Source organism: Microtus oregoni, unplaced genomic scaffold (assembly GCF_018167655.1).
Source record: "Microtus oregoni isolate MIOR12 unplaced genomic scaffold, Mior012 000006F_ref0000085, whole genome shotgun sequence".
Taxonomy (NCBI): domain Eukaryota; kingdom Metazoa; phylum Chordata; class Mammalia; order Rodentia; family Cricetidae; genus Microtus; species Microtus oregoni.
Window position 1 is genome coordinate 29658257 of NW_024543065.1, and position 72089 is coordinate 29730345.

Sequence of the window (72089 nt, forward strand, 5' to 3'; positions counted from 1 at the left end):
TTACTGTATTTGTGGTAGGCCCTGAGTTTGAACCCTGGGGGGCGTGATATGTATGAGTGTATGTGTGGTGTGTGTAAGTGTGTGTGAGTGTGTGTATGTGTGGTATGTAAGTGTAGTGTGTGTGTAAGTGTAGTGTGTGTGTGTGTGTGTGTGAGAGAGAGAGAGAGAGAGAGAGAGAGAATATCAACATTTTAGATCAAAAAAAATTTTTTTTTTGTTGTTGTTGCTTTGTTTTTCAAGACAGGGTTTCTCTGTGTATCTTTGAAGCCTGTACTGTAACTTGCTCTGTGGACCAGGCATGCCTCCAACTCACAGAGATCTGCTGGCCTCTTCCTCCCAAGTGCTGGGATTAAAGGTGTGTACCACAACCGCTGGGCTATATCAAAATTCTTTAAAATTCCCTTCCCTACTTGTTGAGACAGAGTCTTGCTAATGTTGCCTAGCTTGGCTGCTCTCAAATCCCTGGGCTCAAGTGATCTTCCTTTTCAGCCTTCTTAGTGTTGAGGACAATAGGCAGGTAGTTTGGGTTATTTATTAACTTATTTTAGTGCATGTGTGTTTTTCTACATGTATGTCTGTGTCTAAATAGTGTGTCAGAGCCCCTGGAACTGCAGTTATAGATGGTTGTGAGTCTCAGTGTGGGTACTGGGAATTGAACCCAGGTCCTCTGGAAGAGCAGCCAGTGCTCTTAAACACTGGGCCATCTCTCTAGCTCCAGTTTAGATTTTTAATGTGTCTCAAAGGCCTATTGTGCTTGAGTCCAAAGACCCCCAAGATTACCACCATGGAACCACACTTCCAGATGCAAAAGTAAGGGTTTGTTTATTAAGTATGCATGGGTCCTCTGCCTCACAGTCTGATACAGCAGATGGAGGGAGAAGGACCCCATCTATTTTTTGTAAGGGGTTTATAAAGACAAAAAACACAAAGCAGTTACAAGGTTACAGTCTCAAAATACAAAATTATTTATCCTATATCACCATTGGCTAAAGATGAGATAAAACTCAGCTGTTAGTTCCTGATAGGCTGTTAGTATCTAAGGGGGATAGCAACAGCCCCCCCCCACTTATTACGTCCTCAGGACATCTGCTGACCCTGCGCTAACTGCAGGGGCTGCTTGAAATATCACCCAGCTGATAGGGGAAGTTGGGTGGGGGAAATGGGCTGCAGGCAGTAACTTAATGTAATTTAGGTTTTTCCAGTAGCTAATACTTCCCCTAAAGAGGGGTCCTATGGCCTTCATCTTATCCTGGGGGCTGGGGTGGAGGTTGGCCTTCAGCTTATCCTGAGGGCTGGGGTGTAGTTCAAGGTCCCAAAAGGGCACAGCACAGAAATGGAATCTTTTCTGGCCTTTCATTCCTGCTAGGAATTCTTTTTCTGTTTGTTTGTTTGTTTTGTTTTGTTTTTCCGAGACAGGGTTTCTTGTAGCTTTGGAGACTGTCCTGGAACTAGCTCTTGTAGACCAGGCTGGCCTCGAACTCACAGTGATCCGCCTGCCTCTGCCTCCCGAGTGCTGGGATTAGAGGTGTGTGCCGTCACCATCACCATACACACTCTTTAAGTAGATGAAAATGAGGCTGTTGTGCCCAAGCCTTTGAAGGAGCTGTGAAGGGAATGTTGGGAACTCAGTCACTGTCTCACATTCTTGTTTCTGGCCATGGAATTAGACCTCTGTTCTGCCACACTCCGCTCCTGCCATATGCTGCTGCCTTTCCCTAGGCCCTAAAGCAGTCAAAGCTTTGAGACAAAAATAGCCCTTTTCTCTTTTTGAATTGCTTATTACAGACATTTTATTATAGCAACAGAAAAATGGCTAATACACAGATACATTGTAAGCTAATTAATATATTTATTTATTTGGATTTTGGAAATAGGGTCTTGCTATCTAACCAAGGCTTTGAACTCATGACTTTCCTGTCTCTTCCTCTAAAGTGCTGAGCGTTATAGGCATGCACTATCATTCCTGGATCACCCAGCTTTTAAAGTTAAATTTTAAAGCCAGGCATTGTGGTACAGGCCTTTAGTCCCAACAACTGAGAGGCACAGTATAATGGTAAACGTAAAATGCTCCAGATCCCAAGTGGCTGCCATGGGCAGCGGGCCATGAGACCGTGCTGCAAGTCCCTAAGTGGGAGCAGGCAGCAGGTCCTGAGAGCAGGCAGTCCCAGGCAGGGACAAGTGTAGTTCCCCATGTGCCTGCAGTGGGCTACGAGGGGTAGCGAGTCCCACAAGGAGAGACAGACAGATGGGCATGCCATGAGATCACGTAGCTGGTCCAAAGACCAAAGGCGGCTGGTCCCAGGCAGGGAGCCATGCAGTGGGCAAGAAACAGACAGATAGGCACACCATGCAGAGTGAGGTTGGATATTTATTTAGTGGGTTATGAAAGGGAAGGGGGAAAGGGAAAAGGGGGGGGAGAGAGAGAGAGAGAGAGAGAGAGAGAGAGAGAGGAAACAGAAGGGGGAAAGGGAGAAGTGGGGAAGACAAATGCTTTCTCTTCAAGAGGGAGAAGGGAAAAAAAAGGGACTCCAGCTGGAAGCTGAAGATCAGCTTGCCTCCAAGGATGGGAGAGGGAGTAGGCGTGGCTTGTTTCTTAGAGGGACAGAGCAGACCTTGACACACAGGAAGGAGCATCAGGAGTTTTTGTTTGTTTGTATTTTAAAGATTTATTTGTTTGTTTGTTTATTTATTCTAGTGTTCTGCCTGCATGTGTGGCTGAAGGCCAGAAAAGGGTACCAGATCTCATTACTGATAGCTGTGAGACACTATGTGGTTGTTGGGAATTGAACTCAGGACCTTTGGAAGGGCGAGCAGTGCTCTTAACAAGGGTCAGGAGTTTAAGGTCATGTTTTGGTACATATCAAGTTTGAGGCCATCTTGGTTTATATGAGACCATGTCTCAAGAAAGAAATAAGGGCTAGTAACATGTCTCAGTGAGTAAAGGTGTAAACCTGAAGACCTGAGTTCAATTCCCTGGACCCCACCTTTATACTGACCCCATAAAGTATTCCTCTAGTCATCACACATGTGCTATTGAATACCCCCTTAAAACAATAAATAAAATTTAAATTTAAAAAGAATCAGTTGCATTTTGAAAATTGAATTAACACCCACCCCCTTTTGTTGGGAGGTGCCCTGTTCCATGATTTTTCTCCTTATTTCCTTGAACAAAATCTCTGGACAGTGGAACCTTGTCAACTGAGCCACAGCCTTGGCCCCTAGTTAGATATTAGTGAGCAATTGCATGAAAGCAAAGTGACTTGATTCTGGCATTGGAAGTATACATTGTTGCCAGTAAGAAGAACTGGAATCAGATTTTATGAATTACACCATAGATTGCAAGACCTTCAGCAGCAAGGGGCAGGTGTGCAGACTGCATCTAGACAACGTCCAAGTCCTCGAACAGAAACAGAAAGGGAAGACAACAGTGAATGACTCAATGGGGAGGTGGAATCCCTAACAGGAGAAGTCAACTTCATTTTCCTTTTCTGTCTGTCATCTTTAGCCTTGCTACAATCTCAAGCAACGTCCATCTTTGATTGTGGCATTGGTACAACAACTGCACCAATCTTCCCAATATTTGTAGTCAGGGGCTATTATCCTAAGGTCATGGAGCAAGAGGTATGGAAAAAAGCTTCCCTGAGTAGTGTCAGTCACAAAATGGGGCCTCAGAATCCCCAAGACATGGTGTCAGGCTCAGGGCAGAGCCACACTTGCTGGAGACTGAGGGCAGCCTGGATTGACCAGACTGGAATTTGTCGTGTTACAAAGGTGTGACCTCAGATCAGGTGAAATTTGCCTCAAGAGTATTTGGCAAGCATGGTGGTGGTGGTGCACACTTTTAATCCTAGCACTCGGGGAGACAGAGGCAAGTGGATATCTGTGAGTTCAATGCCAACCCCGTCTACAGAGCTAGTTTCAGGATAGCCAAGAAGCCCTGTCTCCTAGGTGTGGAGTGGGTGGGGGATGGCCAAGAAGCAAAAATTAGCAATTAGAGTCCCCCCCCCCTCAAATTACTTACTTGTCACAGAACACCACGTGAGCACTGTCATTTTTACTTTCTGTTATTCTTTTGGTCCCTGCCCCTTTCCACGCCCATTCCCAGTGACCTCTGACCACTAGCCCCATCTGAAAACTCTCTCTTCCTGTTCCTTCTGGTGTGCACACGTGTCTTTGTCCCCCTTTTTCTCTCTTTTCTCTTCTCCTTTTCTCTCTCTCTCCTTTAATACATATTTTTAGCTTTATGCTATTTTCTGTGTTTATGTGTCTTTTACCCACTACTGCCGCTGCTGTCCAGGGATCTTGCAGGGGCCCACAACAATCTCTGCCGAGCCTGCTGCCTGCCTATGGTTGCTCGGGACTTGCCAGCATTTCCCGTTGGAACCGCCCGGGGATTTAGGAACACGGGGATTTTTTAGGAATTAAACTTCCTAGCCTTCTTCCTCCTTTTGTGAGTACATATATATACGTATGCATATTTGTGGATGTGGTACCTGTGTGTATGGATGTACACGTGTGTACAGATATATGCACCTAGACATGTATGCAGTGGCCAGAGGAGGTCACTTTCTTCCTTCTTCCACTGGCAAAGAGTCTCTCAATGAGTGGAGCTAAGTTGGAGACCAACAAGCCTCTCCTGTACTCCCTCACCCTCCCGGCCCCACAAGTACTGGGATTACAAGTACGCTTGGCCATGCATTGCTTTTGCTTTTTACGTGGTTTCTGGAGATTTGAGGTCTTCATACATGTACAACAAGTGCTCTCATCTGCTGAGCTAACTCCCTAGCCTTTTATTTTTCTTTCAGTTTTCCAAGACAGGGTCTCTCTGTATAACCGTTCTGACTGATCTGGAACTTGCTTTGTAGACTAGGCTGGCCTTGAAACTCAGGGAGATCTGCATGCTTCTGCCTCCTCAGTGCTGGGATTAAAGGCTTGCGCCACCACCTCCGGGCACTCAGCTACCTTTTAAAATTTTTATTTTTAATTATGTGTATATAGGTAGGTGGGTATGTGCACCTGAGAACAAATTTCTTCAGAGGTCAAAGGAGTCATATCCTCCAAAGCTGGTGTTATAGTGGGCCATCCAATGTGGATTCTGTGAAGTGAGTTCTGTGTGCAGGCCAAAGTTATGTTTTAGGTTTTAATTAATGTGCCTGTCCTGGCTGGTTTTGTGTGTCAACTTGATACAAACTTGAGTCATCACAGAGGAAAGAGACTCAGTTGAAATAAAATGCCTTCTTGAGATCCAGTTGTAAGGCATTTTCTCTTTTAGTGATCAGTGAGGGAGGGCCCAGCCCATGGTGGGAGGTGCCATCCTTGGACTGGTGGTCCTAGTTCTAGAATAAGGTGGGCTGAGCAAGCCATGAGAATATAGAACTGTAAAGTTGTAAGCCCAAACACATTTTTGCGAGGAAAAAAGAAAATAAAGCTGGCAAGCGTTGTTAACCTTTAACAAACACTTTTTGCCTTAAGAGCAGACATCCTGGCAGCCACTGTGTACAGAGGCAAACTTTTAACAATTGTCTCCCGCCCCAGCTTCCCAGCTAGGCAGGTACAGCGGACAAAGGTTAGCTCCTAACTAGTGCTCTCTGGGACCCTCTGTTTGTATTCCCTTAATTTTTAACTGTTCCCTTATGTGACTCTACTCTCTGCCTTGCATTCTTTCAGGGACAGTGAAAAGTGGCTGCATCAGCCCCAGGCTTTCGCAAACACTCTTAAAGTTAATATTCTAATGTCCTATAACCAAACGTTGTAAACCTTAAAATGTCATGTGACTTCAAGGCTGTAAAAGCTCTTTTACCGCACCTGGTGCTTGATTTTACTACAAGAGGAAGCCTCCAAACCAGCTCCACTGCCACAGCTACAGAAGCCTCATCTCTGGCTGTGCTTACAGTTATAGCTGATAAGTTTTGTGAGCCCACATGTTTTTTTTTTCTTTTTCTGGAATAAAGTTTGCTTCTGGTTTAATAGACTTCGGTGGTCTTTTCCCCATCATTGAATGATGCCCATGCCCAACAGGATATAGGATATATCCTATATCAATTATCAATCAAGAAATTCCCCCCCCCACCCCCAGATATGCCCACAGGCCAATCTGATGGAGATCCTTAATTGAGGTTCCCTCTTCCCATGTGATCAGTCATCACACATAATGGTTGGTGTCTTAGTTACTGGTTGATTGCTGTGAAGATCAAGATAACTGTCTTTCTTTTTAATTATGTATACAGTGTTCTGCCTGTATATATTCCTGCAGGCCAGGAGGGCACCAGATCTCATTTACAGATGGTTGTGAGCCACCATGTGGTTGCTGGGAATTGAACTCAGCAACTCCGGAAGAGCTGTCAGTGCTCTTAACCACTGAGCCATCTCTCCAGCCCCGACCAAGGCAACTTTAAGTGGGTACTTGCTTACAGTTTCAGAGGGTTACTCCATGATCATCATAGTGGGAAGCATGGCAGCAGGAGAAGTAGCTGAGAACTTACATCCTTTTCGTCGTTGTTGGTTAGTTGGTTGGTTTTGTTTTTGTTTTTCAAGACAGAGTTTCTCTGTGAGCCCTAGAGCTCAGAGATCTGTCTGCCTCTGCTTCTGGAGTTCTGGGATTGCTATGACTGCTGTGTAGGCCCTTACCTCTTATTTAAAAGTTGGAGGTAGAGAGACTGGGCTTCCTATCGGCATTTGACACCTCACAAGCCCACCCTCTCCTCCAACAAGGCCACACCTATGACAACAAGGTCACACCTCCTAATCCTTCTTAAAGAGTTCCACTAACTAGGCCCCAAGCATTCATATCTTTAAGCCCAAGAGGGCCATTTTTACCCAAATTACCACAGCGGGGGAAATTGAGACAGCTTGTCACATTATGCTCATAGTCAGTGTAATACCCGGCATCCACTACCCAGCATCCATCTTTGGAAGCCCCCTCCCCTGGGGAGTTGCCTTAGTCTGGACTCCACCTCCGGGAAAGCCTGCCAAGCACTGACTCCTCCCCAGGGAGGGTCAGGACCACTCCCACAGGCTATTTAGGCTGCTCCCCCCCAAAAAGGAACATGTGGTCTTGGTTTTTGTATGGTCTTCCCCCCTCTCTCTTTTTCTCGCCATGATCCCGGCCTCCCGGGAGCGCTACATTAAAAATGGGCACTTTTTATTCCGTCTAATTTGGTCTGATTGGAATTATCTGCATTGGCGGAGAGGCTCATCTTAAGGCTCACACCTAACAGTCAGGAGGAGGAGAGTAGTGAACACTTCTGTTCAGTTCACTTTCACCTTAGTGTATAGTCTAGGACCCCTCATCAAGATAATCCCCTACAGGCATGCCCAGATGCCCAATTCTCAAATGATTCTGGAACTCATCAAGGTGGCACTGAGATTAATTTGGGATGGCTAATAGTGTCAATTTGACGAGATCTAAAATTAAGGCAGAATAAAAAAGACAAGAAAACTATGGAGATGGAGAAAGGTAAAGACCTCCCCTCAGGAGTTAAATTGAAGTCCTTTAACAACCGGGACTCAAGAATCCCAACATCTGCTCCAGGCCTGTCTCCTTTCTCAGCTGTAAACTGACAATTTCTTAGAACTCTTACTCAAGGAAATCCCCGATCCCAGAAGCAGGGCCATAAAACCTTCAAGAAACCTGCCACCCCTAGAATTCTGAGAAGCAGCCAGTGCCCAGCACATGCCTGGAGCCAGGAGGCTGAAGAACACACAAACATCAACTACAAAACAGCAAACCAAAGTATCTCCTACCCTGCAGTTTATCCAACAGGAAAAAAGCAGTTTCTGGACCTGTGGAGCCAAACCTTCTCCACTACAAAAAATTGCTTCTCAGACAGTGCATGGTGCCTTGTCCTGTCGTCTCGGATACTGAGCCACAGGGTTGGGGGCACAACTTCTCAGACCAATAAAATCTACTCTCTCAACTTTTTGATTCCAAATTGAGTCTATTCTTTTGTTTACTCTCTTAAGTTCGCCACAAACCCCATCTACAGTAAAACACATGTCCTAGACTAGACCCTCATGCAGCCCTGACTGTTCCTGGTTTCTCTTTTTTCCTTTAGGATTTTTGAGACAGGGTTTCTCTGTGTACCTTTGGGGCCTGTCCTGGAACTCGCTATGATGTAGGAGCTCTATAGCCAAAGACATTTGGGAGTGACTTGCCATGGGTGTGGTTTTCTCTGGAAGTGTGATCAGATAAAACCGGGCAGAAGGATCGTGCACTCTCTCTCGGGTGGTGGTCAGAGATCTAATCACAGCTCTCAGGGCCCACAGAGCAGAGGACCAGGGCAGCTCTCTACCCTGTTGTTCATGAGTGCTCCCCAATAAATATTTTATATCCCCCTTCATCTCAGGCTCTTGTGGATTCACTTACCCACGTTTACACTGCTCTGTAGACCAGGCTGGCCTTGAACTCCCAGAGATCTGCCTGCCTCTGCCTCCTGAGTCCTGGGATTAAAGGTGTGCGCCACTGCTGCCTGGCAATGTTGAACACTTTTGAAGGCATTTCTTAGTTATTTTTATTTCTTCTTTTGAGGACTCTGTGTTCAGAATCATAACCCATTTTATAAAATTGCTGTTTGTCTTATTGACTCTTTGTTTTTGAGTTCTTTGTACATTCTGGATAAATAAAGACCTACTGAGAGTATCCGGGAGGCTCAGTCACATCCTAATTTGAGAGTTACTTAAACATTTCCAACATTGCTGCTTACGTTGGAATATATAGTTGCTTCTACTTTTTCAGTAGGTTAATACATTCTAGACAAAGTGAATAGTCAGAATTAGAAAAAACGATGGCCTTCACATGACTGGATTCTGGCAGTTTCTTGCAGTAATTAATTTATTGAGGTCTTTCTGTGTGCTAGTTAGTTTATAAGGCTCTGGGGATACAAAAGTTAATAAAACACATTTCCTTCCCTAAAGGAGCCCAGGCTCGTGAGAAGACAGCTGTTCATGTTACAGAATTACAGAGAAAAGCACAGGGACTTGGAGTTTAAGAGGGGACATCTCCAGTAGTGGTAACTCATGCCTTTAATCCCAGCACTCAGAAGGCAGAGGTAGGCAGATCTCTGTGAGTTTAAGGCTGACCTGGGCTACAGAGCAAGTTCCAGGACAGTCTCCAAAGCTATACCGAGAAACCCTGTCTAGAAAACAACAACAATAACAATAACAAAAAAGAGGGGGTATCTCAGAATGGCCCTAGTATAGGCTAGAGCATCAGGCAAGGCTTTCAAAAATATACTGCACAAAACTTGGGCTCTAAAGAGTGCATAGTAGGCTGGCTGTGGTGAATACCTCTTATCCAAGCACCAGAGAAGCAAAGACAGCTGGATCTCTGTGAGTTCGAGGCCAACTGGATTTGGAGAGTTCCAGGACAGCCAGGCCTACACAGAGAGATTCTGTCTCAAAAGAATGCATAGGGATCATCCAAGTGTAAGAGGGAACCAAACTGAATTCATTTTGAATAAAACTTCCATCTTAAGTAGGGGTCAAATTGAAGGGTGTAGGCAAAAGCCTAGGTTTTGTTTAGTGTAAGACATGGTCCTGTCTTAACTGGGTAATCCAAACTGTGCTCAACTTTTTATCAATTCTCCTGCTTCTGCCTCCCAAGTGGTAGGGTTATAGGCCTGGGCCAGCATGCTGGAGATTGAACACATGATCTGGTGCATGCTAAACTTACCACCAATCTACACTCCCATTCCGTCTCAAGATTTTAAATGACGAAATGCAAAGATTAGATTTGTATTTCAAAATTACTCATTGGATGCAGTCAAACAGAGGTAAAACTGAAGGCTAAAAGAACCGTTAACAAGCCGGGTGGTGGCGGTACATGCCTTAATCCCAGCAAAGGCAGCTGGGTCTTTGTGAGTTTTAGGTCAGCCTGGTTTACAGAGTGAGTTCCAAGAAGGCTCCAATGCTACAGGGAAACCTTGTAACAAAAACAAAAAACAAACAAAAAAGAAAAAAAAAACAAAACAAAAAGAGCAGTTAATGGATGTGCTGGCTACACTAGACTGTCAAGGTGACAGAGTCTAGGACCACTAAGGAGACACATCTCTGGGCAGGCCTGGAAGGAGTTTCTAGATTGGGTTAACTGAAGTGGGAAGATTCACCCCAAATGTGGGTGGCACCCATGGGCTACGATCTCCAACTGAATAAGAAGCAAAAATTGAGCCTGGCACCCTTTCTCTCTCTGTGACCAGGAACCATCATGCCTTCCCTGCGAGATGAACTGTACCCTGGAATTGCGAGACAAAAATAAATTCTTCCTTCCTTCAACTGTGGATCAAGTATTTGTCACATCCATGAGGAGGGTCACCAACAATCTTTGTAAGAACCGTTGTGGCTGGCTTTAGAGGCACACTTCAGCGGTAGAATACTTGTCTGGGTGTGCAAAGTCCTAGACTTGACCCCCAGCATCCCGGTACTCAACAGGCTGAGGGGGAGGGATTAGTATGAGTTCCAGACCCGCTTGGACTTGCAGTCCTCTGACCTCGACTCCACAGGCATGTGTCAGCACACCTGGCCAACAGCACGTTGTTAGCATTTTATATCTTCATACTTCCAATTCTTTTGACATTGAATTCTCTGTCTATAAACACAGACTCATTTATACCAGTGTTTGGGTATCTTGCAATTCCCAGAGCTCTAGGCTTGGTGTTGCGGGGTAGTGTAGCTCAATATTATAGCCACTCGCTAGAAGCCCTTGAGTGCTTGAATGTGGCTGGTCTGAAGAGACAGTTGTGAGTGTAAAATACACAATAGATCTCACAAACAGATATGTGGTTAACAGGCTCAAAAATGCCTCTCAACAATTTCTGCCTGTGGCAATCTCGCCTGCGAGGCTCTCCTCCCTTTGAGAGCGGGTGGGGCCTCTGTCTTGCTTCTGAGCAGAGAATAAAACACGAATGTCACTTCCATGATCGCATCACATAAAGCTGTAACTTGCACTTTGTCCCCTGATTTTTTTTTTATTGAGTGCCTTGCTTACTTTAATGAGCTACCCCAACATCTGGAAAGCCCACATGGCAAAGGACTTCAGAGTGGCTTCCAGATGACAACCAGCAGGGAAGAAAGGGCTGCAGTCTGCTGGTCCACAAAGATGAGTCCTGCAACAACCATTTGAGCAAATTCTTCCCTTTTCAAGCAGTAAATGAGATCAGTTCAAAACTGCCTTAGTTGTTCATTGCACTGCCGTCCATTACTACAAACTAGTAAGATGGTCATTTTTTAAGTTTTATGTTCATGAGTGTTTTGCTTGTATGCACATCTGTGCACCGAGTGTGTGCCTGGTGCCCTGAGAGGCCAAAAGGGGGCATCAGATCCACAGGAGCTGGAGTTTCAGATGATTGTGAGCCACTATGTGGGTGCTGGGAACCGAATCCAGGTCATCTACTAGAGCAAGTGCTTAACCACTGAGCATCTCTCCAGCTCCTAATTTACTGTCTTTAAACTAGGTGTTTATCTGTGTAATGGTATGTACAAATACTTATGCTGGTGCCCTCAGAGTCCAGAAGAAGACATTGGATCCCCTAGAGCTGGAATTATAGGCGGTTGTGAGCTGCCTGGTGTGGGTGCTTGCTGGGGAGTATGCTTATTGTAATAATGAAGCTGACTGGCAGATAGCAGGGCAGAAAGAGATTGGGCAAGACAGCCTGACACAGAGAGAATGCTGGAAGAGAAGGACTAAGTCAGGGCAGTTATGGGAGATACCAGCCAACTGCTCATGTAAAAAAATGAGGTATCAAGCCATGAGTCACTTGGCTAAGCATAAACAGAAATATAGGTAAATTTAAACATAAGAGCTAGTTAGTAATAAGCCTGAGCTATTGGCTGAGCATTTATAATTAATATATACCTCTGTATGGTAATTTGGGAAGAGGCTACTGGGTATTTGGGAACAGGCATTTGAGACAGGAAATGTCTGTTTACAGGTGCTGAGAACAGAACTTGGATCCTCTGTAAGAGCAGTGTGCTCTTAACTGTTAAGGCTAGGCCCCCAACTCTAAACACCATAGTCAGATTAGGATTCTACCCCCTCAATATCTCATAAGGAGATAACAGTTCAACAAATGACACCTAAGGAACACACTAAAATAATACTCAACCACAGAAAGTACTAAAGAAGAATGTCAGATGTCTCGTAAGTAATGCTTGAATATTGATGACATGATAAAATAATAACATTTTGGGTACCTCAGGTATTTCCACATCAGTCATGTTTGTGGCTTGGTACTTTGGTAGCAGAAGAGGATTTATTTATTTATTTATTTTTCAACCTCTGAATGTGTTTATTTATAGACTTTTGACATCCAAGCATTTCTGAGAATGACAGCGTGGTGTCCCGCCCACCCCATGGCCCGCCAGTCCAGCCTGCAGAGGGGACTTTGCTGCCTTGGAATTCCAAAATAAATAGAATCCACGTGTTAGTGCGCAGCTATGGCAGATGGCCCCACAATCTCCGGAGCGGTACTATGAGACAGTCTCAAGGTGTCTTCTGATGGGCGGGCACCGTGCAGTGTCCGGCAGTGCCGAGCGTCTACAGTGTGTCCAGGAAGTTGTCCAGCGCCGGGATGCCCTCCTTCAGGCCTTTGCGCTTGCGGGTCTCAGCGACTACTTGGCAGGGGCGGCTGCTGTTGTCAAAGGGGTCCCCAGGCAGGATCTGCCAGTGGTCGAACACACACTGGGGGAAGGCCTGGCCACCCGTGTTGGAGCACAGATCGGCTGTGAAACCGAAGGACTCATTGACAGGCAAGTAGGCCTTGACCACAAACATGAGGGTGCCAGCCACCTGGGACTCCTCAAACACATGACCACGCTTCCTGATCAGGACACCATAGATGCCACCCACAACTTGCTCAGGACACTGGATCTCCACAAGGTAGATAGGCTCCATGAGGCGGGGCTGTGCGGTCAACACACTGGCATAGAGGCAGCGCCGGGCTGTGGGGATGATCTGGCCACCACCTCGGTGGATGGCATCAGCGTGCAGAGTCACGTCATGAACATCGAATCGCACACCACGCATGTTCTCCTCACAGAGAGCACCCTCCTTAGTGGCCCACTGGAACCCAGCCGCCACGCTGTCCTTGATCTCATTCAGGTACTGCACACCCTTGGTGATGTCCATCAGGATGTTGGGGCCGGTGCCGTCAGGCCCTAAGCACCAGATCTTGCGGGCCTCGGCTACATCCCATTCGTACTTCTCAGCCAGGTAGCGAGCCCGAGCCTTGAGCTCCTGGCGAGCAGAGACTTCTCCCTTGTCGATGTCCTCAGCCAGGCCATCAGGGAAGGGCCGGGCCTTCATGTACAGCCGGTTGTGCTTGTTGGGGGACTTGGACAGGCACAGCACATTCGACTCCTCGCTCACCCTCTCCCGGTATGAGACAACGGGGTCCGAATTCTTGATGGGGATGCAGGCATGGTCTTCTTCCAAGTCCTTGAGGCAGATCTCCAGGTGCAGCTCCCCTGCTCCAGCAATGATGTGCTCCCCAGACTCCTCGATGATGCATTGCACCATGGGGTCGGACTTGGCGAGTCGCTTCAGCCCCTCCACTAGCTTGGGCAGGTCGGCAGGGTTCTTGGCCTCCACGGCCACTCTGACGACAGGGCTGACGCTGAACTTCATCACACGCATGTTGTGCGCCTGCTTGAAGGTGGTGATCGTCCCAGTCTTCACCAGGAACTGGTCCACACCGACCAGCCCCACAATGTTCCCACAGGGCACGTCCTCGATGGGCTCCACATAGCGCCCCATCATCAGGATGGTTCTCTGGATGGGCTTTAAGTACAGGTCCGCCTTCTTCCCAGGTGTGTACTTGGGGCCCGTGATGAGGACCTTGAGTCCCGTTGACACCACCCCAGAGAACACTCTACCAAAGGCTTACAAGCGGCCTTTGTCGGAGGTTGACACCATCTTGGAGATGTACATCATGAGAGGGCCCTTGGGGTCACAGCTTTTAATGCCCATGGCAGCCTCGTCATCAGGAGGCCCCTGGTAGAGCAGCTCACAACGGTACTTCTGCGCGGTGACAGGGGAAGGCAGGTGGATGGTGATCATCTGCCCCAGAGCGACCCCTGCAGGCAGCCAGCGCCGCATCACAGCTTTGAGCAGTTGCTTGTCCTCCTTGTTCTTGTCCTCGCTGACCAGCTTGATGTCCAGCTTCTCGATCAGCTTGGCCGTCTCCTCCTTTCTGAAGTTCATGATGGCATCGAACACCTTGAAGATTGGGTCCAGGATGAGCTGGCAAAAGGTGCGAGGCAGCTTCTTTCCATCAGGGCTGTTTGCCGACTTGCTGAATTTGCCATTGGCTGGATCAAAATACCTGTCTCCCCACAGTTTCTTCATCATATCCTCCACTTTCTTGGCCCGTTCGGCTGGCCCCAGTTGGCTCTCACCCTTGGCTGCAAATTTGGCTACATACATCTCTGCGAACTGCTTCAAAGTGAAGGCCCAACCATGCAGGCCAGAGCCGAAACCCACGGTGCCCAGCACGGGGTCGATCACGATATTGCCCATGGGCCCACTCTCGCCCTCGCCGTAGGTGGAGATGATGACGTTGACATTCTCCACGATGTGCTGGAAGGTCTGGTACAGCTCCTCAGGCTCCAACTACAGCTCAAGCAGAGCACGGTCTATCTTGTTCATCATCAGCACAGGCTTGATGCGCTTGGCAATGGCCTGCCGCAGCACAGTCTCCGTCTGCACGCAGACGCCAGACACGCAGTCCACCACCACCAGAGCTCCATCGGTGACACGCAGGGCAGCTGTCACCTCCGAGAAGTCGACGTGGCCTGGGGAGTCGATGAGGTTGATGAGGAAGCCGGAGCCGTCCTTGCTCTGCTTGATGAAGTTCAGGTTGTTCTCAGACAGTTCATAGAAGAGGGAGATGGCGGTGGACTTGATGGTGATACAACGCTCCTGCTCGTCCTTGCGGGTGTCGGTGAAGCGGGTCTCCCCAGCTTGCCAGAGGCAATGATGCCGGCCTTGCATACCAGGGAGTCCGTCAGCGTGGACTTGTCGTGGTCCACGTGGGCGATGACAGACATGTTCCAGATGTTGGCTTTCTTGTCCATGATGGCACGGATCTGGTCTACCGTTTAGTTCACCATGGTTGCGGATGGCGCCGGATTCTCACGGGCAGAACAGGAGAAAGAGCTGCGCCGGCAATGGCGGCGGCTGCGGTGGAAGAGCCAGAAGAGGATTTAAATAACTCAAAGCTCTGGCCAGCTTTTGCTCAGCCCTCTGAGAAACCTCATGAAAGGCAGATGATGGTAGGGGTAAATGGTGACAAAGGAAATGAGATCGAGCTGAGAAAGCTGAACAGTTGTTTCCCACTGTGTTGTGGTGCTAAAGATGGAAGCCAGAGCCTCAAGGATGCTACTGAGCTTAACTCTAACACCCCATTGCTTCGTGCTGTGGTGGTTCACATTTGTAACCCCAGCCCTCAGGACACAGACGCAAGGGAACCTTGGGTTTGAAGGCAATCTAGGCTACACGGGAAGACTTTCAGATGCACGGGAGCTGGGGATAGAGCTCAGTTGGCGGAGTGCTTGTCTAACAGGCAGGAAAACCCTGGTTTGCTCCAAAGCACCACATAAAACTGCACGACACCACACACTTGCAATTCCAGCACTTGAGAAAGGAAGGCAGGAAGATCAAGAGTTCAAGACCACTGTTGGCTACGTAACAAGTTAGAGGCCCGCTTGGGTTATATGAGACTTGTCTTAAAAAGAAAAAAAAATCTTAACCCGTTCAGTGAGACTGAGCCACTCTCTATGAGGTACCACTTCGGTACCACCACACTGGGACCAAGTTCCCAGCATGTAGATCTCTGAGGGACAAATTACATCTAAACCATGCCACTATGTTAAATTCAATAGCTATCACAATCATTTTTACCTATGTGCCTAATAGAGAAATTTGAATTTAAAAATAGTGGTTTACATTATATTGCTGTGAGTCTCCAAACATTTCATGTAGCTTATGTTGTCCAGTGTACTCAGCTGGACACCATATCTTTAGCACCACACTTATTGCTGAGCTCGTGGACTTAAAAAAATAGCCTGTGGGCTGGAGAGATGGCTCAGCGGTTAAGAGCATCGCCTGCTATTCCAAAGGTCCTGAGTTCAATTCCCAGCAACCGCATGGTGGCTCACAACCATCATGAGGTCGGGTGCCCTCTTCTGGCCTGAAGGCATATATTGTATACTAAATAAATAAATATTTTTAAAATATTAGCCTGTGTGCTTGAGAGAGTGTGTGTGTGCAGGTTACACAGTGTCTGCTCAGAAGTCAGAGGACAACGGTCAGGAGTTGGTTCTAACATATCCTCCTCCACCCCCACCCCCAGGCAGGGTCTTTTTTGCTTTTTCGCTACATACTCCAGGTTAGCCTGCTTGGGTGCAGGGGATTGTACCCCCGTGGTCAGGATTTTTCAGGCAAGTGCTTTTTACCCTCACTGAGGCCTTGCTGTTGATTTGACAGGATTTAGAACCCTCTAGGAGACCTCAGGGCTGTCTTCCAGAGTGTTTCCCGAGAGATGTGACCGAGGAGGGAAAAAAAAAAAATCCATCTGAAATGTGAGGGCACTGATTGGCTGAGGTCTGGACTGCCACGTGACCTCCCAAGTGCTGGGATTAAAGGCATATGCCACCACTGCTGGGAAGACTTGACTTAAAAACAAAAACAAACAAACAAGCAAACAAGTAGCAACAAAATGCTTCTGGATAAGAGGTCGGATCAGAGAACACACTGCCAGGCGGCCTCTAAGGAAATCATAAAAGACAGACACTACTTCAGAATGAAAAGATGGAAAAAGATATTCTAAGTAAATGGAGCCAGAAAAAAAAAACAAAAAAAAAAACAACTACCACTGTTTAGGTACCTGGCAAAACAGACATCAAGCCAAAAGTAGTTAGAAACGATAAAGGTCTCTGTACTGATGATTAAGGTACTAAAGTGATGGCTCAGGGGTTAAGAGCACCGGCCGCTCAGGTTGTTCAGTCCTGGGGAATCCAATGCCCTCTTCTGGCCTCTGTGAGTACTGCATGCATGTCGTGCACAGTCATGATGTAAACAAAATATATATGTAAAATGACAAATAAATAAATATAAAAAAGTAAAAACCAAACAAAACTCCCCTGCACACTGTTGTATGATAAATGTGTCATTGAAGAAATTAGAAAAGAGAATTAAAAATTCCTAAAATCAAGGCTGGATGCGGTGGTACAAGCCTTTAAACCTAGCATTTGAGAGGCCGAGGCAGGATGAGTTCTGTGAGTTCAAGGCCAGCCAGAATTGCACAGAGAAACCCTGTCTAGAAAAACCAAAAACAACACCAGCGGTGGTGGCACACACCTTTAATCCCAGCACTTGGGAGGCGGAGGCAGGTGGATCTCTGTGAGTTCGAGGCTAGACTGTTCTACAAGAACTAGTTCCAGGACAGGCTCCAAAGCTATAGAGAAACCCTGTCTCGAATCCTCCACCCTCCCCAACCCTCCCCCAAAAGGAAAAAGACTTCCTGAACAGAACTCCAGCTGTTGAGAAATAAGGCACACAGTTGGCAGATGGGACCACGTGGAAGGAGAAAGCTTCTGCAAAGGGGACAGATAATTGAGTGGAGACAGCTTCTAGAATGGGAGAAAATGTTTGCTCACTACACACCTGGCAGAGAATTAGTATTTAGCATATACAAAGAATAAAAGGTAAACAATAAAACAGATGAACCAATTGAAATAATGGGTTTCAGACTGAACTGAGTTCTCACAAGAAGGCACAGTCCGTAAGTGTCCTAAAAGTGCTCAATGCCCTTAGCCGCCAAGTAAATACAAATTAAAACTACCTTGAGATCTATTTCTCCCTACTCAGAATGTCTGTCACCAAGAAATGAATGACAGCAGATGTTCATGCTCGTGAGGATGTGGGGAATGGAACAAACCCTTATTCACGGCTGGAAGGAGGACAGACTGGCTTCCCGTTCATATCTTCCCAGTGGGGAAGTGTAGAAAGAACAAGGCATGGAAGGAAAAACAGACATCTTTTCTTGGAAGAGGGAAAGAGTTTGCCTCATGTTTTCTGACTCCAGGAGATCCCAGGAATTGCTGCTGCTGCCCTGAGGTCACGCTGGCCTCAGCCAAGGGTTGGCCTCATTGACACCAGTGGCAGTGGCACACAGCTTGAAGCAGGGCCTGGCTGTTTTGGGATTGTGTGGCATTTGTGGCTGATCAACTGCACCAGTTACCCTAGTTATTTCATTAATCTCCCAGAAATATGGCTACCCATTTGTGACCAGAACATTGTCATTGTTTTCTCTTGAGTGAACAGCGGGGAGGCAGAAGTCGTGTGCACAGCGGCTCCCAAGCCTGGACTGTGTAACCTCCCTCTCAATTCTCAGGCTCTCTTTCTACACACACACACACACAGTTTTCCCGTGTTCTTCTATCGCATTTATTTATATATGTATGTGGGTCACACACAAGCTTGTGCCACAGGATACAGGTGGAGAACAGCAAATTACCATGTGAGCTGGGGACATCAGACTCAGGTCACAAAGCTGGGTAGCAAACCCCTTTAACACTGAGCCATTTCACTGGCCCCTAACTACATATATCCTTTCCAGATGTTAGGTGTTGGGAGCTGTGCAGCCTAGTCTCACCTGTCTGTCTTTTACAAAGAGATGGAGACATGGGACCCTCTTGTAGAAAAGGGAATTTATAAAAATATATCTTACGGATGTAAAATAATTGTCTGGGTTTGAATATTATTGTCCTTAAAGCGTTGTGCCCATGTCTATTGCTTTTAACTTTGTAACTGCAAGTATCTACCAGCTGACATAAGTACTGTAACAGCAGGGTGTGTCTGGCTCAATATTTAGTTAAGCCTGCAAAAATGCTTAACTCTATGTCTAGAATAAGGTAATGCAACTGATAGGAAGGTGTATTGGGGAAGCATAAAGGGAACAATGGGGGCTTTCATATTGATCATGGTATATTCCTTAAGTTATGATGTATTTCTTAAAGTCAAAAGTAGAAGCCAGTAATTGCTGTGGGACAATGGTCTTGTGCTTTGTAAAGATTTGTTACTTGTACTGTTTTAATAAAATGCTGATTGGCCAGTAGCCAGGCAGGAAGTATAGGTAGGGCAACCAGGCAGGAAGTAGAGGTCTGGCAACGAGAACAGGAGAATTCTGGGAAGAGGAAAGACTCAGTCTGCAGTCATCACCCAGAGAGAGAGGAAGCAAGATGAGAACGCCTCTCTGATAAAAGGTACCAAGCCACGTGGCTAACACAGACAAGAGTTATGGGTTGAGATATAAGAATTAATTAATAAAAAGCCTGAGCTAATAGGCCAACTAGTTTATAATTAATTTAAGCCTCTGTGTATTTCTTTGGGACTGTGTGTTTTTTTGGGACCGAATGGCTGCAGGACCGGGTGGGACAGAAAACCTCTGGCAATAAGTAATAAAGCTATTCATGTAACCCTGGTGAGAAAAAAATCTGTTTAAACATATATAATGAATAGAAGATGGCCTGAGCTATTCAGTGCCACTTGAGTACGATCCACTTGGTGGTTAAAGTTTTCCTTGGGCTGACACCCCTTTCCTGCTTGGCTTGGGATCTGAACCTGACTAGCTGGCAGTTAGGGATTGAACTCTGGGTCTTGTACATAGTAATTTATTTATTTTGAGACAAGCTCTTTCTATAGCCCTGGATGACCTGGAACCTTTTATGTAGGATCTGGTTTGCCTTGAACTCATAGAGAGCCAACTGTCTCTGCCTCCCAAGTGCTGAGATTAAAGGCATGCACTTCTATGCCTGGCATTTTATTTTATGTGTATGACTGGTTTGTCTGCATAAATGTTTGTAACCATTTGTGTGTCTAGTGCCCAAGGATGTCAGAAAAAGGTGTTGAATCCCCTGGGACTGGAGTTACAGATAGTTGTGAGTTTTATGTGGGTGCTGGGATCCAGGTCCTCTCCAGGAGCAACAAGTGAGCCTAACTGCTGAGCCATCTCTCCAGCCTCTGCATCACTTTAACCTGCAAAGAAATGTTTAAATGAATATTGAGAAGAACCTTTGTTTTTAAACCAGAGCTCTGTTGAGTTTAACCCAGGTACCCTTCTTCAGCAGAGACAGTTAAGTCCCTCTGGTCCTCTTGGAATGGATGAGAAGAACAAATGCTTTTTCCTTAGACTGACATCCTAACACTGTACTGAACAAGATGTAAGTCCTCATCTGCTTTCCATATGCTGGCTGTGAGCCTGGAAGAGCCCTGTTAACAGATTTAGAACAGATTTTACCAAGATGGGAAATGCCCTGTTTCTGGTAGCATTTCCTTTGACATTCCATTGTTCTTTTGAGTTGTAAAAATATTTTATCCAACTTTCCAGTCTACTTAAAACCTCACTAATCTCTCACAGAGTAAGAGTCCTTGTAGCTTTAGCCCTAACAAAACATTAAAATCTGAGAACAAGCTTGGGGTATAGCTCAGCGGCAAGGCACATATGCTAAATTCACCCAGCACCAACCCCCTCTAACAAGAGCCTCCAGTCCTCATGAAACCAGAGGGACACAGAAGTGGGACAAAGTCATGCAAGTGTTAATACGCATAGACTCTCGCCTTCTTCCAATTTCACTGCTCCGGAGCAGAGGATCATGGGACTCAGCCTGCCAGCGGCACATGGTGCACACTCCAGTGGTCCAGACTTCTTTTGTGAGGCGCAAGTGGGATTTCCTTTCGTCTAGAACTTAATTATCCCCGTTAGGCCCGGGCTCTGCCTCCTGCCCCCGGAAGGAGCCCACCCAGCTCAGGCCTTCCCAGGAGGCTGAGACTGTCCCCTGAAGCTTTTCTCCCTCCACAGTCCCCGTAATTCCAGGAATTGGGGTGAGTAACTGACATTTGCAATGTGAGCTCTTTTTCTATAGCATAGTCCCCCTGTTTTTTCTTCATTTTTGCCATGAACCGTGTTGTATATGTGTGTGTGCGCCCGCAATGCACACGTATGTACCACCTGGACTTGAAGGAATGTAGTCTCACAGTTGTTACAGAACAGGAGGATGAAATGAGGAAAAGCTAGACTTTCTGTCCAAGAACCCGTGAGTGATGAACCAAGAGCTCCCAAGGCAGGCCGCGAAAGCAATTCCGAGGCCACGCGGTACAGAAAGTCAGCTTCCTGTAAACATGCTTTGTGTGAGTTGGGAAGGCCAAGGCCACAGAATACTCTACTTGCTAATTTGTCCAAATAATTTGGTGTTTTGTGAATGTGTAATAGTACAGCTGGTTTACAATGAAATGTCATGGCTGCGTCCTGGCCTCAAACTCTCCTCGGTGGCAAAGATTACCAGTGTCATGTAATCTTTGGAAAGAGTTTTTCTTTGACTTTAGAACAAAACAAAACAACAAACCATAGTATGCTCAATGTATTGGATCGTTTCACAGAGAAACCCTGCCTTGAAACCCCCATGCCCAAAAAAGAATTTATCATAGAGATTTCTATATAATACATATACAGACATATAACATATATGTTACATATGTATGTGCACACATTAATACATATACTATATAAAAGAATTTAATGTTCCTTTGCAGCTTAAATGACTGTAATATTTTATAGTATAAATAAATTATGATTTCTTCAGCCAGGCCTCAATTTCTGGATAATTACGTGATTTTTCAGTTTGTTACCACGTGGCAACTAATTATTGCACATTAATCCTTCATCCTACAAGTTGGTTCTCCCCCTCCCCCAGACAGGGTTTCTCTGTGTAGCTCTGGATGTCTTGGAACTCACTTTGTAGACCAGGCTGGCCTCAAACTCACCGAGATCTGCCTTCCTCTGCCTCCTGAGTGCTGGGATTAAAGGTGTGCGCTACTACCGCCCAGCTATACAAGTTTATCTCTGGACTAAATTTCACATGATTATTAACATTGGAGACTCAGTTGCCAGAGGCAGACATGCAATATTAACACTAACAAATGTATACTTTCCTACGGGACCTAAGAGTTTTTCTCACATCCTTGCCAACACAATAATTCATAAAACTTTAAATTTGGGCCAAAGACTTTAAGAACTCCTCCTTTATTTTTTAATACTTTTAATTCCCTTAAACAAAAGCAACAACAATACACTAGGGGCTTTCAGTCTGGGTCACCTTACTTCATCTGCATGTAAAAGTAGCCCGGACTGTTTCTGTTTACAGTTGTTTGCTTGTTGGGTAAAGCTGAATATCTGGGGGAATTTGAAGCAATCTAGAGGAAAAAAAAATGACCTCACTGCAAAAGAAACTCACAGTGCTTATTAGCTTCCTGAGCATCAAAAATTCTGGCTTTTTTATTAGCATAAAGGGAGATGTTCACTTCATTTATTGACAGCGCGCGCTGATAATCCCTGTGGCCAGCAGAGGGCAGCACATCCCCACAGAGTGTCTGAGAGAAGCCACCGGCCGATTCTGCCGCTTCAGCAGGGACCTCAGGCCACACCAGCCAGAATGCTAAGCAACTTGGTCACTTCCCCTGCCTGAGTTTAGAACTGGCGAGAGTGAAGGACAAAGCTTGCCTATAGGACCTAGAAAAACTGAAGAATTGAATGCCAGCTGAGTGAAGGGCAGCACAGAATTAAGAAAGAGTATTGTGAGCACAAACATCATTGAATAGAAGGGAATTTTAATTAAATTCCAGGCACTGTTTGTATAATAAAGCACAGAGGCATATTTTATTGCATTAACACCTTATTTCACATCCATTTTGCTAAAAACTGACAAACACATCAGATAATTTAGCTCTGTACTTTATCTTGGTTTTTTCTCTAGAAATAAGACTTACCGTTTTAAATCAAAATGCAAATTAACCTTTCTTACTATTAGCCCATTTATCCGATATTGAGTGCTCAGTGTAGAAGATACGGGGTGTGCGTGTGTGTGTGTGTGTGTGTGTGAACAAGACATAGTCTCTGCACCCTTAGCCCCACTCCCAGGTCCTGGAATTGAATCTCGGGCCTTGCTGCATGCTCGGCTAATGGTCTCCGCTGGGCTCTATCCCCAGTCCTTTTATTCCTACTTTGAGACAGGGTCTTGATAGGTTTCCAGGTTAGCATTGCACTCACAATCCTCCTGCCGTAGCCCCTCCTCTCTCCTTTCTCTCTTTCTTAGTTGGCAATACCAGGGACTGAACCGAGGGCCTTGTACATTCTGGGTGAGTTGTACCACTGAGCTATACCATCTACCCAGGTCCCTGTTCTTTGCAGCAAAGCAGAAGTAATTTGGAACTTTGCAACTTGGGCGGTGGCATCATAACTGACTCGGTGGCTGCGGCCAGGTTTCTTAACATCTCTGTGCCTCAGAGTAAAAATGACAGCCACACCATTTGTGCTGCTGACCTCACCGATACACGCATAAAATGTCACATGAGGGCTGGCCAGATGGCTCCGTGGGGAAAGGTGCTTACCACGGAGCCCAACGACCCGAGTTTGAATCCCCAAACTTGCATGGTAGAAAGAGAACTGACTTCTGCAGGTTCTCTTCTGTCCCTCACATGTGTGTTGTGGCACATAGAGCCCCTCCTCCTCAACACAAAGTGAACAGAACACGGAGGAAAAAAAAAAAAAGAAAAAAAAACCCCACATACACATACTTGGGACGGTGTGTGTGTGTGTGTGTGTGTGTGTGTGTGTGTGTGAAGAGATCGAGGGATTTCAAAAGCCACAGAATAATGCCCACAGCAACAGCAGAGGCAGCTTGGTGCATTCTTGTGAAAGCAAGCACCCTGCTAAATGTCAGAATTCGTTCAGTTAGGGCTGTGTCCCCTGTACATAGGTGCAGTCACAGGTGCGGTCCGCAGAGATGCTGGAAAGCAGACAGGCTCCTGGGAACAGGTGGAGCAGGATTTAAATCCGGGCTGGACTCTCCTGAGCGCAGCAATCAGTCTAGCTGGTCAGCATTCCTTTTGGTGGTGCCTGCAGGAAGTGTGTGTCTTACTCGTAAAATTTTACCCAGAATGTCAGGCTACAGAGCTGTAGTCCCCGGCATTCCGGAGGCTGAGGCAGAAGGATTTAAGAGTTTGAGGTCAGCCAGAGCTACACGGTGACTGTCAAAGAGCAGCGAGAAAGTAGGTCAGAGACAGTTTCAGGAAAACTGATCTTAGTTCTGACATTTTCACACACGTATTAATACATAAACTAATCAGTTTCAGAATCACTCCATGCAGTATTTTCTCTGTGAAATGGAAATTGGACGTGTGCGATGGTGCTAGCTATCAGTGGCTAAGAGAAAAGAAAAACTGTGGCAAGCTGGAAAAGCAGGAAGAACAGACTCACAAACAAGAAGCTCAAAGCCGAGCTCTACTTCTGGCTTTAAGAGCAGTAGGTCAGGAGGGGCATGAAGCCTGTTCCCTTCTGGGCTAAGCTTCTGGGCCCAGTGAAGTTCCACAAGAGCTTCTTGGGAGATGGGCAAGAGGCCTGCTGGGAATTCTGCATGTCTTCCGCTGTGGAGGAGGTGGGTTCAGGTGGAGGACCCGTACACCTCACCCATTGTGGGCACTGCCTCAGCCCCTTGTTGTTTTGAATCACGGAGATCGAAGGAAGATAAATACTTTTTGTTTCCTGCTAGCTCCAGGCAGGGAGCAAACATCCAGAGAGAGCGAGCACTCACCCTCATACACAGTACTCTTTTGTTGTTTGTCTTGATTATGAGTCAGGGGTCTTACTATGTAGCCCAGGCCTCCTGGAACTTGTAGACCAGGCTGGCCTTACAGTGAGTGATCTTCCTGCCTCCGCCTCTGAGAGCTCCAGTTCCAGGCATGCGCTTCCACACCTGGGGCACAATAATTGCTTAATAATCCATCAATTATAGTACATTTTACCAAGGAAGACACTGCCTTCCGCCCCAAGTACCAATGTCTCACAGCATTTGAGCCCCGACAGCCCGACTCCAGAGGCTGTATTGTTAACCACGGCCCCAGCACACTTCCTTAAGTTAATACCAAGAATGGGTAGCGCGGGTAGTAAGTAGTTCCACAGGCCTGTCCTGGGGAACCTCTGAAGACAGGGCGCTTGGGATTAGGAGCTACTGAGTCAGTCGTACTGGAAGAGGAGTGCTGGGGCTCTGCACAGAACAGCATTTCTCTACAGTGTGGTAACTGTTAAACAGGAAAGTCCACTGGAGCTAGACAAAAATTCCTGTGTTCCCAAGCACAGCTACACGTGGAAAGTTACTGAGAGGATGTGGCTGGCCGGTGAGGCTCAGGCCAATGCAGTCACAAACCGACGACTATGGATTCCATTGTTTAGTTTGCTCCCATAAAACTAACCTTGTTTTTATGAGGCTGTTCTGCAAAAATTGAAATTTAAGCAAATTTCCATCGTTGCTAGGTTTGGTCTGTTTTGTTTTTAGGTCTGTAAAACACGTGGGCTAAACTTGAAATCGAAAGGTCTAAGTCCCGTGATTAAAAATTTAAAAAGTCTACCATTAAATTATTTTAAAATTTGCTTTAAAGTTTTCACAATAGAAGGGCTGAGAGATTCCATTAAAATGTGCAGACAGATGACTAAATTTTTTCCCACCGGCTTATCAGATTACTAACTGGCAACTATGGAAAGAACTGGCTTGATCGTGAAAGCGTTCGCTTTTCAAACGAATCACGGGCAAGTGCTGTCCCACAGAGCTACAAAAAGCGCGTTCCCCAGGAATCCCGAGTTCTGGTGGGACCCGCGGCCGCGGCAATTGGGGGAGGGGTGTCCCCAGGGTGGGAAGTCTCGTTGAGTCCTGGTCCCTAAGCCCAGACGGGCTGGAGAGCATTGGGACCGACTCCCAGTCCCTCATGGTGTCCCGCCCCGTAGCCGTGCGCAGCCGGCTGTTCCCCAGGTCGGGGTGGAGGCCGCCGGAGTAGCCGGGGTGCGCTCCGCTGGATACAGGACTAGAGGAGCTCAAAACACAAAGCCAGCAGCTGCAGGGGCAGTCACCCAGCGGAGCATACTCACGGCTGGGGCTAGGGGTCCCTGCGATCCCTGCCGTGCAGCCGCCCAGGGCCAGCGCGAGGCGGCGCCGGGTCTCCTTGCCAACCCCGCGCGCCGCGGCCAAGGGTCCTGCCAAACCTGCCCAGTTCCCCCCTTGCTACCGACCCTTGAGAAAACCCAGCCCGGAGCTCCGTGTAGCCCGCGCGGCGCCTGCGGCTCCGACTTTTCGTGTTGGGGGGTAAGATGGCAGGGCCCGGGAAACAAAGGAAACTTGGGCCGGGCGGCGTGTGTGGTTCGCGTGCTCGCCCCGGGTCCCGTGTGGGAGTCGCCTGCGCCTGTGCACGCAGCTCGCCTCGGGGAACCCTAGCCCAGCCAGAACCCGCGACGCCCGCCCACCTGCCGCGCTGGCCGCCCCGGGACATCCCAAGTGGCTCCGGGCTGGGTGCAGGCGGCGGGGGAGGGGGCGCGAGAACTGCGCGCGGGGGGTGGCGGGGCGGGGAGGCGGCCGGGGAGGAGGAGAGCTCGGGTGGGCGGGCGCCGCACGTCACGGCTATTGTGGCTGTCCCGGTATATAAGGTCCCGCCGGCCCGCCGCGCTCCCCACCTTGCCTGCGCCCACGCGAGCCCAGCAGATCTCCACGCAGCGAGCATCAACAGAGTCGCGCCGCGCGCCGACGGAGCGGACATGGGCAGAGCGATGGTGGCTAGACTGGGACTGGGGTTGCTGCTTCTGGCACTGCTCCTACCCACGCAGGTGAGGCCCTGCGCTTGGTGTGGCACTGGGGCCGCGCCCTGGGGGTGTGTGCGTGTGGAGGAGGGATGAAGTCCCTATCTCCGGCCACGCACTGGGGTAGGGAGAGAATTTTGTGTGACTGACTTGAGGAATCCACGATGTGGACTCCCTCGAGAGAGCGCCCCTTCCCCTCCCACTGAGAATCTTCGGGCTTCCAGCGAACCACACAAAGAGAGGAGAGAGGGGACGGTCCCCCTCGGGGAGCGTGGCACACGCCCATCCTCCATCGTCCAAACTGGTTTGGGGATCGCCCAGGAAGCCCTGGCTGAGGTTCTACCTCCCACCCTAATCCTCTGTCCTGAAGCTTAGCTAGGGACCCCCCAATGCTACAAACTCCCACGGTGCAACCTCACACCTCCATCCCTGACCACCTTAGGGGCTCCAACTCCGGCTAGATCCGCTAGCTCTAGGGAGGCGGAGCGGCAGGACTTTAGTGTTCCGAGTGTTCGTCAGGCTTTGTCCCAGCCACCGCCGCTTTTTCTTTAGATCTGTCCCGGGTACAGATCTCACCCCCAACACCGAGGGTGGCGCTGCTCTGGCTGCGTTGGCGAGAGGCTGAAGGCGCCGCGCCCAGAATAAGACCTGAGTCTGGGAGATCAGGGAGCGACTCGGAAAAGCAGCCCATGGCTTTCCACCTCCTTCGATTCGCTCTGGAGTGTCGCCCCTGAAAAGTTAGGTGCTCTGAGTCGTTGGTCCCTAGACAAATAGGCTCCGGGCTCACCTGGGAGAGCAGCCCAAGAGCTTGGAGCGCGCTTCGCCTTCCCCACCGTACCCCATTGTCTTTTTGTGGGTTGGCTGTGCCCAGGAGCCTTCCTCAGCCCCCCACCCGCCACCCATGGAGGAGGGGCTCGGCCTCTAGAAACCCGCTGGTTTCACTCACCCAGATTTCCTTCTCCCCAGTCCCTCACCCCTATCGAAATGTTAAGAGGGAGGTTTTGATTAAGCAAATCAAGGGAGCTTGATGGAGGAAACTGTTTAATGCCAATTTAATAATTAAGATTTAAAAATTGTTAATAGTGTTGGAGAGAACCCCTAGACTTTCAGATTGGTACACTAGGTTTTTTTTTCTTTTTTCTTTTTTGCCACCTGCTGTACTAAAAGCTCTTTATATAAATAAAGAACAGTTATTTTCCGGTGCCCCAGACAGGCTCCGTGTTTTAAACAATTCAGCATATTAATGTTCTTTTCATGGGAATGCCACTTCCTGATAGGACAGGCTCTGTCTTACACACAGTAGGCGCCCAGTAAGTATAATTGACTGGACCAGGTTTTTGTTGTGGGCAGTCTACTTTGGATACAGTTTGTACATTTCTTTAGTCAATATTTGCTTAATGGCCTTACGCGTGTAGAACAAAAGGCGCTAGTGCTGATATAGGAGGGTTTATCTTCGGATCAAGGGGCTGCTTAATGTACGGGTGGCTCGTTACTTGGTGCCACGTCGTCCTCCCTGTTGCCTGTAATCGGAAGCTCTTGCGAGCCCTGGCAAACCCTCCCTTTCAGTGAGGGCTGAAAACTCGGATCAGCCTTTGTTCCATGACAAAGGAGAGTATCACGTGCCTCGCTGGACTGTGCATTTCGTGGCTCGCAAAAGCAGCGGTGGCTATGCCACTAGGATGCTGGGACACAAGGGGAAGCCTTGGTTCCTGGCCACAGCGCTGAGCTAGTGACCAGGCGTTGAGACAGTGAGATTTAACTTCAAACCCTGCCTTTTGTGAAGATAGGATGCTTTAACTGAAGTCCTTCTGCCTTAGATCAAGGACTCTTCAGTATTTCTGAAATTTAGATGAGAGTAATCATTGTTTTTATTAACCTCCAGTGCTTGTGATCAAATCCAAGGGCCTGCAGATGCTAGAAAGTGTTCTGCCAGTGCTATCCATCCCTAGGTGGTTAGCTCCCATTTTTCAATTTAAGATAAATATTGTGGCCAGTTTTGGGAAGGGTTATAATTTCAAGATTTCAAAGGAGCAGATAGGATACCCTATGTGCTTTTAAGTTTTAAATGTTAAGGTATTTCCTTGAGGTAATTTGTTGCCAGGCTGTGTGAAACCAGAAAGACTCAGCATACCAGGATGGACCATGACCCAACAAACTAGTACCAGAGACCTTAATCATCTCACAAGTGTGTGCACACATCCCCCAGACCCCTCATACTACACACAAGTATTTTGTTTGTTTGTTTGTTTGTTTTTGTTCTTGTTTTTGAGACAAGTCCTATTGAATAACCCTAATTGGCCTGGAATTTGATCTTTAGACCAGGCAGGTCTTGAACTTAGAGAGACCTGCCTGCCTCTGCCCCCTTCTAAGTGCCAGGATTCAAAGTTTGTGCCACAACTCTGAGCCACATACTAGCCGTAAAATCCAGGCTGGCCTTAAGTTCTAGATCTCTGTTTCAAATTTTCTGGTGCTAGGGTTACAAATTTAAGCCACAACCTGGCCCAACTTAAAAACGTCCCCTTGTCTAGGGAAACAGGAAACCTTGCTGCAATGCTAGCAAATCCATATAATACCAGAAACCAGACTAATCAGATCTTTTATTAGATTATGCAGAGTTAGAAACAGTCCTGCTCTTGGCGCTTATGTAGTCTGGAGATCTCTTTGTTTTTTGAGACAGGGTCTCCTGTAGCCAAGGCTGGCCTTGAACTCTTGATCCTCTGCCTCTGCCTCCCAAATGCTAAGATGGTGCCTCACCACACCTGGCTTGAAGAACTTTTATTCTTATTTATATTCTTTAGGTATCTATATAGGTGGTTTTAAAATTCGGATAGGTAGGACCGAGTGAACTCAGAATTTAAAGTTGTGGCTAAGAGGACAATGGGGATGAGCAAACTTTTTTTTTTCCCCACGAGACGGGGTTTCTCTGTAGCTTTGGAGCCTGTCCTGGAACTAGCTCTTGTAGACCAGGCTGGCCTCGAACTCACAGAGATCCATCTGCCTCTGCCTCCCAAGTGCTGAGATTAAAGGATTAAAGGCATGTGTCACCACCACTCAGCTGGGAAGAGCAAATTTAGGGGGACTCAGGGACTGGAGGTGTAGATCAGGGGTGGAGCTATCCCCCAAATCCTGTACTTGATTTCTTCTCCGGCAGCAACAATAACTATTATCTGCTTGAGTGTTATTAGAGTGTAAATGGAACTAGCTATGAATGATTCTGAAAATTCATCTGTGATTTTTTTTAATGTATTTTAGATTTATTGCAACCAAACATCTGTTGCACCGTTTTCAAGTAACCAGAATATCTCTACTGCCCCAAACCCAACTAATGCCACCACCAGAGCAGGTGGCAGTGCCCTGCAGTCAACAGCCGGTCTCCTCGCCGTCTCACTTTCTCTTCTACATCTCTACTGTTAGAGACTCAGGCCAAGGAACGTCTCTACTTCCCCATCTTCTAGACCCACCCCAGATGATAACCACAAGTCCAGTGACCCAGAAGAAACAGGTCCACATCAAATTTGCTATTACCACACCTCAACAGAAAACACTGAGAATTCACGTGAAGGGTTTGACAGTTGGTGAATGCCAATATTGAATCTGCTGGAGTTTTATGATCATGGCGAAGATAACAGCCCGAGCTAACATGATTTCCTTGAATGTGGCTTAAGAAATGTGGACACTTAAAACTCTAACTTGAAATCATCGTAGGTTTTTTGTAGAGATAATAATGGGATGTGGGACGGAGATTCAGTTTTCATTGGCTCATTCAACCTATAAGGCCATAACATGGTTAGGTGACCTTAAGAAGCTTCTCTGATGCTATTTATGTATATGTTGGAAGGAACTACCAGGTGTTACTTTAAATCCTCATTGTATTGTTTCCTTACTACTAACTTAATATGCTAAGCTCTAGGTAAAGTTCTCCATTGTTGAGCTGTTCTCTTTGGAATTGAACATTTTCCCCACTCCAGTGACCTTAGTGACATTATATTTGACCTTTATTAATAATTGACATGTGCCAGGCAACAACGGATTGGAATCCACCCCCAAATCCAGCCATCATTAAATACATCTTATTTCAAAAGTCAAATAGTAGGCATTTTCCATCATCTTTTCTCACAAAGTGTGCCAGATTCCCTTACGTAAACTGGTTCCAGAGAGCAGAATTATGTTGACCTCAGCCAGTTTCAAAATGCTGCTTTTTATTTCTGCATATGTTGAGGGGTTTTCATAATTTAAAGTGTGGTCTGTTAGGAAGGCAAAATTATGAATCTTGAAATTCTAAAGGCAAATATGCAAAAGAGCCAAAACCATAAACCTAGCATTTGGGGCGTGAAGCCTGGAAGCTAACTTGCATTGAATTCACAAAGTCTTTTATACAATTTCTGTAAATACTTTTTTTTTAAAGCAGAGAAACAAAACAATGGATCAGAATAGCCACATTTGGGATACTTTGGTTATCAGTTCATATTTTTAGATAGTTTGACATTGGTCCTGTGCCTGAAAGGGAGCTTGGCTTTACCGTGAGTTTTTCCAATGCCTTGATACACACATCCCTTCTAAAACATAGACATTCCTTGAAAAAAATCTTTCGTTCGCATGGTCACACACTGATGCTTACACATTCTGGGATCTAATATGGCCGCAGTAGTCTTGATAACCAGTCATTTTCTCCACCTTCAGAAACTTGCCTGGGAGCAAGGAGATCTCACAGACCCAAAGCTACCGTGTGTGTGAATGAACACTCCCTCTCGCCTCTTACCTGAATGCTGTACATCTATTTGATTGTATATTGTGTTTGTGTATTTATGCTTTGATTCATAGTAACTTCTCATGTTATGGAATTGATTTGCATTGAACACAAACTGTAAATAAAGGAAAGAAATGGCTGAAAGGGTAGTCTGTTGATTTTTTTTTCTTTTTTTTTGGTTCTCTTTCGTTTTTCGAGACAGGGTTTCTCTGTGTAGCCCTGACTCTCCTGGAATTTGCTTTGTAAACCAAACTGGCCTTGAATTCACAGAGATCCTCCTGCCTCTCTGCCTACCAAGTGCTGGGATTGAAGGTGTGCACCACCACTGCCTGGCTGTGTCTGTTGAAATTTTGAGTGTTTCTTGTACAATAAGCATAAATGATCATGGCTGTTAAATAAGCCATCGAGGCTTCATCTTAACTGAAATATTGCGTGTTTGAAAGGCCAGCTAGCAGCAGGTTGGGCCACAGAATTTCATCCACCTCCTTTGTCTCCTGAGTGCAGGGCTCCAAGTTGACATCTGTAAGCCTTTCGTGAGGCACACCTACTTACTCAACAGCCGTTTGAGTGCCAGCTGTGTGTCAAGGTACCCATGACCGACGAGCTTGGATGCCTTTGAGAGGAGGAAGTCTCTATGTGATGATAGCAAGATACTTGTCACTCTGAGGACAGCATCAGCAGGGCTGGGTTCAGGGACTGGGCTGAGAAACCGTGATGGCCTTGAACATTGGGTTTGATGTCTGAATGACAGGAGGTAGTGAGGGAACATCTAATGGGTTGAAGATGAAGTCTTTATCATCCCATCCCATGGAATGAAGTCAGGACCACTTTACCCCATCTACCTGGGGTCTACAAATCCCTCTGGTTTTCTAAGCGGGCTGCTCCCTCCTGCTTCTTCCACACACCAAATGCATTTCTGGACCCCTACCATTTTTTATTGTGGTTCTGGGACCACGCAGAAAGGGTAGGCTGGGAATGGCTGTCCTTAGGTGGACTTCCATGAGCAACATTGGGCTTAGATGATCTAGAACACTTTTCAGTTTTATCTACAGATTACTCCATGCAACACAGAGCATACTAGGTTAGTGTTGGAGTAACTGACTAGGTTAATGTTAGAGCAACTGAGTCCTATTTTTTTAAGACATCCCGACAGCAGTTTTCCATCCCTCTCCTCCACCTCCCAGTGTCTGCCCCCACCCCATCCATTTCTCCATTTCCTAAAGGGAAAGAGCAGGCCTCCAAGGAATATCAGTTGAACAGGGCATCACAAGATACAATAAGACTAAGCACAGACTCTTCTATCGGGGCTGGATGTAGCAACCCAGCAGGAGGAAAAGGGTCCCAAGCACAGGTAAGAGAGTCAGAAAGCTCCCCTCCCAGTGTTAGTGCACACACACACACACACACACACATCATCATCATCATCATCATCACAGTCATCTCGTCACAGATCACTGAAGCATGCTTTGTCTCCAGATGAAGAATAGCCTTTGTGCCTAACCTAGAAGTATTTTGCTCACAAACAGAAACATCCCAGAGGAAGATACACAGTCTTGGTTGTGTTAATTCTCACGCTACTTTGGTTTTAGCGTTTGCTTTTGTTTTGGAGACTGTCTCATTCTATATGTAACCTAAGCTGGTCTCAAACTTAGGGTGACCTCAGTCTCCTAAGCCCTAGAAAGGTAGTCAGGTGCCATCACACACATTTCCTTTGTTGTTGTTGTTTGCAACAGGTCTTGCTATGTGACTTGGGCTGGTCTTTCACTCTTTAACAATATAACCTGGGCTGTCCTTGAACTCATGATCATCTGCCTCTGCTTTCTGAGTGCTAGAGTTCCAGATCTGTGTCACCATGCCTGGCTTGTGTTCATCCTCAGTGTCCCGTAACTTACAATGACATCACTATAAATTATTAATACATTTTAAGTCAGCTGAAGATACAATAGAGGAGTGTAAACTGGGGGCCATGTGGCTGTGGCTAGTATCTATAGCTGCCTTCTTCCTTCCCAAGCCAATATCTCCTTTCGGTCAGTATGCATTTTATTTAGTTGTGATTCTTAGACAGGCAGCGTGACCCATGCATGTCACTTGAAGTTTGTTGTAGGTTTCTGCTGATTTTAATCACAGGGCATGGTAGCATTAAGAAAGAAGTCCTAAGATCAACCCTCCCTCCCTCTACTCTCCCCCTTTCTTTCCTTCCCTTCCCTTCCCAGGCTAGTCTGGAACTCAGAACACTCATCTGGCCTCAGCTTCCCAGGCAGTAGGATTAAAGGTGTGTGCAACCACACTTGGCTTAGAGGTGTGTTTTCCAAGCTCATTTCCCCTTAACTTCTGTTGTAGAGTAACAACCTAATTCCTCCTTGGTGAGCAGGATCAATGATGATTAGATTAAGTCCTTTATTTGTACTTTGATACAGTCTTTAAGTGACTGGTGGCTATTTCAGCCTCTAGTTCAATGGGGTCATTGTCTCCTGGTGGAAGCTTCCTCTTCCTCCTCCTCCTTCTTTTCTGTTTGTTGTCACTTGCATGGTTGGGGACGGAACCTAGAGCCTCACAGATGCTGAGAAAATGCCGGGTCACTGAGCTATGCCCCTCGTTTTGTTGGAATTACTCTTTTTTAATTCTTTTTTTTTTCAAGACAGGGTTTCTCGGTAGCTTTGGAGCCTGTCCTGGAACTAGCTTTTGTAGACCAGGCTGGTCTCGAACCCACAGAGATCCGCCTGCCTCTGTCTCCCGAGTGCTGGGATTAAAGTCGTTTGCCACCGCCCGGCCAATTTTTTTTATTAAAGCATCAAGGACCTCTAGATGAGCAGAGCAAGAGGTCTCAGATGGAAGAATTTCGGGAATGAATCATGAGGAGCAACAGTGGTGCCCACTCCATTTTCAGTTTGACTCACGGTTCCGTGAGCTGTTGGAGAAATGGCATCATACCCAAGCATGGATCGTTAGCTCCCTGGAGGATGCAACCCCAGTCCTGAAAGCTCCAGCCTTTTGCTGGCATGCTAACAAATTTTCAAAGGAATTTTTTTTTCTGTCAGGCCAGCTGCTTCAGGATTATAGGGAATATGACAAAATCAATTAATTCTTGACCATGAGCCCCCTGCCACACATCCAGGGCAGTGAAGTGGACATGGATGGATGAGAGTTTGGTCAGAGCATTGCCTGAAGGCAACCCACATCCGGAAGAACTCTATGTATTCAAGTACGAACAAGATGCCGTTGCCCCTTCTGTGATGGAAGTGGCCAGACTTATTTAAACTTCCTCAGGCGATGGGCTGGGCAGCCTGCAGGACACTGTCTGCAGGGACTGAGTGTTGGTTTTTTGCTGCAGCAGAGTGGGCACCCAGCTATGGCTCTGGCCAGGGTAGACATACGAGATTATGTTTCTGAGCTCCTGACACTTTGGCTCCTTTGGTTATGAGCTTATCAGTCAATGCCAGGTGGTATAAGAAGCTGTCTGGGCAACACAAATGGGCTACCCTGATTTCTTGGTTGTTTACATATTTCTGAGGGCACCTTTTGCCTCGGGACAAAAACATCATCGCATTCTTCTTGTATCTCTAGCTTCTTCTCAGAACTTTTTGTCACCATTTTTCCTACTCATGTCCCTTCCAACCCTATCCAGTCAAGTATTGGCCACAGCCCACGAAACAGTAAGGCTTGATATTTGTGGTCATTACTCTTTTTCCAAACCTTTGCCCGTAATTCTGTCGGGGGTGGAGGGGGCGGTTCAATCACCAGTGACCACCAGGAATGTCTTAGAGATATTTGTAAAACTGTCTCTGTCCATGCTTGTGTAACGCCAGCATATTGCACAGAGCCAGATCCAAGTCTTCTGTCTTGGTCATCTGATCGTGAGGCTGTTGGTGCAGGCTGGGAAAGAGGAGGCGATACAGCTGGGGGAGGGGCCATGGACATGTCTTGGCTCTTTCTTCACATAACTTATTTGTGCCTCCAGGGCCTTCTGTGTACAGCTTGACATCTGAAGGCTGCTGCATCCCACAGCTGACTTCACTACCTAGAGGGTTCCATTGTCAACTCGACTAGGTTGGAAATCGTTACGGACACATACTTCTGGGTGTGTCTATGAGAATCTTTCTTGAAAGGTTTAGCTGAGGAGGGAAGATTTCCTTTGAATCGGGTTATACTAGCCCATGGGGCTGGATCTCAGACTTCATATAAAGGAGAAAGCTAGCTGAGGAGCGGCATTTGTCTTTCTTGGCTTCCTCACTGTGGATACAAAGTAACTAGTCACCTCAAACTTGGATGGCAAGTCTTCTCAGCCCATAGACTGGACTCTCAAACTGTCAGGCAAAATGTACCCTTGCTTAAATTGCTTGTATCAAGCACTTTGTCACAGCAGTAAACAAAATAACGAAGACAGAAGTTGATACCGAGAGCAGCGCTGTCACCGAGGTTAGCCTGACCATGTGGTCACAGGTCTTCAGAGCTGGTTTGCAGAATAAGGAATATGTTGGAACTAGAAAAGCCCTAGAATACTATAGTCAGCCCTTTCTGGGCTCTTCTGGGGGAGGGTGTGGAAAGCCAGGATGCTAAAGGAAACCCTGGCAGTCCCAGCCCACATTCTGCCTGTGTTCTGAGAACATGAAGGAGACAGAACTGAAAAGTAATTTGCTTAGTGCAGAATCTCAGGTCAGGATAGCCTTCAGTCTGTCTATGCATTTCTGTTCACTATTGTTACGCGGTGAGATATGTTCAGAGAGTCCAGTTTTATCCCATGCTTTTTCGGTCACAGTCCAGCTGGCCTTGGTGAGCTCCCAGTAGATCAGCTCCACTGTCTCAGTGGGTGGGTGCACGCCTCGTGGTCCCGACTTCTTTGCTCATGTTCTCCCTCCTTCTGCTCCTCATTGGGACCTTGAGAGTTCAGTCCAGTGCTCCTGTGTGGGTCTCTGTCTCTATCTCTAGATATCTCTATCTCTAGATAGAGATAGAGACAGTATTACTCTTTTATAAAAGTAATGATCAGTAGTTGAAGAACTAATCTTTGAAAGCTGTTTTCAACTACCCTTGGCTGTTCTATTTCACGGCTACAGTTCATGTATTCACACTTAAAATCTAGTCATGTAACTTACAGCTAAGCCGAGTAATGAAAGACCATTACATGAGTGTTTCTTTGATCAAGTTTACTTGGAGATAAAATCAGACTACAAAGGCAAGACGAGAGCTGAGACAATGTGTCATGAGGATGCAAAAGATGCAGTTACAATTAAACATATGCTAACTCACACCTAGGTCCACCGCAGTCCTGAAAATGCAACCTAAACCATTTAGGTGGCTGAAAAATGCGTGCGTGTCATTTTTTTATAGACCTCATTTGGAGTTGGGTTATTCTAATTCTGGAACCATGATCAAAAGTCACCATCCCGGGGCGCCTCTCAGTGTTTCTTTAGGTGATAATTCAATTCTCAAATTAGCGCATTTCTAAGAAACTTGAGGAAGTTTCCATATTTATGACTTCTGAAGAGAAATATCTCCGAGAGCCAGAAGGGTCGAAAGAGTTTAACTGTCATGCCTCTTGGCAATTGGCAGAGAGGAAGGTTTGTGAAACTGCACACATGCAGAACAGGGCTCATTACCTCCTCTCCACAGACCTCGCTTTTCCAGTCAGGCGGCCACCTGCCAAGTCTCTCTCATTATAGACCGGAGCTGCCTTTCTCCCGTGGCTCAGTCTTCAATCCGCTGAAAAATCTGTCACTCTTAAGTCAGAGGCATCTAGGCACTTTCTCACTCTCTGTCCCCATTCACTGCCCTTAGTTGGCATGACAGTCAGGAGTGGTGTGTCTGCCTCATTCCTCCTCCTTGGAGCTATTCTTGCCCTTTGCCTACAAGAGCTGAAAAAACAGAGATTGCCACTTCTCATACTTGAGGCGCTTTCCAACCTGACCCTGGCCCCAAGTTTCAGCCCCCTTTCAGCTACATTGGACCACTTACCGTCCTTCAATACCTTCATGTTGTACCTGTGTGACTCTTGAGTTTCTTTCTGGTGTGTGTGTGTGTGTGCAAATGCATGTGAGGCATGTGTGCGTGCTCGTGGAGGCTGGGATGCAACCTTAGGCACTATTCACCTGGAGCTGCCAAGTAGGTTAATCCAAGCTGGCCAGTATTCCCTAGAGATTCACCTCTGTGTACCTTCCTGGCATGGGGAATACAAACACGGAGGGTTATGAACCACCACAATCAGGTTTTGTTGCTTTTTTTTTTTAAATCAATTTTTTTCTTTTTTGGGTTTTTGAGACAGGGTTTCTCTGTAACAGCCCTGACTGTCCTGGAACTCACTTTGTAGACCAGGCTGGCCTTAAACTCACAGAGATTTGCCTGCCTCTGCCTCCCCAGTGCTGGGATGAAAGGCGTGCGTCACCACTACCCTGCTTAAAACTTTTAAAATGTGGATTCTGAGGATCAAATTCAGGTCCTCCTGCCTGCAAGGCAGGCACCCTACTGCCTGGACCACCTCGCTCCTCAGCACACCCCATTTTTTTTGAGACAGGTTTTCACCATCCCTAAGCTGTCCCGGAACTCAGCTCTGAGTCCACATTGGCCTTGAGCTCCGACCTTAGACACCACAGCTGGCTGCATTTCTGTGATATTTTAATCCATGCATTCAGTGTAGCCAAGGCGAGGATGGTAGAGACGAGACAGGCCTCCTCAGTTGCCTCGTGGCTTGTTGTATGCTACCAAATACTAAAGGAGAGTAGAGCCAAAGGGGACCAAGTTTCTGGTCCCCTGGAGTCTTGTATGCCAGATGACTTCGTAGTAATGCGACCTGTTTCCTAACAAGTTAGTCCACAGGGTCTTGGTACAGACTCTGGCCCATTGTAAGGACTGGATAAACACTGGCAGCATTATTTCCTGTCAGGGCAGAAAAAACAGTTTTGATTTTTCTGTCAACATTCCTGCTCCCTGGAAGAATGTGTCTTATTCATTTCTGAGTTGCTGGGCTGTGACGGAGGGTAGGTGAGCAATGAATCTGAATGCTGTAGACTACAGGGGTGCTTTATAACAAGGGTGCTGCGGAGGAGGAAGGGCAGACCTCTGCTAGCCTACTCGGTCTGAAGAGAAGTTGGGACTGTTTCAAAATGGCTGGTCTCACAGCACCTCTTCCTTTGAATTAGAGAGGAATCTCTTCTTCTTTTTGGATTTTTATTGTTTTTTATCGAGCTATACATTTTTCTCCTCTCCCTTCCCTTCTTCCCCTTTACCCTCTGTCTTCTGCCTGAGACCCCCATGCTCCCAATTTACTCAGGAGATCTTCTTTTTCTCCTTTCTATGTATGTCTCTCGTAGGGCCCTTTTTGATGTCTAGGTTCTCTGTGGTTGTGGACTATAGGTTGGTTTTTCTTTGTATTAATGTCTAAAAGCCATTAATGAGTGAGTACATAATATATTTGTCTTTCTGGGTCTGGGTTACCTTACTCAATATATTTTTTTTTCTAGATCCATCTATTTGCCTGCAAATTTCAAAATGTCATTTTTTTTTTTACCTCTGAGTAGTATTCCATTGCATAAATGGACCACATTTTCTCTATCCATTTTTTCATTGAGGTACTTCTAGGTTGTTTCCAGGTTCTGGCTATTATGAATAATGCTGCTATGAACATAGTTGTGCACATATCCTTATGGTACGATTGAATATCCTTTGGGTATATACCCAAAAGTGAAATTGATGGGTCTTGAGGTAGATGGTTTCTTAATTTTCTGAGAAATCACCATACTGATTTCCAAAGTGGCTGCACAAGTTTGCACTCCCACCAGCAATGAGGGTGTTCCCCTTACTCCACATGAGAGGAACCTCTTCTATCTAGAGCAGTGTGTTCAATGTCAGCACATAGCAGGACCACTTGAGAAACTTTTTAAAACATGCCTACTTCTCTCTGCCCAGGAGACTGTGATAAACTGGTTTGGGTGGAGCTCAGGCCTTGGGAGCTTCAAGGAACTATCTATTCTTACGACGAAAGCACAGCTAAGTTGAGACACGCAGCTTCCGGATTGGGTGTGTGCAACTCTGCCCAAAGACCAAGTGCTGACAGGGTCAGATCTTTGTGCCCAGCAAAGCACTTCTCTCCAAGGGTTGCATAGATGTAAGCAGGGTGGCCACCTTCTCCTAGCCCATCGTTTTACTTCTGCCCAATGGGCACCCCAGTGCCTTGTCTCCGTTCTGTGTGTAGGAATGTTTTCCCCAAAGGCATGGAGACCCATGGAGGGCTATGCTGTCTGGAATTGGTGACTAAATAAAACTCAACAGCATCCTTTAACTGAAAGATGAGCAGGAGGGGACCTCTGCATGGGAACCATGGTAATACCGCAGTGTGGTTTGTTTAGGGGCTGTATGGGTTTTGCAGAGTCATCCACTTTCAGTGCTGGAGACATCCTATGCAGCAGCTCCTCATCGCAGTCCCGCATTGCTCAACTTGGCTCACGGCCCTTGAAGCTCTGAGCTTCTGGGCGATCGCACTTGACCAGGTACTTCCAGTTTCTAAATACAAGATTCCATTCTTCTTAGACATTCCATGGTTCAGAATGGTGTTTCCTTTCTCTGAGATTACCTGAACTCTCTCCAACTCACAAAAGAACTGGGCTTAGAGCTCCGAAGCTGAGCCCACAAAAATCAATATAAGCTCACTTTTATTGCTCTTGGGGGCTCCATCATATTTGCTTGGTGGCTTGTTTCACATGGTCCTCTCTTCAGTGAGGACTTGAGAAACATTTTTTTGATGAGTTAGCACACTCGACTGTCTAAGAAGTAGCTGCTGTCCTCTTAAACACAGTAAAACGACTGTAGATCGGTGGAGCTTACGAAAGAGAGCCAGTGTCTCAACGCTTGTTGAGACATGGGTGTAAATGCAACCAGGAAAAAAGGCTTCCTGGTAGAGTCTCGCAGCTACTACCGTGTTTATCAGTAAGTATTTGCTTTTATATCTACTTACTACAGGCTATCTATCCCTTATCTGAAAACCTTTGGGGTTGTGCTGTATATTTTGGAATATTTGAATACACTTAGATATCTTGGTGATTCAATCAGTGTCTATACATGAAATTAATTTATTTTTCATACATACATTTTACATACAGCCTGAAGGTAATTTTGTTTCTTTATTTATATTTATTAATTTATTGATATAGGATCTAGCCAAGACTGGCCTTGAGTGTTTGAGCCATTTGCTTCCACTCTCGGAACGCTGGGGTTATAGATGTGCGCTACCACATCTGGCTGAGGGTGATTTAACGCAGTATTTCCAGTGTGCCTGTGCTTTGACTGACATGTGTCACATGAGGTCAGCCACGGAAGTTTCCATCTGTGCCATGGCATTACATCACTGTTCAGAAAGCTTGGGGTTTTGAAGCATTTTAGATTTGGGATTTTTGGATTGGGGGATACTCAATTTACGATGGCTTATTTTCTTATTTATTTTTGTCTCATTTTTAAAAACTGCAGCTTTGAGTCACTGCCCATCTCAGCTTTAGCTCTCACGGGCTAGGTGAGGCCTTGGCTGGCACGGCATCACGGTCAGATGTCTCCTAACTGCCTTCTTCCTCTTGGGTGCTGCTGACAGGACATTCAAGCGACCTCCCTGCATTATTTCCAATAAATAAGCCAGGTCGGGATGGTAATGAAGACTGGTTGGTTTCTGTTTTGAGTCTAGGCTGGAGATGCACAGGAGATTGTAGAGTGAGAGAAAAGTGTAAGGTGAGGGTGCAGAGCTCAACGAGGGCCAGACTGTGCAGGACCGGATGCTCACTGCAAAAACAGCGGCCTAAGAAGAAGCAGAGGCCAAGCCTAATTGGGTGACTCAGTTTCTGTACAGGTAGAGCCACACTTTAGTAAAGGCATCAGAGACGACATCAACAGCGAGCCGGTGATGACCGAAGCTCAAAGGAATAAGAAGTTATAGCTGCAGAAAGGTGGAGACCTGTGTCCAAGTGGAGGAGATGTATGCACACACACACATACACACACACACACACACACACACACACACACACACACACACACCAAAACACCACCATCAAAATTAAGGAGAGGAGTTGGAGAGACGGCTCAGTGCTAAAGGATGCTGCCTGCTCTTTCCAGAGGATCCGGGTTCAGTTCCCAGTATCCACATGGCAGCTCACAGCCATCTGTAACTCTGGTTCCAGGGTATATGATACCTTTGTTTTTTAAAAAAGGTTTTATTTTCATTTTGCAGTTTGTGTGTGTACGTGCTTATGTGTGTGTGTTTGTGTGCTTGTACATTTGTGTGCTCATGGTTCTGTGGGTATCCACAGAGGCAAGAGGAGGGTGTCAGATCTGAAGTTAGAGGGTGTTAGAGCTGAAGTTACAAGTGGTTGCGAGCTGATCCATGTGGGTGCTATGAACTCAGGTCCTCTATAAGAGCAGTATTCACTCTTAACCGCCAAGATATCTATCCAGCCCCCGCCCCCAAACAGATCTTCACTGGATTTTCAACCTCCAGATCTTTGGAAAAAAAATAAATTTCTTCGTATAAACCCTGTGGTGGTTTTTTTTTTTTTTTTTATGGCAAAGCTAGACAACTAAAACAATGGGAAATGATAGAAGGGATAGTGTTGGGTGACATGATCATAGAAGGATTGGTGTGGGTGACATGATCACAGAAGGGTTGGTGTGGGTGACATGATCACAGAAGGGTTGGTGTGGGTGACATGATCATCACATCTTCATTTTGGTAGAATGACCTGCTTGTAGCTGAGAATTTGTTAGTTGTGGCCAGAGTAAATCTAGAGATCATTTGCAATCCAGATTTGGAATTTTACTCCCAAAGTAGATGATAAGTAGAGAGGTGGATTGGTTTGAGGGATGTTTAGGGAGTAAACTCTCCATTCTTCATAGTGGGTTAGGGTCTTAGATGAGGGAGAAGGAACCGAAACTGTTTAGTGATCAAATACTTACTGAATATTTGCTCTAGGCTAAGTATTTTTCCGATGCTGAGTGCTGCAGCCTGTTGCTAAGTACTCCTTCCAATGCTGAGTGCTTCAGCCTGTTGCTAAGTACTCCCTCCAATGCTGAGTTGCAGCCTGTTGCTAAGTACTCCTTCTTCCAATGCTGAGTGCTTCAGCCTGTTGCTAAGCACTCATTCTTCCAATACTGCCGCTTGTTGCTCAGTCCCCAAATGGGTAGCTAGCAATCTCTGAATGGTCAATCTTTGAAAAGGATCAGATTTTCAAAACAAACAATACCCCTCCCCCAAAGGCTGCTTTCAAAACCTAGTTCTAAAATTCTACTTAGTGCTTTTGTTGTTGTTGTTGTTTGTTTTGGTGGCTCCAGGATCAAATCAGGACCATGGGCACGCTGACAAGTATCCACCACTGAGTTACATCCCATCTTCAGGACCATGGACATGCCGGACATGTATCCAAACTCCACTCCCGTCAAAACAAAACAAAATTTAAAAGAAAAACCAAAGATCAAACATAACAAACAAACAAATAAACAAACAAACAGAACATAAAAAATGAGAAGAATCTTGTCGTGGAAGCTGTAGTGTGACCCTTTGAGTCTACCCTTTAGTCCATTCATCTTTACTTGCAAGTGTTCACTGCCCTGTGTCATTGGTTTGGCTCAAGGCCTCTGGCTTCTGCTATGCCACCAACAATGGGCTCTCACGAGGGCTCCTCTCAGATATCCTGTAGTTGCTCTGTGTCACGGAGATCCTGCTCTTCTGGATCTGTAGGTTCGTCCCTTCACATGCTCTAACAGTTCAGATTCAGTGGATGTTGGGGTGGGCCAACTCGCAGCCTTGGTTCTGGGCCTGGGTGGTAGCTGGATTGGTCAGCTCCGTAGTTTCCCTCGTCATCACACCCAGGCAAGCTCTCCAGCGCTGCCTCGGCTAGCTCACCCAAGGCAGCCTGCAGCAAGGAGCTGGGTCAGTTCTCCTGCCTCTCGGGTCTACATACCTGGGTCCCCCACACTCACATCACCAGGGTTGACTCTATTGTTTTTCCCAGGTGAGGTGCAGGGCCCTCTCTCCAGATTGCTGTAGGGGCCATACAAGGGAGGAGGGGGTAGGATCAGCTCTCCTGCTCTCATACCCTCTGGGTCGGCTCACCTGTACAGATGGCAGGATCAGCTCTAGTGTGTTTCCCAGGTGAAGTGCATGTCTATGGTGATGGGTGGGACCATCTTTCCCAAGTCTGAGGGTCAACTCTCTTCTGGGGAGCAGGTCCAGCCCTCCTGCTGCAGAATCCAGTGAGGGGCAGGGCCAGCTATCCCAGGGCCGGTGAAGGGCAGGGCTGGCTCAGCACAGCATGGCTCCAAAGACCTCCTGTGCTAACTCAGACCATGGACATCATTACAGATCACCAACTGCAGCAGGACCGTTGACTTAGACAGGGTCCTTAGCAACAGCTCAGGCCAGATGTCACCATGGGCCACCCAGATCACTATGGTGGCACATGACCCTCAGACACCAGCATGGTCTCAGGTGGCTGACCAGCCCCCTGGACATCTGCAGAGCCCTCTGGAGTGACAAGAGCCATGGACATCACACCAGACCCTGGCTGCTGCAGGGTCATGAACCCAGATATCTCCATGGCCCCAGGGGGCAGTATAGGTCACCCTGATCAGAATGGCTTGGCAGCAGCATGATCCTTGAACCCCGACATGGCTGACCTGACCCCGGTCATCTACATAACCCTTGATGGTAACAGAGGCTATGGATATCAAGTCAAACCCTGGCTACTGTAGGGCCACGGACTAAGACATCACCCACTGCAGCAGCCCTGGCGTGGGTGACACCATGGCCCTGGGTGACAGCACAGGCCATTGAGATCAGCATGGCCCTGGGTGACAGCACAGGCCATTGAGATCAGCATGGCCCTGGCAATGGCATTGCCTTGGGACACCTTCATGGCTGCAGCCTAGACCTTGGACGTCTGTGTGGTCTTTGGTGGCAACATGGGCCACAAACATCAGTACAGACCCCAGTCATGGCAGGACCACGGACTCAGACAGGGTCTTCGGCAGCAGCCAGGCCCAGATGTCACCATAGTCCCAGGTGGCAGCACAGACCACTCAGATTAGCAAGGTTCCTGTGGCTTTGTGGCCCTTGGACACCAATATGGCCCCAGGTGGCAGTCTAGACCACAGGCCTCTGCATGGCCCTCAGATATCAACACAGACCCCCTCAGACCAAGACCTTTCTCATCTTTTGTTAACAAATATCATCTCACAGTTTCTGGGTGCAGAGAATCTGGGCCTGACTTCCTCAGCTCTGGGTTTCTCACGGGCTATTGTGGAGATTACTGGCGTCTGTTGATGCCACAGGCTCTGCTCCAGGTGGGCTTCGAAAGGTGTTGCCTTCAGTTTACCAGGGAGAGGCCAGGGGGAGTTATTCCCAGGGGATGGTTGTACAGAGGGTAGCGGCTCCTGCCTAGTCACTGGCTGGAGACTAACCTCATCTTAGCTCCTCACTGCCTGTGTTGGGGTTCTGAGGGGTGGTTAAGGGGTTTTCTAATGCATTAAAATGTGTGTGTGTGTGTCTGTACATGAATATCCCTCTGTGTCTGCGAGAAAGCTCATACCCATTCCTAGTTCCCTTAGAGTGCCCCAAGTTTTGCTTAGAAACTTTGTCAGGTAGGTGCTATTGTCATTTCTAATCTAACAGGGCACACAGTCCACGGCACGCCCAGCTTTACAGACAGCTTCCTTCGCAGCGCCCCGTTAGAGCTAAGGTTATGTCAATTATTTCCCGTAACCAGGCAAGACAAACTGTTCTCTATCAACATCAATTAACGCTTGCAAAACAGAGATCTGAGGTTTTAGGATAGTCTCTCTTCAGACACCTTCTCTGCCACTTGTATGTTTTGGCTATGAAACGATGCTATTGGCATTTGGGCAACATTCTCTTCCTGTTTTCCCAGGGAAGATGTATTTATTCACTTCTTGGCACACAAGAACCATTCTCCACTCTTCTCTGCCCCGTTCTGTGTCCTGCCTTGCTCACTGCATCTCCCTGATGCTCCTGACATCTAGCTACTGACTTGGTCAGAGGAACTGGCAACAGATAGGAGGGTTTTAGGGAAAGGGTTGGGCTATCATCCCCAAAACAAACAACTGGGCTTCAGATGAACCAAGGTTGTCCTTGTGTGATCAGCTTCCTGTGGGGGGCCCTTCTTCCACAATTTGGCTCTCTCTGGATGTCACATTGCTCTGGCAACTGCTGCTCCTTGGTCTAGAGACCCAGGCTTCCCCTAATTCTTTCCTCCCAGCCTTCAGTGAAGTCTTTAGTGTGCAATCCATTTCTAGCCTGTTATAGGAAGTATGTATTTGGCTCAGTTTGAAAATTAGAGTTAACCCCAAGAGGTGGAGACCATCACAAGCACCTCAGTAGGTCCTTGCATAGCATTGTATCTCATCTCTGGGTCTCTGGAATGTCTGCAATGCTTCCTTTTGGGGTTAGGCTCCCAGTGAACCAGTATCCCATATTGAGTCCCCGGTGCCTAATGCAACCGTAGCTGGCTCCTGCCCAGTTTAGTCTGGGAGTGCTATAGACCAAAAGGAATTCTGGCTAAGGTCTCCGTGATATATATGCACAAACTCTGGTCCTTAGCAGACCTGTCGAAACTGCACGAGCTCTAAATCTGGACCTGAGAAGCCAGGTTACCAATTTGTCATGGAGTTTGAGTTTAATTAACTTAAAAGAAAACCAGCTTTTATGTAAATTTGATTTATTATCCGACAAAGGTTTTTCAAGGTAATTATAGCATAAATTTATACCACGACTTCTTAAATCAATTTCTAAAAAAACAATGAAATAAACAAAAACGTCAAGTTATCGAGAGCAGTTGCCAGGGATTTTAGGTTGGGTCCTTAAATAACTGTGTTTGTACTGAGGGATTTTTTTTTTTTTTTAAAACAGAGTCTTGCTATGCAGCACAGGCTGAATTCATAACTTTTCTGTTTTAGCCTCTGAGTTCTGGGATTAGAGGCATGTACCACAGCACCTCATTGAGGGATTTTTACTTATTTATTTTGAAATTCATTATTATTGTTGTTCTTTTCCATTTTTGTTTCCTTTTCCCTCTCTTTCTTCATTTTTTTTTTCTTTTTGGGACTGTAGCCTAGGCTGGCCTGGAACTCCTCATGTAGTAGCTGTAAGCTAGCCTTGAACATGTGATTGTCTTGCCTATTTCCCTTAAGGGCTGGGATTTAAAGACAAATTCATCACTCCCAAGGCTGAGGAGTTTTAAAAATAAGATTTGTTGTTTCCAGGGGAGATGAACAATTTGGAAAAACAAAGCTGAGATTTAATGCTGGGTTGCTTTTGGAGAGGAGAGGAGGAAGTAAATCCAGGAAGGCACAGAGGCTGGTAGACTGTCTTAGATTTGCATAATCAGAGTAAAGGTGTCAGCACGTGGTAGCATTCGCTCCAGATAAGTGTGTTGCTAGAAGCATCCCACAGGCCTCTCTCTGGTCTCCCTGTCTTTCTGTCCCTAGAAGCAGTTGCAGAGGGACTGCTCTAGGCTGGTAGTATTTATCTGCTCTGAGGGCTCTAGACTCTCTAATTATACAGCGATTTGGGGTCTCATTTCTCGCTGACAGACTCGGGTTTTTTTCCAGTCCTGTTGCCGTGATGCTTCTAGCCCATCTCACCGAGTCTCTATTTTGCAGTTTCTACTTCGACAAGAGGTTGCTGGATCATGGGAGCGAGCTCATTTGCAGCATTCCTAGCTGGCAAGAACAGATTGCATTAGTCAGCTGCTTTATTGCCATTGCCTTCACGGAGCTCCCAGATTGCCGTCGGATGGTCTTCTCAGTGAGGACTGGAATTTATTAGGCTCAGTATGGTTCTTTATTCCCGCGTCCATGATGGACTTGGATTGGAGTGAATAATGCAGTAACCTGCAGGGAGACGAGGCTGACCTTTGCTAAGATTTTTTCTGATGTGATATGTCTGTGCAACATTTGAAAGCAGGAAACCTTCACACATGTATGTATTGCAAACGAATGTATCGCGGTCTTTTAATTTATTCAAGAATCCTCTCACTAAATGTCAGAGCAAAACAGCACTCCCGTGCACTATTGGCATGAGATCATCACACTTAGTCTAAACAAACCCCCCAAGCAGAAGGCACAAAGGCTTTAAGAAGGACTCTGTAGTGGAGCAGAAGCATGCATGGACAGAACGCCAGCAGCCCTGAGTGCTTTCATTGCTAAGAACCTTCCCGTTCTTTAGGTGATGTGTTTGAACAACTTCACTGAGTCTGGCTGTAAATGGGGACCTTTGTCAAAGTCAGCTAGTTCCCTAGGTCATTCACAATGGCACCTTTGTGTCAGTAAACCCCAGGTACATATTTAAACAGACAAGAGGGACAGCCGTTTCCTGCTTTCCGATAGCTCAGTATTGATAGGTTTGGGGCTGCTTTCCCTGTGTCCGTCATGGTCTGGGTCAGGCTTTGTGATAGAGAACATTTCAAAATAAAGTATTTGCTCTATGTCCAATGCTAATTAAGATTTTTTAAAAAAAGATCCTGCAGCATTTTTTCAGGACCACACAGAGAGATAATTTAAACTACTAATTCATAACGATGCTTGCGTTTTCATTTATTTCCTTTTCAGTGCTAGTGACTGAACCCAGGGCTTTAAACACTCAAGGAAAGTGTCACTGAACTACGTCTGCAGCCCTCTATAAAAGAAAAGGAGACGGAGCATGGAGGATCATGCTTAAAATCCCAGCACACGAGAGGCTGAGGCAGGAGGATTGTTGCGAGCTGAAGCCAACCTGGTCTACATAATGTGTTCTAGGGGAGCCTGCACCATAGAATAAGACCTCGTTTTAGAACATAAATGAGCAAATAAAAACAAAAAGGAAAGAATGGGATTGACTGTGGGGCAACAGCTCCTATTTGAATGGGAAGATTTTTACTATTCTAAATCTTGAGGAACAACTGGAGTACCTCTGAGGGGAGTTAGTGCTTGACCAAGCGAGTCCTCTCCGATTCTGGTTTTTGGCATGCACGGTTGGCCGCTAGCTTCTTTAGGAGCAGCTTTTGTGGCCAGGGAGATGGAATTTCTGAGCAAATGGAATAAAATTCTAATACGAAAAGTTGTATCACCGGAAGTGACTTGTAAATTATAATATGATGTCACCACCTGACTTCTTGTGATTGTGTCTGTGACTGACCTTATATTACATTTGATATTTGTAAGGGCTCAGATTTTCCTCTTCTACATTGTAGGCAAGGACTTCAGATCAAAATGTCTTCCAGGCGTGGTAGCAGGGGACTTCAGGATGCGTTTAATCAGACCACGGAGGTAGACCCTTCAGAGTGAGATAGACACTAGGTCAGCCAGGCACCTTGTCCTGGAACTTTCAGCCAATTGTTTATTTCCTTTTATTGATGATTACATCCCATGGTACACCAGGGATTCCAGGTTTTGGGAAAATAAAGTTTTTAAATCAAGGCTGGAGACACGTATCGAGTAGAGAGGGCATGTCCGTGATGTTGGTCTGCAGCCAGACTTTTGAAAACTCAATGATACACACATCTCTGTGCACACACACACACACACACACACACACACACACACACACAGCAAGGAGTATGTGTTTGTTGTGTGCTTATTGCTGCTGGAGCTTTCACTACCCTGGTGGTCTAGAAAACCCAGCTGATGGACTGAGAAGCAGCCATCAGATGGAAGCCAAGAAGACGGAAGCTTGACCTTACGTTGATCAAATGCCCAAAGAGCAAGGGAGGCGAGCTGGCATCCCTGCGCTACACAAGCTCTTGCTCTCAGCGCCCACGTTGGAGTTGAGATGTTTGCTTAAGGTCAGTCAGCTGTCTCTCCCCAGAGCCAAGGCTGTAAACAGTCCTCTGGCCCCTTGAATATATGAGTCATTTTAATATTTTGTTTTGCAAATGCAGTCCTGACCTTCTAGCACAATTGAAACTTTGAAACTCACTTCTGTTCTGCTTAGAGGGGGAAAAAGGCTGAGTAATCCTGGCATGGCCTTACCTGACTGCACCCCTGGCATCCAGCTCCATTGCTCTTACTTTTTGATCTTTTGGAAACATCTCCCCAGGAGAGAATGGAGCTCCTGCCGGGGGATGTGTTTCTTAGGCCCAGAGATAGCTGGCTCTAGTTTACTCAGGGGTAAGGCCCTAACCTCAGGCTCTGCAGTCTCCTAGACTACTAGGATTCTGGATGTTTCATTTAATTTCTATTAATAAATGCAGGTCATTATGTATATATTTATGCATCGTTAATTCAATCATTCAAAGTCATACCCATGACTAGCCATTTAAACTCCTGACCTTAGAGCAATCCCATAAAAATTCAGACTATTTCTGAAGTTTGCAATTAAAATGAAGCAGAGCAAAGCACAAAGATGGCCAAGCAGCAGCGCCTCCCTTCTAGAGAATGAAGCCAGGGACGATGTTTGATGAACCAACCCCATTGGGGTACACATAGTGGTCAAAAGACGGAAAATGGCTCTGGGTCCAGCACCGTGGCAGGAACTTTGCACAAGCTTTGCTGATGCTCGTGGTGGGCTGGACAGAGTAAACTTTAAGAGGCTCTGCCAGTAACAAGTGTTGGAACCCAGGTTCCAAGCCAGGCCTGACTGGTCCCTGAGGCTCTGCTGCGCAGCCGCAGCCGTCTGCAGGAGGCCACAGTTCCGGAGACTTGTCTCTGAGAGTCACAACCACATTGTCTTCTTAGTCACTAGCGTTCTAGTTGGCGGGGAGGGGTGAGGGGCAGACACTGGGCTAGAACAGGCCCATGGAAAGCAGACTGAAGGACAGGGGTCTGACTTCTGCTGCCAGCTTTTGGTCAACCTCCTTCCATTCTGTACCAGTGAGTTCACAGCACAAGAATAAACCTCCATCCCTAGACCACTTGTTCTTACCTTAAAGAGGACTGGAGGCATGAATGACTTAGGTGTGTGATGAACAGAGCTTCAGAGAGTCAAAACACAGGGATGGGACACAGATAAGCTCTCTTTGTTACACATGCGCACAGCCTGAAGCCCCCTGCTCTCCTCCTCTCATCTCTGGCTTTGACACAGTATCAGTTTTACTGCAGATCCTTAAATTCCTGCCTCATGGGCTCTGCTCCTGTGGGTAGATTCCTTTGTAGATAACATCCTTTTGTTAACAGCTTGGCTAGGTGAAGGCTGGATTTTGCAAAGGCTTCAGAAACAGAGTCCGATTTCTGATGATATAGGACAATAGCAATCATTACTGGATAGTAGCCTTCTTTTTATTTTCCTCTTAATTCTGAGACTTGAACCTTGTGCATGCTAGGCAAGCAGCTAACCACTGGGCTACCTCACCATCCTGGGTACCGACACTGGTTTATATTAGGCCTGGTGAGATGGCTCAGCCGGTAAAGCACTCGCCCGCCGTGTAAGTCTGATGACCTGAGTTTGATCCCCAGAACTCACCATGTAAAGGTGGAAGAAGAAGTTGCTTCCACAAAGTTGTCCTCTGACATCCACACACAAGCTATACCATGTATGTGTGCATGTGCACACAGACACACATCATACACTAACACAGTAATATCACATCTAAAAACGTTACTGAAAAGTAAAAACTTTTTAAATTGGAAAAGTTAAATACACTTGTTATTAATAAACACAAATATATGTGTATACACAGACAGACACACAGACACACACACAGACACACACACAGACACACACACACACACACAGACACACACACACACACACACACACACACACACACTGAATAGCTTGCTAGGTTTTATTACAAAGATAAAGTGGTCTCTTCTTTCCTTCTGCTTACTCCTAAGATTAAAAGGCAAACACTCCTCGTTGGAGCTTGTGGTAATTTGAATGAGAATGTCTTCTTTAGGCTTCCCAAATGTTGGTGCTGTTTGGCTAAATTTGGGGGTGTGGTCTTGCTGAATGAAGTGTGTCTTGGGGTGGGCTTTGAGATTTCAGAATTTGTTTTTCTGTTTTCTCTCTCTGCTTTCTGCTTTTGAATCAAGATGTGAGCTCTCAGCTGTTCCGCCTTCTGCAGCCACACTTCCTGCTGTGATGGACTCATATTCCTCTGGAATCATAAGCCCAACGAAATTCTTTCTTCTCTGAGTAGCCTCCCTCTTGGGGTTTTATCACAGCACTAGGAAAGAGACAAAGAACCCTAGCATGGCATAACTTGGTCATGGGATTACTCAGGAGACAGAAGTAGGAGGATCGGAAGTTCAAGGTAATCCTTGGCTAATAACAGGAGGGTGTGAGGGTAGCCTTGGACACATAAGACTGTTTGAGAAAGAGATAATCGTTTTTAATATTTGAGGTTGCTGAGTTTTGCTATTGTCCTCTAGATTTCCAAATGATGCTGGATTTTCTAGATTGCTTTGTGTTTGAGACAGTCTCACTGTGTAGCTCTAGCTGACTTGGAACTCACTATGTAGATTAGGTTTGCCTCTAATTCACAGAGGTCTGTCTGCCTTTGGCTTCCAAATGCTAGAATTAATGGTGTGAGCCATCCTGCCGAGATGCTTCCTGATATTTGAATGCTGGCTCTATAGAAGAAGGTGTCCTAGCTCTTTCACAGTTTCTGTTTCCATCCAATACTTCTCTTCCATCTGATATCTCAAAGACTTGACATGTGCTTTTTTTATTTAAGCCATAGTGTTAGGTTTAATACAGCTATGGAAATGTTATCTACTGTAGGAATCATAGCAGTCCTGGGCATGTTTTTTTTTCTATCGAGCATTAATGGCTTACACTTTTTAATAGCGTTTTTGAACAATGTGCATGGGAGATGAAATATTTACAACGGTAGCCGCCTCACAAAACTTCTTTTCTACCTCATACCTAATTGGTAAGAATTCTGGGTGTGATCTAGTTTTGAAATTACTTCTTCATGTGGTACAGCCTTTGCCCTGTATCTTCTGCATTCCAAAGAAGTCAGCTCAGGGTTCAGATTCCTTGTGGATTCCTTGATTGTTTCTTAAAAAGTATTTATTATTATTGTATGTGTGCTCTTTAGTTACTTTCCTATGACTGTGATAAAACATAATGATCAAGGCAACTCATGAAAGGGTTTATCTGGAGCTTACAGCTTCAGAGGGTTAGAGTCCATGACCATCATGGTGGGGACACAGCAGCAGACAGGCAGACATGGGGTTGGGGCAGTAGCTGAGAGCTTCCATGCTGGTCCCCAAGCAGGATGCAGAAGTGCATACTAGGAATGGCTGGAATCTTTTGAAACCTCAAAGACCACTCTGAGTAATATACACCTTCTCCAGCAAGGTCACACATCACCTAATTCCCAAATAGTTCCACCAACTGGGTACCAAGGAGTCAAATATGTGAAATTATAGGGGGGATGTTCTCATTCAGGCCACCACAGTATGTGTGATGCATGTACGGGAGGGGTGGGAGCGGAGGGTGAGAGCCGTGGTGTGCCCATGGAGGTCAAGGGAAACTCTGTGGAGTCAGTTCTTTCCATCCACTTTTATGTGGATTCTGGGGAGTGAATTCGGGTCACTAGGTTTGCATGGCAAGTGTTGTGCTTTCTTAGAGGGCCATCTTGCCCTCAAAAGCATTTTTTCTTTTTCTTTAAAAGCTTTTAAGATTGGCTTGTTATCTTTGGATGTATATGGGCTAATCAGTTTTATAACTTACAGAGATCTCTGTGTGATTTTCTTTGGGACTTGCCGGCTGTGGGGTACCGGGCAGGACAGAAACCCCAACAAGCTGGCCCCTCATGTTACACTAACTCCTGTTCTCTAAACTGTTAGTTCCCTAGCTCCCTTCTCAGGGGCAGTTGGTGTTTGCTATCTCTGCATTTTAAGGGAGTTCTATGTATAAAAGCCACACACACACACACACACACACACACACACACACTCTTATCCAAATCATAACCTACACTGTAGTACTTTTCAAAGATAGCTACCATGATATATTCTATCCCATGTATTGTGATTATTGTTTCAATAGCTTTCCCAATAAGCAATGAGGCTTACGTACCTTCCTCTTGTATAGAGGGACTGCCTCAGTCAATAGGATATGGTGGTGGCAACCCTTTGCCAGTTTCCTATCTCTTTGGACACCTGATCTTAAACCCCAGCTGCCATGCTCTGGGGATGCCCAGGACACACAGCAAAAGATGTAATGGGTGAATTGATTGACAGGTCCAGCTGAGGTCTTAGCCAGAATTAACTGCTAGACGTGTTAAGACTCCAGATAGAGTCAGTCTCTTGGTGTCAAGTCAGCTCTCAGTCTTTTCAGTTGAAGACTCACACATAAAACAACAGACTGCCCTCTGTGCCTTTTCTGAAAACCCTGCCTTGCAGAACTTGAGAACATAATAAAATGGATGTCTATTATGCTTGGGGAATGGTTTATTTGCATTTGGTAGGTAGCCAAAATATATGTTACAAATTCTGTTCTCAAACTAGTATGTTTTTCATTTCAGTTCATAAGAGGTAAGTATACAAGCTCTCCCCTTCCCTTCTCCTCCCTTCTTCTCTCGTCCTCTTCTCCTCTTCCCCATTTCCTCTTCCTTTCCTTTTCATTCCTTCCATCTTCTCCTCTGTTCCCGTCCTCTCCCATTTTGAGACAGGATCATGCTATACAGCCCTGGCTAGCCTTGAGTTTGCAATCCTCCTGCCTCAGTCTCCCAAGTCCTGGGATTGCAGTATGTGCGATGCATGCCTGGATACTCTCCCTTTTTTTTGTTCTTATAAAACACAGCAGTTTGTTCACCTTCTATGATGAATTTAACCTGCTTTATAATAAACTGTTTGGCATTTTAATCTATTAAAACAATATTGCAGTGACAATCATATAGGAACATATCTAAAGGGACAATATTTAGACGTGAAGCTTATGACTAGGAAGTATCTTTATTTGTATTTCCATATCAATTTATACTCCTATACCAGAGTACCTGTGTCTCCATCCACTCAAAGAGTTTGTTAGTCTTAGAGGTGAGGGCGTGGCTATGTAATTTTATTTCTTTTGTATTTTTGTATTTTTATTTTTGTTTTAAGTGAAGGGGATCACTTTCGGAGGACTACTCAAAGTTCATTTTTGTGGACAGGGATATGGCTCATCTCGTAAACAGCTTCATAAATAAGAGTACAATGCTACAAAAACCAATTCAAAAACAAATAGTTGCTTAGAATTTAAAATACGATTACTACATTAAGAAGGTATTAATTTGGGCTGATGAGATGCCCCTGCGGGGGAGGTGTGTGTGTGTGTGTGTGTGTGTGTGTGTGTGTGTGTGTGTGTATGTGTGTATGTGTGAAGCATGAATAATAAAACTCAGGGACAGATATTGGGGTCCAACCTTAAGACCAGAAAAGCAAAGTAGCCAGCCACTGGCTTTTACCTCGACCTCAGTTCAAAAATGGCGATCCTGCCTCCAGTAATCTCAAAATGAGACAGTGTCTGTGAGCTGTCTCTTCCTATTTTATATTCTTCTTTAGGGACTGGGATTAAAGGCATGCACCACTGGGATTGAAGGCATGCACTGCCCAGTTTCTATGGCAAACTAGTGTGGCTACTGGGATTAAAGGTGTGTATTATCACTGCCTGGTCTGTAAGGCTGACCAGTGGGGTTGTTTTACTCTCTGATCTTCAGGCAAGCTTTATTTATTAAAATACAAATGAAATGCCACTATGTGTGTGTGTGTGTGGTCTGTCTGTCTATACCTGTGTCAGAGTACATGTGGAGACCAAAGGATGACTTGGTGGGAATTAGTCTTTCCTTCCACTGTGTGGAGTGCACAGATCAAACTCAGGTCAGGCTTGGTAGTGACTGTCTTGACACACGGAACTATCTTGCTGGCCCCAAAGCCAGAGCCTTTATATCTCAACCCTTTAGAGATAAGGCATTTCACTTTGTAACATGGAACAGCTATTTCTTAGCTTGGCTGGGCAGGAAGGAGACTATTCTGGGAATCGGGATACTCCTTATGGTCCCTTGGCTCCGTTTTTTTTTTTTTCTCAGCCTGCTCAAACTCTTGCATTCAAAGTTAATTTCTTCTTCCTTGCCCTCAGGAATCCTTTCCATCCAGTGCAGGAGTCATCCTTTCTTATCCTATAATCCCACAGTCTGTCTGTCCATCTCCTTCCTTTAAAGCCTTGGCCTTTGGAATTCAGAGGCCAAGAGCTGAGATGTAGGGCAGCAATAGGGTGCTTGTTTAGCATGCCTGACGCTTTGGTTTTGATCCCCAAAATAGTGTTGGCATATTCTACCTGACAACTGCTTCCAGTGTGCAGTAGAAAAGGCCCAGATGCAGGGTGGAGCAAAGACATTTGGGATTTGGATGGGGCTGAGATTAGCGGAGAGGCATGGCTTGTTTTGTCCCTTTGGTGTGCTTCTTGAAGCTTCCCTGAGGTCAAGGCATGAAGGAATTATTATAGGCTAGGGGTTATAGAATTATCATTATCTGACGCGGGAAGAATGATTGTAAGTTTAAAGATGGTCGTGTAAGTAATATTAGAAAAGAAGCGGTGAACCATCCTTGTTGTGCAGAAATTCCCTGCTTTCTGAGATTAACCTTCCTCTTGGAGGGAAACATATTAAGACACAGGGTGTTTAAGGGGAGGTGAGACAGCAAGATGCTCTAGTGGAGGCAAAACCTTCCTTCCTGCAGGGAAGCTAGTTAATCTCAAGAAATACAAACTCCATAGGAAGTTCCTGAAACTGACCAGTTGGTCCCTGGTTTTATAGGAAGTGGGCTGATCAGGCCAGGAGAAGCAAGCCAGTAAGCAGCACCCCCCCCCCCCCCATGGCCTCTGCACCAGCTCCTGCTTCTGGAATCCTGCCCTGTTTTTAGTTCCTGTCCTGACTTCCTTCAGTGATGAACAGCAATGCTGAAGTGTGAGCCTAACAAACCTTTTCCTCCCCAACTATCTCTTTGCTCATGGTAGTTCATTGCAGCATTAGAAACCCTAACTCAGGCAGGATTATTGGAAATTTGGAAAAACATTGTGAAGGTCACCGTTCCCTCGGGTCTGATAAGCTTTGGTAGAGCTGAAAGGGACATGTTGTCCTGTTTTTGCCACCCATGCCTTGGCAGAGAGGATCACAACAGTGGCACTAGAAACAGTTATGTGTTACCTGCATATAGGGAAAGACAATGGGAAACAGCGATCTGGAAGGGAGGACAATAGCAATGCCCTTAAATAGTTTTTCTAAAATACATTTGAGATTGGAGGTGAATAAGGTGGTAAGGCTTGGAGAAGAACTTAGATACGGTCCCTAAGCCTGGAATAGCAGATGAGCCAGCACTTATGTGCAGAATCAGATGACCCCCGGGGAGAATGAGCTTTCTCCAGAGGCTGTGAGGAAATTTCACCCCATGAGCATACACTGATGGGGGTCCCCGAGGACTATGTCTAGTGCCTGCTATTGGATTCTGCTTTGACTGCTCATAGGCAAGACTCTTGGAGCCCACACGGCTCAAAAACCTGTATGTTCCCGTAGCAACAATAACTGTTATCATAGCCATGCGAGCGAAACCAACTCTATTGCCGGTGAAGTCGTTTAAAGGACTGGAAAATGTATCCTAGCATTTGCGGAATATCTGTCCCAGTCCTCAACTTTGCTTGCTCTTTCCAATTTGAAACCTGCCATTTTAAAAATGAATAAGAAACCAAGCATCGACGACAAGTAAAAATGAGCATGTTTTATGTTTGAATCTTGTATAAGTCAAACTGCTTCTTTTTTCGTAGTGAAATATAAAAATTTTCAAACATAATCATACGAGTGAAAAGGAGATTGTTCAATTCCAGTGTGGCACTGAGGCACGAATGAATTTATTGGGTTTGCATTCTGCACTATGCTTCTATGCTGGGCAGGGAAATAAATGACAGGTTGAGAGAAAGTTGTTAACGTCTCATTTTGATTAAAACAACACTTGAAGGCGACTGACTTTGGAGAAGATAAAATGATCAGAATAACCTGTGATGTGACTTTAGCTTAAATCCAGGGTGTCCCGAAGCTCAGAGCGAAAGCAAGAACAGGATGAATGCTTTCATTGAAGTTCTGACTTCAAATGCCACGAGGGTCTCAAGAGGTTACCCAGCTTACTCCAAGCCTTTGGCAGGATTACAGTGAAACCAGCTCAGGCAGAAGGCAATCCATCCTGCTTCTGAAATTGCCTGCTCAAGAAATTTGATACAACCCTTTCCACAGCCCCTTTCATTAGCCTCGCTTGTCTTTAAGTCCTCAGGGGACTCATTCATGCAGTGTCAAAGAGCACAGGACAACATGCCTATGCTCCCCATGCCTAGCATGGAGGTGGAGAATTATCTTTTACTATCTGTGACAATGTGTAAACAATACCACATCATACACCAATCCCTCGCCTTCGCATTGGATCCTGTGTCTTTCTAAGTAGTGCTCCCCCCTGGGATTGGGGGGAAATTTTGCCTCTTTCATTCCCCTTATTTCCCTTTGGTACATAATATCTGAGATGTTACTACATAGTTTGTTTTATGCACCCAGGAATTGGAAAAGCAATTATGCTTCAGGGGGTGGGGCTGTTGTCAGCACCATGGACAGTGGCTCACTGGGGTCAAAGTTAGTGTTTGGTGAGAATACAAACAACTTGCCATGAGGTGCTGAGTACCTGACTACTTGGAAGGTCTTCATTAAGCTCCTTTACCTTCTCTGTTTTCTCAGTTGAGTTTCCTTTCTCTCCGAGGTCTATAGCTCATGTCAAGTAAGCATAAAACTCGTCAGCACAACTGATCCCTTGTCGACTGGATGTAAACCCATGCTGGCTGGCATGGTTTTACAAGCCATCACTTGGCTCCCAGGCTCAGGGAACAAGGACAGGAAGCATGGAGGACAGAGTCAGGAAGAGCAATGATTTCTTCCTCTTCCTCTGGCAGATGCTTCAGTTATATTTCATAAATGATTGGTGGCTTCCCTAATGTGCAGACACATCAATGTCTGCACCTCCTATTTTCTGCTTAAAAGATATTCATTCTAAGTTTAGGTCCTTTAAAAATTAACTGATGAGTTTGGTCTCAGTTATCTGAAAGCTCTGTCTTACTGTTTGGAGGAAAATTCATAATACTCGGGAACTTTCAAAATACATACAGAGTTTGGACCCAAGTATGAAGTTTCTCATTAGAAAACATGATCAGGCTGGGTTAGAGGTGGTGCACGCCTAGAATCCCAGCACTTAGGAGGCAGAGGCAGACAGATCTCTGAGTTCAAGAACAGGCTGTTCTACAGAGAGAGAGAGTTCTAGAGCAGCCATGGCTACACAGAGAAACCCTGTCTCAAAAAAAAAAACCCACAAAAAAAACAAAATAAAGCAAAAATAAGAGAGAAAGAGAGAGTGTGTGTGCTTGCTGAGTATACCCAAGATCCCGAGTTCAATCCCTTCCACTGAAAATAGCAATAATTGTTGTAAGAATTGTGATGATGACAGATCAAAGTTTATCCATAAAATGCTCTGAAACCATATGTAACTGGAGGTTTCTCTCCCACCCATCATTTCCCGAACAACCACTCTGAGTTATTAGTTACAAACTTTTTGGCCTATTATCTCAGGCTTATTATTTTCTAGCTCTTACAACTTAAATTAACCCATTTCTATTATTCTATATTTAATCACAAGGCTTTGGCTTGTTACCTCATATTTTGCTTCTTGGCGGCTGCTAGCATCTCCCTGACTCTGCCCTTTTTCTCCCTGTATCTCTAGATTTTCCACTTGGCTTTATTCTGCCTGGCTATTGGCCAAATCAGCTTCTTTTTTAACCAATGGTAATAAAACATCTTCACAGCATACAGAAGTGCATTTCCTATCAACCATAAGAAAGAAGAAAATTGTTAGATACCACTTGAATGATCTCTTAAATATACCACTAAGAAAATCTTTCAGTTCAAAATAATGAATGCATCAATCTAATCTATTTTTGTAAAAAGAAGGAAGGTCACATGTAGACCCATGTACTGGCCTACATACGGTATCTCCAACAGGATGCACTGAAAACAGAAAGGAGGCACTGGGTGGGCACGGGAGAGAGGTGGGGAGGGTGTTGCTCTATAGTCATGAAGCTTTTCATGTGTCAGTATTGAAAGAGGTAAAGGACTCATCTTTGTAAGAACTGAATAACTAAGAGGGGTGTGGTCTCCTGCATAGCATACATGAGATCCTAGGTTCCATCTCTAGCACTGAAAAGAGGAGAATAAATGAATTTAAATAGGAATGAAAACAATTTTCCATCACTCCCCTTTTGTCCCGTCTTACCCATTGGACTGCCGTGGGACTCGAACAGGACTTGTGTGTAAAACTCCTTGGAGCAGTGTGACTGTTCTTTCCACACAGTGTTTTTCTGTCATGTATGAGTGTTCTCGGGTTTTCCATGTACCTCATGAGTTTGTCATGGAAGGCCAAATGTTATGCTGAAATAATGAAAATACAAATAAATTGAATATCTGTGGAGTGGTTTTGAGTTTATCTCTGTACTATAGCTCAACTAGAAAGCGTTTCATCCCACACTTCCTATCGCCTCTCTCCCTTCATGAGGGTCTCCTAAGTTTCGCCTTTAATATTCAGTATTTCATGGCTGCCTTGCAAGCTGGGGAAGTAGTCTCCGAATGGCAGCAATGGGCCTGATGAGATTCATTAGTAATGTGGAGAAAATTGCAGCGTCTGAGAAACAAGGGCAAACATCTGGAGCATTAAAAAGCTGGAGTAACCCGTGGAAACCCTGGAGGAGAAATGCCTTTGGTTAATATTCTGGGGGGGAAATCCTTAGGGTCCTGTTACAATGCATTGAAAAAGGTGACAAATGCCAGTTTAGAAGGGGCTCTTCTCAGTCCTAGGGGAAAGGAAGGTGGTAGAATCCAGGATTCCAAAGGACTGGACTAAAACAAAGAAGAACAGCTCTCCACAGCTCAGGGCTCCCCAGAGATCCACACCTCAGTACTACCTGAACGAGTGGGAGACGCAAGGCTTCTGTCCAACCTGGAAGGAAAACGATGAGAGAGAGTTTGTGGTATTCCAGAAGGAGAGTTAGCATGATTAATATAAACATGAAGCACACTACCCCAGCTCCCTCCAGGGGAGAAGACTGTACTAAAGAAACAAACCCACCACATTGGTCATATTTTCTTCTCTAGCAAAGTTTTTTTTCTCTGCATAATTTATGCCAAGAGAAATCAATGAATTTTTCTTTTCCTATATTAGGAGACAGCAAGCGTTTTCTGTAAAAGGGCAGAAAGCTAAACATGTTAGGGTTTGTGGGCCCAGCTGTCTTTGTTCTTCCACGGTAGTGTAAAATATGCTCACACACGTGGGAACAGTGATGTTCCAAGAACTATATTTTCAAAACCAAGCCCATGATGGTAAACATGAAAGTAAGATAAATAAATATATATATATATATACATATATACACATATATGCATACACACATATATAAAACAACAAGCTATACACACACACACACACACACACACTTATATTTGACATACCTCCTCCAACAAGACCACACCTCCTAATCCTCCAAACAGTTCTACCAATTGGGGACCAAGTACTAAATACACTTGCCTAGGGGCTCACTGTCACTCAATCCGCCACAATCAATTGTACATAATTATGGGTTTCATTGTGACATTTTCATGTGTGTACATATATGTATATATACATACACAAAGTAATTTGATCATGTTCACCACAGTAATTTTGATTGTCTCCCATACAAGCTTTTAATTCTATATTTGTAAACACTAATGGGGTTGAACGTGTTAACTCAATATGTGCATACCATGTGTAACAAACAAATCAGGGTGCACTGCCAACTTGACAAACCTAGACATAGCTGAACAGAGGGATTATCAATTGAGAAAATACCTTCATAAGATTGCCCTGTGGACAAGTCTGTGGGGGTATGGTCTTGATTAATAATTTACGTGGGAGGGCTTAGGCCAATGTGGGTGATGTCTCCTCTGGGTTGGTGGTCCTGGGTAATATAAAAAAGCACATAGAACAAAGTGTGGGGGAGAAAGCCAGGAAGCAACACCATTTATGGCCTCTGTCTTGGTTCCTGCCTTGAGCTCCTGACCTAACTTCCCTTCATGAAGGGCTTTGTAAGCTGTCAGCTAAAGTAAACTGCTTCCTCCCCAAGTTGCTCTTCGTCACAGTGTTATCCCAGCAATAGAAACTAAACTAGGAGATTATCTCTTTTCCCTTCCGGTCTTCCCATGCTGTAGTTGTCATCATTTGGTTATCTGCTGTGAGATTGTGGTGATTTGAGGAAGAATGGCCCGTATAGACTCTTAGTCTTGAATGATTGATCCTCAGGGAGTGGCACCATTAGAAAGGATTAGGAGGTGTGGCCTTGTTGGAGGAGGTGTGGCCTTTTGGAGGAATTGTGTCACTGGGGTCGGGGAGCTTTGAGGTTTCAGAAGCCCAAGTCAGGCCCAGAGTCTGTCCTTCCTCTGCCACTTCCTCAACAACAGGCCTGCCTGCTTGTCACTCTGTTCCCCACCATGATGATAACGGACTAAACCTCTGCAGCTGTGAGAAAGGCCAATGGAATGCTTTCTCTTAGAAGAAGAGTTGCTTTGGTCATGGTGTCTCTTCACAGCAGTAGAATATTGACTAGGGCAGAGATCAGTTGTTTATGAATCAGTGGAAGATACAAAGGTAGCACTCTGAGCTTGGCTTGTTTCACTTACCATGGTGTCTTCCAGTTCCATCCATGTCTCTGAAAATTACAGAATTTAGTTCATTGTATCGCTGAATAATATTCCAGTGTTTACACATACATTTTCTTTCCTCATTTATTTTTTGGTGACTCTGGCTGTGGATGGTGCCAACGTGATTGTGCAGTGGTGTCTTTCATGCCTTGATCACATTTCCTGGGGATACAGCCTGGACTGGAATATTTGAATTGGCAGCTCCACTTTAGTCTTTGAGGTTCTTCCACACTGTGCTCCATAGTGGGAGGGCCACCTTACTCCCAACAACAACACAAGAGTTCTCTCTCTCCACAGTTTGCCAGTATTTTTTATCTTTTTGGTAGAAGTCCTTCTAAGCAAGGTGAGGTGGTATATTATCATGGTTTTGTCTTGCAGTTTCCTGACTGATCGTAACACTGAGCATCTTCTCATGGACTTGGTTATCATTTATACGGTTTAGGTTAAGTATTTTTATTTGTTTATTCAAATCGTGGTTATCTGTGTATGTCCCTATGTGTGGGTATATGATCTACAGGCACCAAAGAAGGAGCGAGCCCTCAGATGCCCTGGAGCTGGAGTTGCAGGCAGTTGTGGACCACCTGATATGGGTTCTGGTCTTCTGCAAGAGCAGTACATGCTCTTAATTTCCAAGCCATCTCTCCATACCACTCATAATAGAAGATATGTAAATTCAGACAATACTCAAATATCACTTTTCTCATTTGGTATAGGAAAAATCAGATATTTACTAAAACAATAAGTTGGTAAAGCACCTCCTTAATTTGCTGGTGAGATATTTACTGGTAAAACGTGTATGGAAAACTTGGAAAACCTATCAAAATTTAAATGCATATCTTAAAAAATGTCTCTTTGTGTGAGTCTGCATGCATGTGTGCAAACACATGCACAAATACATGCTAACGTGTCCCTATGGAGGTCATAGGACAGTTTTCCAGAGTCGGTTCTCTCCTTCCCCTCTGGGTTCTGGAGACCAAACGCAGGTTGTGGGACTGAGTCACAAGCTCTTTTAATTGCTGACTTTAAATGCACATCTTTTCTTTTCTTTCTTTTCTTTTTTTGACATAGAACTACTTCATAGGTTTAGTTTTTAGATATAGCTGGGCAACTCAAAGTGATGTCTACGCAATGTTAGTTATTGCACTTTACACAACAACATAGAATGGAAAAGACAGTGGGCTAAGTCTCATAGCATATCTGTGCCATAGAATACGATATAGCTATAGGGAAAGGGCAAAAAGGGCTGAGTGTGAGGGCACGCGCCTTTAATCCTAGCATGCAGAGAGCAGAAGCCAGTCTGGTCTGTGACAAAGTGAATTCCAAGCCAGCCTGGTCTTCACAGTGAGACCCTGCTCAAAATCAAGACAGAACAAAAGGAAAACCAGGAGGAATGAGAACCAAGCCCGCTCTTGTTTTTCTATAGGAAAATCTTCCCTATGTACAATTAGGAAAAGGTCACAGAGGGTGCACATGGCATGCTTTCAACTGTTAAGAAAGAGAAGGCACCACGTACATTTATGTTTGTGTAGACAAGCTTCTGAAGACACACAAGAAACTAGTACCATGGCATCCCATTCGAACGGTAGAAAGGAAAAGTTGCATGAATGTTATGATAGAGGGTTTTTTTTTTTTGCTACTTTCTAGCTTTCAATCATTTGATACTAAACTATTAAAACTAACAATCACTCAAAGAGCTTGATCACATACACACATTGCTCTTTTCAGATTTGTGGGGGCATTATATTATAGTATTTTGTGTTGTGCTAATAGTAAAATCGGTAAACAGTAAATATTGAAAAGCTTTTCTATTCTGTGTAGAGAGAGACTCTGTAGAAGTATCAGCTCCCTAATGAATCAGCAAGAACACAGGAAGATTAGTCTGTGTGATGTAGAGAATGTGGGTCTGCCTCAGCAAACAGCGAGCTTTCCGTGGCTGGCCTTGTGTAGGTACACGTGTCACCGCAATGGGGGAACACTCGAGACAATAACAGTCCTAGCAGTCTCTCCAAATAATTCTGAGATTCTATGGTTACACACACACACACACACACACACACACACACACACACGCACACACACACATACACACACACACACACACATACGTGAAGTATGGGTCTGGAGAGATGACTCAGTAGCTAAGAGTACTGACCTGATTCGAATCCCAGAACCCAAACGACAGCTCACAACCACCTATAACTCTAGTCCCAGAGGATCTGATGTCCAGTTCTGGTCTCCACCAGCACCAGGCATGCAAAAGGTGCATAGACATATATGCAGGCATAACATACATGCACAAAAAATAAAAGGTGAAGTAAGCACCATGCATTTTATCATAATATACTTCTTTTAAAAAACAGATTAGTTTAGACATCTTAAAATTTATTTTGTGAATTGTAAGGAGTTAACAGTAGTTGGAAGGAGAACCAAGAACTGGGGATGGGGTGAGCAGGGAGGCTGGAAGAGGACCCAAAGCCAAGGACATACAGGTAGTCACATCAAGCTAGACAGTACTGGTAGATGAACATGCAGCTTTTAGCCTTTCGCAGCAGAATAGGCCAGAACACGGCACACCACTTTCTAGGACTCCATGACATGTGCAGATGGGAAGTGATATTTTAGGAAATGACTGCAAATTATTGACATTGATTTTCAAATTATCCCTGCTTGCTTGGCTGGTGAAACACCTGGCAGCCAGTGCCTTCAAGCGCTCCGACTTCAAGTCTGCCTTAGTCGATGTCCACAGCTCAGCTGGATACAGCAACTGATGGGCTTGAAGGGACCTGGTAAATTTTTGATGAGCGTAATACTGGACCAAATATATGAAGGCCTTTCTCAGGAGTGTTTGAAAAGCTGGCAGAGGCTGTGTTGCCAGGGAGAGACCAGCGAGCCCCTCCTCTGCCTTTGCTATTCTTCCCTCACCCCTTCTCCTTCCCTTCTTCTAAAGTTCCTTCTGTGGGAGATAGCGCACTGGTAGAGCTCAAAAAGAGCTTAAAACACCACACAGCCACACGTGTTTACTTCCCGTTGTGTTTTTAGTGTGAGGGAAATGTTGATACCCCCTCCGTGTGTGTGTGAGCTGTGTGCACATGTGTGTGTGTTGTGTGCACACTTGTGCGCCGATGTAGAGGTTAGCGTGTGTTCCGCTCTGCCACACTCCATCCTATCTCCGTGAGACAGTGTCCCTGAATCTGGAGCCAGGCTGACAGCCAGCAAACTCCAGAAACCCTCTGTCACTGGTCCCCAACAGCGCTGGGGCTACAGGCATGATACAGCCATGCTGGCTTTTTATGTGGGTCCTGAGACCAAGACTCATCTTAGCTTTGCTTGCTTTGCAAGTTCTCATCCACGGAGAGTTCCCGTAGCCACTGTGATGGTCTCTCAGCATGAGTGAGCTGGTGGTCTGAAACAAGAATGTCACTGAGAGAGGTGGTAAGAAGATACCAGGTACACTTCCTACGCAATTGTTAAATGTTAATTTTGCGTGTCAGCCTGACTGGGCCACTATGCCCAGGTATTTGGTCAAGCATTTTTCAGGGTATTTTTGTGAAGGTGATTTTTTTCTCTATGATATTTATATTTAAATAGTTGATTTTGCATAAAGTAGATGAATGAATGTCCATGATGTGGGTAGACATCATTTACTCCTCTGAAGACCTTAACAGTACAAAACCTAACATCCTCTGAGGGAAAAGGAATCCGGCCAGCTCAGGTCTTTGATGCTCTTTCCATGCTTCCGGCCCACTAGGCCAAACCTACTCCTTTAGGCTTGCCAGCTCCCACGTCATAAGGCCACTTCCTCGGAAATCTTGCTAGATGCACATTCTATCTTATTGGCAGATACTGACTAATGAGTTAATTATACTTTTAAAACTAAGAATCATTTGAAATTGTAGCATTATGCAAATGAAATTAGTTACTTTTGTTTTCATGAGCTCTATCAATGATTTTCAATTTCCTCATCTATAAAATGAGAAAAATGGAATAGTCCTGCACTGAAATCCACTTGCCTCATGTGTGGCCATAATGCTACGCTGACCACCCTCCTGGACACTGGACTGTGTTCTTTCCAATGGGAAGGAAACGGAAGTGGCGTATTCCACTTCTGGGCCTGCATCTTTTTTTTTTTTTTTTTTTTTTTTTTTTTTGGTTTTTCGAGACAGGGTTTCTCTGTGGTTTTGGAGCCTGTCCTGGAACTAGCTCTTGTAGACCAGGCTGGTCTCGAACTCACAGAGATCTGCCTGCCTCTGCCTCCCGAGTGCTGGAATTAAAGGCGTGCGCCACCACGGCCCGGCCTGGGCCTGCATCTTAACATGGAAGGTATTCTTCCTCCCTTCTGCCTTCCCACCCTCAACCTTGTTGGGCCTGTGCCCACTCAGCCTGAACCATAACCTGCCTGAGGAAACACTTTGGAGACTGAGGTGTGAGTACAATTAGGATTCTGGGCTATACTGTAAGACTCTGTCTCAAAGACAAAACAAATACAACAACACATGACTGAGGGAATGTGAAAGCTGTGTACCGCAGGAGCATGACTTTGACTCCACCTGGACCAATCTCATCACTGTAACTGAGGGAAAAGTATCTCTGTGCTGTTGCATGGCAGTGTCTTTGTTGACAAGCTTAGTCTCGGCCCTAACTAACACAGCGTAGTACTGGCAACTGTCTTGTCGCCTTAATGGGGTTGTTATGACAATTGGATGAAAGAGACAGGCCAGGTTCTGCACAACCGTTGATAGCACCGTCTTTATTGAGTATCCAACATTAAAGCTTCCCTGGGACCTCAGCAGCAGTGTGTGCAGGGACTCTGGCCTCTGGGATAGCTAGTGACCATGCTGCTCTTTTCCAATGGGAGAATACAGCTCTGAGAATTCAAACAAAGCATATTTTATTCATTGCCACCAGCCCTGCCCCAATCACACTTAGAAACTAAGAGTTAGTGTAGACAGTGGGGGATGAATGGCCATTGGAAGCAGTTGACACACTAGCGTGCCTTCGTTTTGCAGCCGTTTTACAAGCTGGTGGCAATTCCTAAAGTACCCAGGTGAGCCACAATATACTGAATGTCATTAGTTGTCTAGGATTTACCAGAAAACCAGTTTAGAGTGATGAGATTTATGGTTTCATACTCCTGCGAGGGTGCAACAGCTTCTAAACCATATTGGGCCGGTGAGTGCGAGGTGTTAACTCCTAGCTGCTTCTGATTACACAAGAACGTCTCAAAGTACAGCATAGATTTAGGAAGCCACGGTGTGTGTTATGATATCTACAGAGAGGAAGACAACGCGATAGGATGAGATCCTATCGGAAGCAGGGGGACAGACATTTGAAAGAGAGAAGAACCTAGATGCCCTTCAAAGGAAGAATGGATGAAGAAAGTATGGAATATATACATATTAGAGAACTACTCAGCTGTAAAAAACAAGGACTTCTTGAATTTTGCATGCAAATGGATGGAAATAGAAAACACTATCCTGAGTGAGGTAAGCCAGACCCAAAAAGAGGAACATGGGATGTACTCACTCATATTTGGTTTCTAGCCATAAATAAAGGACATTGAGCCTATAGTTAGTAATCCTAGAGAAGCTAAATAAGGAGAACCCAAAGAAAAACATATAGGCATCCTCCTGAATATTAACCTTCATCAGGCGATGAAAGGAGACAAAGACAGAGACCCACATTGGAGCACCGGACAGAAATTTCAAGGTCCAAATCAGGAGCAGATGGAGAGAGAGCACGAGCAAGGAACTCAGGACCGCGAGGGGTGCACCCACACACTGAGACAATGGGGATGTTCTATCGGGAACTCACCAAGGCCAGCTGGCCTGGGTCTGAAAAAGCCTGGGATAAAACCGGACTCGCTGAACATAGCGGACAATGAGGACTACTGAGAACTCAAGAACAATGGCAATGGGTTTTTGATCCTACTGCATGTACCGGCTTTGTGGGAGCCTAGGCAGTTTGGATGCTCACCTTACTAAACCTGGATGGAGGTGGATGGTCCTTGGACTTCCCACAGGGCAGGGAACCCTGATTGCTCTTTGGGCTGACAAGGGAGAGGGACTTGATTGGGGGAGGGGGAGGGAAATGGGAGGTGGTGGTGGGGAAGAGACAGAAATCTTTAATAAATAAATAAATAAAAAATAGATTACATTCCCCCGAGAGAGAGAGAGAGAGAGAGAGAGAGAGAGAGAGAGAGAACTTATGTAGCTTGTATAGTCCAGGGTTAGTCCGGGGTCAGCAAGACTGCTTACCTCACAGTGGACAGGAAGCAGAGACAGACAGCAAAAGTCTGGAACAAGACACATTCTTCAAGGGCACACTTACAGAGACCCTATTCTGTTGACAGAGGTTTCTGTCCCTCCCGGTCCTGCAGCCATTCAGTCCCAAAGAAACACACAGAGGCTGACATTAATTATAAACTGGTTGGCCTACTGCTCTTCCTCAAGTTAGACCTCCCCGTGTGACATTTCACTGTCTTTCCAAACAGCGCCTCTCACTTGGGACCAGTGCAACTTCAAATTTCTTTTAGAGAGTTATTTTGTTTTCCTGATAATTAACGTGTGTACTGGGAACTGAACTCAGGTCTTCAGCAAGAGCAGCACATGCTTTTAACTTCTGAGCCATCTCTCCAGCTCCATCCTCAACTTTTTGCAGGGTGAGACTTGATATAGAGCCCTAGCTGGCCAGTACTTATTATGTAGCCCAGGCGGGCCTGAAACTTGTGTTAGTCTTCCTACCTCAGTCTTATGAGTCTTGGGATTCCAGGTATGGACTATCATGCATAGCCCTTCCTTCTCCTCCAACTCCTCCATTTCCTCCTCCTCTTTCTGTAGTGGGAGCAGCGGGCTGTGTTCCTGCCACCTGGCTCCTGGCTGCCTGGCTGCCAGGCTAGCTTCTACCCCAAAATAACAACACACAAATTGTATTCATTTAAACACTGCTTGGCCCATTAGCTCCAGACTCCTACTGGCCAACTCTCACATCCTTATCAACCCACCTTCATTAATGTGTGTTGCACCACGAGGTGCTGACCCAACAGGAAGATTATAGTGTACGTCCATCTTGGGTTGGAGCTTCATCGCATCTGCCCTGGAGAGGAGCAGCGGCATGGCATCTGCCTAACTTCCCTTCTTCCCAGCATTCTGTTCTGTTTACTCCACCCACCTATGCTCTAACCTATCAGGCCAAGCAGTTTCTTTATTAATTAACCAATGAAATCAACAGGTTGATATATGACACTCCCACATCATCTTTCCCTTCCTCTTCTTTCATCAACCTTTCCTCTTCTTCTTCATTGTTTTCTTTGAGACAAGAGTCTTATGTGTCTTGAGATGGCCTTGACTATGCTATGTAGCCATGGTGACATGCACTTCCACACCATTGTATGTAGTTCTGGAAATGGAGCACAGGGTTTCATGCTTTCAGCATGTCTATCTTTTTATTATTAAATTTATTTAGTTTTAATTTCATATGCATTAGTGTTTTGCCTGCATGCATGTCTGTGTGACTGTGTCAGATTCCCTGGAACTGGAGTTACAGACAGGTGTGAGCTGCTATGTGGGTGCTGGGAATTGAATCTGGGTTGTTTGGAAGAGCAGCCAGTGCTCTTAACCACTGAGCCATCTTCTGTTAATCAACATACATATTTTAATAACAAAAATTCAGTTCTATAAGCACATTGCCATACTGTAATATTTGACACCTATAGGATATTATACCACACATGCATGCGTGAGCACACACACACACACGCACACACACACTTTACACTTTTCCTAAGTATATACAAGTTGTTCATTTTGTTTGTTTGTTTGTTTTTCAAGACAGGGTTTCTCTGCATATCCCTGGCTGTCCTGGAACTCACTCTGTAGACCAGGCTGGCCTCAAACTTACAGAGATCAGAGATTCACCTGTCTCTCCCTCTAGCCTATGTGCTGGGATTAAACGTGTGTACCACCTGGCTAGCCAAGTCATTCTTTACAGTTGTCTTTTCTCTGCCAAGATTGAGGATCATATATTATACTTCATTTTATTATCTTTCTAGTCTCCTTAAATCTACAACTTCCATCTGTCCTTGCCTTGTTTTCATTTTTCATCACACAGATATCCTTTTTTCACTTGCTTTTATTTGTCCCTTTTTGGTGACGCTGGGTTAAACCCAGGGCCTCCTGCATGGTTGGCAAGTGCTTTGTCACTGAGCTACAGACTAGCGCATACAGACATCTTTTGAAAAATTATTATCTTTTATTATGTGTGTGTGGGTGTTTTTCCTACATGCATGTCTGTGTATCTTATGTGCTCCGGGCCTCAGAGGCCAGAATAGATCCCCTGGGACTAGAGTTACGGATGGTTGTGAACCACCATGTGGGTGATAGGGATTGAACCTGGGTCCTCTATGAGGGCAGCCAATACTTTTAACCTTTTGAGCCATTTCTTCTGCCCCCTTATACAAATATATTTGAAATAGCTTTGCCAGTCGTCTTTAGAACACTCCATAGTGTATATTTATTTAATTTTTCTCATTATTGCACTCAGATTCAACATTTTCTGGGAAATTATTGTTGTTGTTGTTGATGTTTTTAATAATAGAGGCAAACGGAAAATACACATATTTCAATAGGGGAAATGTTTAAACAGATTATAGTTCATTGATAAAATACAGGTTTTAAAAAACTTTTTATGATTTTCTGTGTGTACCACAGCAAGAGTATGGGGGCCAGAGGACAACTTGCAGGAGGTCCCCTCTCTCCTTCTACCATGGAGGCCCTTGGGATCCAGCTCAGGTCATCAGGTTAGGTGGCAGGTGTCTTACCTGCTGAGCCATCTTGCCGGCCTGAGTCTAATAGATTGTATGAAGCTAAACACTATTTTAAAAAAGATGTTTTAGGGCCTGGAGAGATGACTCAATGGTTGAAAGCACTTGCTGCTCTTCTAGAGGACCTAGAGTTCTGTTCCAGGCACCCACGATGGGCAGTATACAGCTGCCTCTAACATCGGGTCCAGAAAACCTGACTGATACCGTCTTCTGGCCTTCTCAAGCACCTGCGCACCTCCCTCTCTCTCTCTCTCTCTCTCTCTCTCTCTCTCTCTCTCTCACACACACACACACACACACACACACACACACTCGAGTATGCTAAAAAATAAAGAGAAATCTTTAAAAGTCATTTTAATTGGTCTTTAATTAGTTAAGGAAACATTTATGCGTAGTGCTCACTGAGCGGAAAAGTTAAAGTTATGGGAGTAAAATGACAAGGAAGCTTAGACCACAGTGGGGCCAGCCTGGTCCATGGGACAGAACTCTAGACCTCACTCTCCTAGAGGATCATGAGCTGTGTTCTGAGAAAAAAAAATCCCATTTTTATTGGCAATTAATTTTTTGACCTATCTCTGCACCACTGAGGAGTGGTTAGGATTTTATTTAGGTATAGGCATAGACAGGCTTTTTTGTTTGTTTGTTTTTGTTTTTCAAGACAGGATTTCTTTGTAGCATTCTGGAACTAGCTCTTGTAGACCAGGCTGGCCTCGAACTCACAAAGATCTGCCTGCCTCTGCCTCCCGAGTGCTGGGATTAAAGGCGAGTGCCACCACCGCCCAGCTTTTTTTTTTTTTTTTTGACAGCATTTCTCTGTGTGTACTCCTAGCTGTCCTGGCAGATTCTTCTTTATATAATTTTATTTCATTTTACTACTTGCATGAGTGAGTGTGTGTGAGTGATCCACCTGTGCCACAGCACACACATGGAGGTCAGAGGACAACTTTTGGGTGTGAGTTCTCTTCTTCTACTACAGGATCTGAGAGTCATGGAAACACACACTGACGGGTTTTGTGCAGCAAGCACTTCAGCTGCTGAAGCGTCTAGACAGATTCTTCAGTGTGCTGATGCTGGGAAGGGAAGTTCTCTTTGACGCATCATGGGGAAACTGTCTATCAGGCTATTTTCCAAGAAAGAGTCATCCCTCTTTTGAGCTT

At 45.6% G+C, this 72089-nt stretch overlaps 2 protein-coding genes across 2 annotated transcripts; one reads left to right on the forward strand and one right to left on the reverse strand.

Moving 5' to 3' along the window:
* Positions 1-12271: 12271 nt before the first annotated feature.
* LOC121449503 (elongation factor 2-like) lies at positions 12272-15102 on the reverse strand. Its single transcript, XM_041653971.1, is given in 2 exon segments — positions 12272-14958; positions 14961-15102. Coding segments are annotated over 2 exon segments (2571 nt in total). The 3' UTR covers positions 12272-12529.
* Positions 15103-26535: 11433 nt separating this feature from the next.
* Positions 26536-31560, forward strand: Cd24 (CD24 molecule). The gene is made up of 2 exons (XM_041655026.1): positions 26536-26696; positions 29922-31560. Exons 1-2 carry the CDS (start codon positions 26628-26630, stop codon positions 30081-30083), a joined length of 231 nt encoding a protein of 76 aa, XP_041510960.1. The 5' UTR covers positions 26536-26627; the 3' UTR covers positions 30084-31560.
* Positions 31561-72089: the final 40529 nt, after the last annotated feature.

Bases quoted from the DNA above. Each gene is read 5' to 3' on its own strand.
- Cd24 (XM_041655026.1), top strand. From the start codon at position 26,628: ATGGGCAGAGCGATGGTGGCTAGACTGGGACTGGGGTTGCTGCTTCTG. The intron at 26,697-29,921 runs GTGAGGCCCTGC...AATGTATTTTAG, and splicing joins CACTGCTCCTACCCACGCAG to ATTTATTGCAACCAAACATC.